The sequence below is a fragment of the Entelurus aequoreus genome, linkage group LG06 (assembly GCF_033978785.1).
Source record: "Entelurus aequoreus isolate RoL-2023_Sb linkage group LG06, RoL_Eaeq_v1.1, whole genome shotgun sequence".
In the NCBI taxonomy this organism is placed as follows: domain Eukaryota; kingdom Metazoa; phylum Chordata; class Actinopteri; order Syngnathiformes; family Syngnathidae; genus Entelurus; species Entelurus aequoreus.
In genome coordinates, this window is record NC_084736.1 from 42,958,169 (window position 1) to 43,029,947 (window position 71,779).

A 71,779-nucleotide genomic window follows, 5' to 3' on the forward strand; every position below is an offset into this window, starting at 1 on the left:
CCGCGCCTGACTCGTCTGCTGCTGCTTCCACGCCTGACTCGTCTGCTGCTGCTTCCACGCCTGACTCGTCGTCTGCTTCCACGCCTGCCTCGTCCGCTGCTTCCAAGCCTGCCACGACACCGACGCCGACGCGCCCACCTCCCCGTCGACCACGGATGTGGCCGCTCCCTGGTCGTCCGCCTCGCCAAGTGCACCTACCTCCCCGTCGGCCACGGATGTGGCCGTTCCCGGGTCGCCCGCCTCGCCTGCTGCAGCGGCGTTCCACTCGCCGCCGTCACTTAACTTGTCATCGGTGGATTCGGGGACACTTGGCCTGGCGACCCACCGCCAAGTCCTCCCTCCGCCCTCCCGTGACTTTTGACCCTGCTTGGTTTTTGTCTTTTTTTTGGGACATCTGGGATCTGTCCTTAAGGGGGGAGGCTCTGTCATGATCCGTGGTCGGATCATGTTTTGTTTAGTTATGTTCTGTTAGTTTTGGACTTCTGTAGTTGTTTTGTGCACTTCGGGGGTTTGTTTTGGTCACCATGGGTACTAATTGGTTTCACCTGCCTCTGATTAGTGTGCGGCACGTTCACCTGCTGTTGAGCACTAATCAGAGAGCTATTTATTCACGTTGCTCGCCACACTCGGTCTGGCTTCCTTGTTTGCGGTATGCTATTGTTATGTTGGTTTATTCATGTTCTCGATTCCTGTGCTAAGTTGTTGCCTTAGCTTCCCGTGCGTTTGGCACACTTTTCTTTTGTTTGTTTCTGTCTTTTTGGTACGGTGTATTATTTATGATTAATAAATCATATCCCACCTTCACGTATTTGTCCGGAGTGTCCGTGTTGCATCTGGAGGAACGATCCCGCATAAAGATGCGACCCCCACGTGACAAATATACAGTATGTATGTATGTATATACAGGTATGTATATATGTGTGTATATATGTATATATGTATGTATGTATGTATATGTATGTATGTACATATATACATGTATATATATAGTATATGTATGTATATTTCTACATATTATATTAAAGGCCTACTGAAATTAGATTTTCTTATTCAAACGGGGACAGCAGGTCCATTCCATGTGTCATACTTGATCATTTCGCGATATTGCCATATTTTTGCTGAAAGCATTTAGTAGAGAACATCGACGATAAAGTTTGCAACTTTTGGTCGCTGATAAAAAAGCTTTGCCTGTACCGGAAGTAGCGTGACGTCACTGTTGTCCTACCCACCCTGCTGTATGCCTGTGAGACCTGGACTGTATACAGCCGGCATGCTAAACAGCTTAACGCCTTCCACATGAGATCCCTCAGGAGGCTGCTCAACATCAGGTGGCAGGACAAGATCCCAGACACTGAGGTCCTCCCCAGGGCTGAGATGGAGAGCATCTATGCCATCCTCAAGCATTCCCAGCTGAGATGGGCTGGCCATGTCTGCCGCATGTCAGATGAACGCCTACCAAAAATGCTCCTGTACGGTGAACTGCACCATGGAAAGCGCTCACGCGGCGGACAGCGGAAACGCTTTAAGGACACCCTAAAGGCCAGTCTCAAGGGCTGTGGTCTGGACCCAGAGACTTGGGAAGCCGATGCCCAACACCGTTCAAACTGGCGCTCTGCAGTCTGGCATGGTGTAGCAGACTTCGAGGAAAAACGCATCCATGAAGCCGAACAGAAGCGACAGCTCCGCAAGACCAGAGACAGTTCCTCCCTCTCAGCCAGCTGCCCCCCAGCCATAACCTGCCCTCACTGCAGCCGGTCATTCCGCGCAAGGATTGGCCTCATCAGCCATCTTCGCACACACAAATCAACGTGAAGTCACCTGGTCATCTTCGAAAACGAAGGACGAACATGATGATCAATCACAGCTTTACTATGGTTTTACCTTTTGATTTTACCGAGTAGTCAACTTTCTGATTGTGCTAAATTACCGCATTTTTCGGACCATAGGGCGCACTGAAATATAAGGCGCATTAAAGGAGTCATATTATTATTATTTTTTTCTAAATGTAAAACACTTCCTTGTGGTCTACATAACATGTAATGGTGGTTCTTTGGTCAAAATGTTGCATAGATGATGTTTTACACATCATCTTCAAGTCGCTTTCTGACAGTCGCATCAGGATGCGCCGTTTTGTGGGCGGTCTTATTTACGTGGCTCACCTATGGCAGCGTCACATTTTGATAGATTTTTGAGCCCCGTGTGTAGTGTTCTATATTTTCAATGGAACATATACAATGTTTGTGTTGTTTACTTGAGTCATATTGCAGTCGACACGTATCTCTTATGTGTGACTGCCATCATATTGCAGTCTACACGTATCTCTTATGTGTGACTGCCATCATATTGCAGTCTATATGTATCGCTTATGTGTGACTGCCATCATATTGCAGTCTACACACAACTCTTATGTGTGACTGCCATCATATTGCAATCTATATGTATCTCTTATGTGTGACTGCCATAATATTGCAGTCTATATGTATCTCTTATGTGTGACTGCCATCATATTGCAGTTTACATGTAACTCTTATGTGTGACTGCCATCATATTGCAGTCTATATGTATCTCTTATGTGTGACTGCCATCATATTGCAGTCTACATGTAACTCTTATGTGTGACTGCCATCATATTGCAGTCTATATGTATCTCTTATGTGTGACTGCCATCATATTGCAGTCTACACGTAACTCTTATGTGTGACTACTATCTACTGGTCACACTTATCATTTCCCCATGTACCAAATAAAATAGCTTTGAGGTCGGTAAGCACAACCAAAATGATTCCGTACAATGGGCACAGGGGCTATATGGCGCACTGTCGAGTTTTGAGAAAATTAAAGGATTTTAAGTGCGCCTTTTAGTCTGAAAAATACGGTAATCGTTAACTATGGATGATGTGATTAATCATGATTAAATATTTCAATTGTTAGTCAGCCCTGGGCGGTCCTTTTTGCTTGGCTCACCTTCGACAGCGTCACATTTTGATATATTTTTAAGCGTCGTCTGTATTGTTCTATATTCTCAATGGAACATATACAATTTTGGTGTTGTTTACTTGAGTCATATTGCAGTCTACACATATCTCTTATGTGTGACTGCCATCTACTGGTCACACTTATCATTTCAGCATGTACCAAATAAAATATCTTCGAGGTCGGTAAGCACAACCAAAATTATTCCGTACATTACGCGCACAGGGTTATAAGGCGCACTGTCAAGTTTTGAGAAAATGAAAGGATTTTAAGTGCGCCTTATAATCCGAAAAATACCGTAGTTTTTCATTTGAAAAACCAGAAGTTTGAATGAAATGCTATTCCTCACATCAGCCCCATTAGCTTCTGTTTGTGAAAGAAGCCGCAGGAAGTTAGCGAAGTGCTTCCAGTAGCTCACGGACAAACTCTTTTGGATAATCATCGGCAGTCGCTAACAAAGCCGATAGCCGTGTAAATAAACTCGCCTTTTGTAACGACTGCTTCTATCCGTCCGCCACTCGAAGCAAAACAAACACCTCGGCGACGGCACTTTCTTCGTTACAGATTTGTGAGTTATCCGTCCGTAAATGTTTGGTCCCGGCTCCAAAAAAATGGTAAACACGGAGCAATTTTGGTCTGGTGGTCTGCCAAAGCACACGGCCGTATTATGATAACAGGCCTATTTCCTGCAGTTAAGATTTTTGTTGAACATTAGGCCTCCTTCTGGGTCTCCCAGTTTCACTGTTGCTCCGTCCAGATGTGGCGGCCCTCCTTTTGCAAAGTACCAGCGGTTCCTGGTACAGGCTCCCGGCTAAATGGTTCCAGCTCAGCTTTGGCAGAACACAGACAAGACATTCCTAACCTGCAGCATCACTTTTTCCTTACTGTCATAAATAATAATTTATCTGTAAAAAATTACATTTTTAAAACCAAATAGTTTCACTGTTTGTCTTGCAGATAAATAACTAAGCCTCCAATCAACGTAAATAATGGGCAAGGGCGCACTCGGACAAAGTTTGGCCCTAGACTTTCTGCTCCTAAATTTTATACTTTTTGACTCCTGACCAGAATTTATTTTGATTATAAATACACAGGAAACAGATTGTTCAATGATTTTTTTTAGTGCAAAATAAAGTGCCCTGTGATAGGCTGACGACCAGTCTGGGGTTTACCCCCCCTAGGAAAGGGTACCGATACGGTACCAATTCCTGGTACCTGGGAATCGTAAACGGTACTCAAATGTACCAATTTCCGGTACTTTTGTGTGTGCTGATGAATATTGTTTTGATAATAAAATCTAATTTTTCTTTGCAAAATGTTAAAATAAGCTGATCATAATTTCTTCTGTCCAGTTGTTATATCTTGTTTTATTATCATATTATTATTTGCAAGTATGACGTTAAGTTGCGAAGTCCAAGACGTTAGATGGCAGTAATGTATATTTTATGGTGTGTTTTTTTGTTGTTATTGCTCCCCAGAAAGTGTTAATACTCTAAGTATTGTACTTATTACACACTAGCTGTTTGATTGTAACATGCATCTTAGTTGTCGTTTTCATTCACTAATTTGGAGGTGTTGAAACCGCCATTTAAAATCGCTAATACTAATCAGTAGCATGTCAATAGCAAAGCCCATGTATATTAGCCTCATTTTTTAGCACATTTTTGAAAAAGCCTAACTTTACTCACATTGGAGCGTGTACAAAAGTAAAGCTTGTTTTCTTTTTGTGTCATTGGATTAACAGAATGTAAATAGAATCACAACAATAATTCTAATTGGGGCTAACAAACATGTCCAATGCTACAAACAGGCCCCGAACAGGGTATGATATTCAGCTAGCAGTTAGCTTGTGAACTTGATGCCAAACAGCCATTAGACTACAATAAACGGACACAATGAGTTGCAATACTTGTTTTAAGCACATAGCAAGTGATATTAAAGTGTATATAAAGTAACTCACTATCACTGCCAATTAAACAATTGACAACGATGTTAACCATAACTTTCTCAGAGCTTGCTGATGCAATGATGCGTTCAATGCCCACTCCGGTGTCATAAAAGTGAACTACATACACTCAAGCAACCCAATGAGTGTTGGGGGGGAGGGGTTTGGTGATAGCGGGGGTGTATATTGTAGCCCGGAAGAGTTACGGCTGCATGGGATTCTGAGTATTTGTTCTGTTGTGTTTGTGTTGTGTTACGGTGCGGATGTTCTCCCGAAATGTGTTTGTCATTCTTGTTTGGTGTGGGTTCACAGTGTGGTGCATATTTGTAACAGTGTTAAACTTGTTCATACGACTACCCTCAGTGTGACCTGTGTGGCTGTTGATCAAGTATGTCTTGCAGTCACTTACGTGTGTGTACAGAAGCCAAATACAAAATGTGACTGGGCTGGCACACTGTTTGTACATGTTGTAGACGGTGCTAAAGGCAGTGCCATCAAGGCACGCCCTTAATATTGTTGTTTGGGTGAAAATCGGCAGACATTCGTGAGAATGGTTGCCCTGAAATTCGGGAGTCTCCCGGAAAAATCGGGAGGGTTGGCAAGTATGACGCTATTTTGCGGCATTCATATACAACTCGTGGGCCGCACTAACATTACATTTTCATATTAAGGTGCAGGCCGCAAAATAACGTCTCGTGGGCCGCAATTGGCCCGCGGGCCGCGTGTCTGAGACCCCTGGTCTAGAGTGTTTGTTACAGCGATATTGAACCGCTATAAGTTTTGTCTTTAAATATATTTAATGTCTGTTTTAAGCATTTCTTTTTAAAAAATGTATACTTTGACATTTTAGTATGGTTTGATTTGGACACCTCTATATTGATATATATTCCAAAAAATTTAGTTTGAATAAAGTGCTTGTTCCCCTGATTTCAAAAGCCAGTACATTATCCATCAATGTGTACCTTTGTAGTGCCGGTGATTGTCACACACACACTGGGTGTGGTGGAATTTGTCCTCTGCATTTGGCCCATCCCCGTGATCGCCCCTGGGAGGTGGGGAGAGCAGTGGGCAGCAGCGGTGCCGCGCCCGGGAATCAATTTTGGTGATTTGGCTCCCAAATTTTTTATAGTCTTTGGTATGACTCGGCCGGGGTTTTGAACTTGCGACCTGCCGATCTCAGGGCGGACACTCTAACCACTAGGCCACTGAGATGAAGGAGGCAAACCAAATCTCAACAGCTGTCAAGTTAGCTATAGATTTTGAGAGTATAATGCGAATAACTATAACTTTACAACTGTTTGGTGTGAATAGTGTTGAATAATAATTACAAATAACAGCCTACATTAATAATTAGAATAAGAGCCGATATGTAAAGTGTTAAAAAGAGGAGAAGTGTGATTAAGCCTGGCGCTTAGAGCATGGCCTTGTGTGTTTGTTGTGACTAGGTTGGATAACCAGTCGGAGACAGGCAAGGCAAGGCGGGGCAGCTTTGTTTGTGTGGCGTTTTTCCAGGAAAGGGCAGACTCAAAGTGCTTCACAGACAACAAAGTGAAATGAAAGAAAATAAAAGCAAAATTAAAATGCACACAATAAAAATAAAAACAGTGCGGACGTTAAAAGTTAAAAGATTAAAAGATTTAGCTGAAAAATAAGGAGAAACGTGAATAAATACATTCTTTTGTTTTGGAGAATATCACGTACAGCGGGAGGTCAGAGTGCGAGCATGACAGCTTGCTCGCGCCTACTGATAGACAAATGATAGTTTAAATTAACTTATAGATAATCTTTAAGTGAATTAAAAGGGTACTTAAATACATATGAAGTAGTACGTATAATCTTTGAATTAAGGTTATTGATTAGCAATTAATGGGATAGTTAAGACTGTAATTTTAAAACGTGATATGCAAAATAGAACTAACCGAGAGGATATGAAAACGATGGGTGTACATGTTTTGAGTTCCAAATTCTGGAGGAAAAAACCTCAACAAAACGTAAAACCATACAGACGGACTTGGGTGGTAGCCACGGTTGTGCTAGGTCAAGCGAGGGTGGAAAGGATATGCAGCAGGGGGACTGCCAACTTCTCTGAACAAGACAAGCTCCAAAGTTGTAGCCAGAACATGCTCACAAAAAATACAGGTGTGACAGCAGGACGAACAGCAGGATACAAACAGACCCCTGCTGGACATAAGTGTCAACGGACAATGTTCAACACAATCTTTGAAGCATTCCTTTGTGGTCAACCTGCACACACCTTGTAATGACCTGCTTACGAACTGTGCCCTGACAATTCAATACCGCACAGAAGGAACTTCCTGATGTTGCCTGACGGCACGACATCAGCTGACAACTACTGGGGACGCCTCCCAGGAACGAGTGGAAGACGGGGACTGCTCCAACCGTCCTAGCACTGGCTGACTGAGGTGCGTCCGTGTGTCCTGCCACCCAAACCGCCAAAGTGTATGATCACCAATTAGACGACTCATAATAGGAGCCTTTTGACTCTTATATAGGGTGGGACTCAAGGTATGGCCGCTCATGTGAACTATCCTTACAACAATTAGAATGGTATAAGATGGACAACTAATGACCCACATTGTTCCTTTGCTCTCTGTCCTGCCTACGAAACCAAAAATGTAGGTCAAATGATAAAACAGGGCGTAGTTGCCGCTGATTGAACCGATACGCTAATACCACATTTTTAATTATTTCGGTTGTCTGTTAAAAACAAAGCTATTGGTTGCAATTTGGACATTCCTGCTGTAGGCTACAAGGAGCTAGCAGCTACACAACAGCTGAGCTAAAATAAAATTTAAGCATATCAAATATTTATAGTTGCTTATTACATACACAAAGTCGCAGAGAGACAGAAGTCTTTAGAAAGTATTCAGTAACAAACGTGTCCGCATTATTAAACGTTCTACCACAGGAAACATACTGAACAAATACAGCAGTTACTGTCAGACTCTAATCCGGATTACCTTGTCTATCAGAGACATGGTTAAAACCCACAACAACTTTCGTTCTAATTAATGTCCCGGGGGACAAGATTACAGAAAAGACAGATCGAGTGACAAAGGGGGGAGGAATTATGATTTATGAAAGGGAAAACATTAAAAGTAGATCAATTTGAGTATGTTGAAATTAAAATCACATTTTCCTCAGAAATGTATTTCAAGGTAATTGTAGTATACCGACCGACCACAGCTAAAGACATTTTTCTTGATTCATTTTCAGACATCCTCAAACAGCATAGTATGAAAGAAGTAACGTCATGGGGGACGTTAATCTGGACTGGTTAAATAAAACACGTAGAAAGAAACTTAAGGATATTATAAACGGCTTCTACATGATACAAATGAAAGCAGCCCTACTAGAATTACAATTGGATGACAAAAATCAAAGAGAACATCTGTAAATACACGAATACAAAACCAGAAAGAAGAGTGCTAAAATAAAAATACCACACATAAGATGGGCATTATGTTGACACATCAATTTAATGAGTATTATATTTATCTATGAGAGCATTTTTGTTGTAAATTGTGAGGTATGGCTGTTAAAAGCTTGGTTGTTGTTATGAATGATGACAGATGTGAACAAGAGCATGTATTGTCTTTGTGTGATGATGTAAATAAGGTGTGGTTGTATTGTATATTAAGAATGTGTCCATGAAGGGGCATTTTAGGACTTCTCTTAATCTGATTACATGCTACAGTATGATTATTTTTTGATTAATTATTGATTACTATGAATGTATATATTTATTATGATTAATTAGTGTCATAATTTTATTGCTTGATTTCTGGATCCCTTTAATTTAGGTAGCCAGGGACTACAGATGGAAAGTAGCTATTTAGATATAATCTGGTACAGAACATATCTGTTTCTGAACTTAATGTTTCTGTGCATTGTCCCATCATAGATAGACTAAACTAAATACAACTATTTAGTGAATTATTGAGGCCACAATAATTCACTGGGTGTTGTAAAATATCAAAGTACTATTGCAAAAGCGAACAGTGACCTCAAACATGACCTGTCCTCCGCCTCTGTTCTTGCTGCACTTGACTATCAGCTGCCTTTTCTTTTTCTTGGATGTTTCTGAAACTACTAATACTACTACTACTATTACTATTACTATTACTATGACTAACACTGTCCCTGTGAGAGGGACAGAGGGGGGAGGTGAGTTTGGATTGGGTCAAGTTTGAGCGTGTTGAGGTTTTATTTAATCGATATGATCAATCCGGTACAAGGATAAAGGAACGTAATGATTTAGATTGACAATTGCAGTGGTTGGCGAAAGCAACCCCAACCTCAAAGGAGGGTGCCAATTCAGTAATTAAATGTTTTGTGAATTATCTAATATCCCGACATGGTTTCCCCAAAAAGATTAGGTCAAACAACGGCACCTATTTTAAGAAAACAGGTTAATCTTCTTCAGTCACAAGATCAGCACTTCTCAGGACCAGCAGCTTCCTAGGAAGGTGGAAAGACCATGAGACCAAAATGGTAAGTTTGCAAAATGTAGAATTTGTGTGCCAGTTCCTCTGTGCAGATTTGAGGATGAAAGCAGCCACTCCAGATTCCCTTGCACTCGCTAAGAGGGGCACGGTCAAAGCCGATCCAGGACCAACACCCGATACCTGACTGGAAGGAACCGAGAGGAGAGACAACACCTTGCCAGCGATGACGAGAACGACTAAGGTTGCCAGCCAATACGTGTCCACCGGGACTCCAGCAGCTGTGGAAAGAAGTGTCGGGAGTGCCGAAGCGGCGAGGAGGGCTAGAAGCAAGCCGAGGGCCTGGACCAAAGCCCCACGCCCCATACTCTGCCCCAGCCTTCCCCAAAGCCCCCACAGCTCAAACTCTACCTGAGTTTTCCCCAAAGCGGCCAGCGCGCACATGCCATTGCACAGTCTGCCCAATGGACTGAACCACACCCCAAGAAGAGACGGAGACAGACTGTTTGAGTGGATCTCTTTCTTCACCAAGGCAGCCAAAAGCCCAACGAGGTGTCGGCAGGCCACCAGCCTGAGGCACCACCGAGCCATCTATACGAGCTCTAATCGAACATGGACTCATACGAAATTCAGTTGTGTGTTCAAAATCAATTGATAATTAACAATATTGGTAACTACATTCATTGCAAATGCCGGGAAAAATATTTTTGCAAATGTCTTACAGTCATAAGTCTATATACATTAATCTATTTATGTTCAATGATGTTCATGATCAAAGTATTTGTTATTCCTTTACTAAATCAAAGGGTAGGCCACTAATTGTGTTCTGTGAGATGGTTTTACTGCAGGCTGGTAACAGCGATCGCTCTGAAGGAGGGTCATAGACGGAATTTTTGCCTCGTATAAAAACATTGAGGTTTTTGCCTCTATCTGTGGTAGAAATTAGTGGTCTACATCAGAAATTGTTTTGGTCCAGGGTCTTAAGACCCTGGAAGGCGGGTATGTAGTAGAATTTCTGACCTGGCTTGTGTGTGTCTTGTTTGCTCCGGAGTAACATGTGGTCTGTCTGCACGGCCAACTTAATTCAACCTGCACTTCTGATAATGGGTAAATAAATGTGTTGTACTAAACTACTTTTGTTGCCTGTTTAAGCTTCGGACAATCCACTACACCTTTAAAAAAAGTAATAATCAAATGCATGGGGAATTGTGCAACAATATCATGAGGATTTGTTATTATTTATTATTTATGTGTACCTTTAAAAAAAGTAATAATCAAATGCATGGGGAATTGTGCAACAATATCATGAGGAGATATTATTATTTATGTTCACTGTTACAAACGGCCCTCGGAGAGCCGCCATAACTGTGATGTGGCCCTCATGAAAACAGGTTTGATCCCCCTTGCCCTACTGTGAGCCGACAACATATTTCGAAAGAATACCGTCTCATATTTTGGTCAGTATCAGACCAGTCAAATCAGGAAGAACCTTCCCCAAGCTGACCCGCGTACAAAAACATTGTCGGGGAGTTCTCTCCTGTCACCTCATGTAGCCGACTAACTCTTGCCTGAGCTCACACCTTCTCAAAAGCCAGCGGACATACACACAGCTAAGACAATATTTTCAGTAAGAGAACACTCGTTTGATGTCTCTTTCTGGCTGGAACTGAAGTCGCTGGAAGGAGGTGGTCGCCTCCCAATCAGCCGGAGCGCCAAGCCACCTGGTGTTAATGTTGTGGCGTAAACACACACTTTTGTGAGGTCCCCGTTACGTAACAATTGTCACAGCACACACTGGGGTGGCCGTGAATGTGTACATTTGCTTCCAGTTAGGGGCTGTTCATACCACACCGTGTGAACTGGAAAGAGTTGAAATGTAGTATGTATGTATGCAGTTAGTACCATTGCCAACTAGTGGCCTGGCATGCTTAGCACAGCAATTTCAGTTCAATTTATTGGTACTATTGAATAGGAATTATTTACTTGACTAAATACATATACATACAGTAATATACTATATATATATATATATATATATATATATATATATATATATATATATATATATATATATATATATATATATATATATATATATATATATATATATATATATATATATATATATATATATATATATATATATATATATATATATACATAATGTCATGGCTGTCTTGAGTTTCCAATAATTTCTACAACTGTTATTTTTTTGTGATAGAGTGATTGGAGCACATACTCGTTGGTCACAAAAAACATTCATGAAGTTTGGTTCGTTTATGAATTTATTATGGGTCTACTGAAAATGTGACCAAATCTGCTTGGTCAAAGGTATACATACAGCAACATACATTATCAATGTTGGTGATGTAGAAAAGTTACAATCAAATCAAATTAGCTTCATGGCATGGCCTCTTAACTTCATGTGAGTGATTATGATTGATGACACCTGTTGACTTCTGTGAGCCCATTTAAATAGGGCTCATGTGATGCAGTCATAAGACTCGGTTACAAATGCGGCAATGGGAAAGTCAAAGGACCTCAGCACGGATCTGAAAAAACGAATCATTGACTTGAACAAGTCAGGAAAGTCACTTGGAGCCATTTTAAAGCAGCTTATGGTCCCAAAAGCAACTGTGCAGACAATTGTTCGTAAGTATAACGTGCATGGCACAGTTTTGTCACTTATATATATATATATATATATATATATATATATATATATATATATATATATATATATATATATATATATATATATATATATACTGTATATATACGGTATATATACATATATATATATACTGTATATATACGGTATATATACATATACATATATATATATATAAATGTATGTATATATATATATATATACATATACATATATATATATATATAAATGTATGTATATATATATATATATATATATATATATATATATATATATATATATATATATATATATATATATATATATATATATATATATATATATATATATATATATATATATACTGTATATATAGGGTATATATACATATACATATATATACATATATAAATGTATGTATATATATATAAGACTTCTATGGAAATACAAGAACCGAGACTCAGATTTCCCTCGCCCGGACGCGGGTCACCGGGGCCCCCCTCTGGAGCCAGGCCCGGAGTTGGGGCATGACGGCGAGCGCCTGGTGGCCGGGCCTGTCCCCATGGGGCCCGGCCGGGCACAGCCCGAAGAGGCAACGTGGGTCCCCCCTCCAATGGGCTCACCACCCATAGCAGGGGCCATAGAGGTCGGGTGCAATGTGAGCTGGGCGGAAGCCGAAGGCAGGGCACTTGGCGGTCCGATCCTCGGCTACAGAAGCTAGCTCTTGGGACGTGGAACGTCACCTCGCTGGGGGTGGGAAGGAGCCTGAGCTAGTGCGCGAGGTGGAGAAGTTCCGGCTAGACATAGTCGGACTCACTTCGACGCACAGCAAGGGCTCTGGAACCAGTTCTCTCAAGAGGGGATGGACTCTCTTCCACTCTGGCGTTGCTGGCAGTGAGAGGCGACGGGCTGGGGTGGAAATTCTTGTTGCCCCCCGGCTCAGAACCTGCATGTTGGAGTTCAACCCGGTGGACGAGAGGGTAGCTTCCCTCCGCCTTCGGGTGGGGGGACGGGTCCTGACTGTTGTTTGCGCTTACGCGCCAAGCAGCAGCTCAGAGTACCCACCCTTTTTGGATTCACTCGAAGGAGTACTTGAGGGTGCGGTGATTCCCTCGTTCTACTGGGGGACTTCAACGCTCATATTGGCAACGACATTGAAACCTGGAGAGGCGTGATTGGTAAGAATGGCCGCCCGGATCTGAACCCGAGTGGTGTGTTGTTATTGGACTTTTGTGCCCGTCACGGATTGTCCATAACGAACACCATGTTCAAGCATAAGGGTGTCCATATGTGCACTTGGCACCAGGACACCCTGGGCCGCAGTTCCATGATCGACTTTGTAGTTGTGTCATCGGATTTGCGGCCTCATGTTTTGGACACTCGGGTGAAGAGAGGGGCGGAGCTTTCTACCGATCACCACCTGGTGGTGAGTTGGCTGCGATGGTGGGGGAGGATGCCGGACAGACCTGGCAGGCCCAAACGCATTGTGAGGGTTTGCTGGGAACGTCTGGCAGAGTCTCCTGTCAGAGAGAGTTTCAATTCCCACCTCCGGAAGAACTTTGAACATGTCGCGAGGGAGGTGCTGGACATTGAGTCCGAGTGGACCATGTTCCGCACCTCTATTGTCGAGGCGGCTGATTGGAGCTGTGGCCGCAAAGTAGTTGGTGCCTGTCGTGGCGGTAATCCTAGAACCCGTTGGTGGACACCGGCGGTGAGGGATGCCGTCAAGCTGAAGAAGGAGTCCTATCGGGTTCTTTTGGCTCATAGGACTCCTGAGGCAGCGGACAGGTACCGACAGGCCAAGCGGTGTGCGGCTTCAGCGGTCGCGGAGGCAAAAACTCGGACATGGGAGGAGTTCGGGGCAGCCATGGAAAACGACTTCCGGACGGCTTCGAAGCGATTCTGGACCACCATCCGCCGCCTCAGGAAGGGGAAGCAGTGCACTATCAACACCGTGTATAGTGAGGATGGTGTTCTGCTGACCTCGACTGCGGATGTTGTGGATCGGTGGAGGGAATACTTCGAAGACCTCCTCAATCCCATCAACACGTCTTCCTATGAGGAAGCAGTGCCTGGGGAATCTGTGGTGGGCTCTCCTATTTCTGGGGCTGAGGTTGCTGAGGTAGTTAAAAAGCTCCTCGGTGGTAGGGCCCCGGGGGTGGATGAGATCCGCCCGGAGTTCCTTAAGGCTCTGGATGCTGTGGGGCTGTCTTGGTTGACAAGACTCTGCAGCATCGCGTGGACATCGGGGGCGGTACCTCCGGATTGGCAGACCGGGGTGGTGGTTCCTCTCTTTAAAAAGGGGAACCGGAGGGTGTGTTCTAACTATCGGGGATCACACTCCTCAGCCTTCCCGGTAAGGTCTATTCAGGTGTACTGGAGAGGAGGCTACGCCGGATAGTCGAACCTCGGATTCAGGAGGAACAGTGTGGTTTTCGTCCTGGTCGTGGAACTGTGGACCAGCTCTATACTCTCGGCAGGGTCCTTGAGGGTGCATGGGAGTTTGCCCAACCAGTCTACATGTGCTTTGTGGACTTGGAAAAGGCATTCGACCGTGTCCCTCGGGAAGTCCTCAGAGAGTGCATATATATATATATATATATATATATATATATATATATATATATATATATATATATATATATATATATATATATATATATATGCCACGATCGGGAATAAAATGCAAGCTATAACCTGCAGCTGAGAGAAAATTGGTCAGGATGATCAAGAATCAACCGAAAACCACCAAAAAACAGGTCTGTGTACATATATATATATATATATATATATATATATATATATATATATATATATATATATATATATATATATATATATATATATATATATATATATATATATATATATATATATATATTTATACATATGTGTGTATATATATATATATATATATATATATATATATATATATATATATATATATATATATTTATACATATGTGTGTATATATATATATATATATATATATATATATATATATATATATATTTATACATATGTGTGTATATATATATATATATATATATATATATATATATATATATAGATATATATATATATATATATATATATATATATATATATATATATATATATATATATATATATATGTATGTGTATATATATATATATATATATATATATATATATGTATATATATATATATATATATATATATATATATATATATATATATATATATATATATATATATATATATATATATATATATGTAAGTATATATATATATATATGTATGCAATGCCCTGCCCCCGCCAAAATTACATCATACATCCACAAGAGAGTTCATCCGAGAAGGTGCAGAGTCAACCAACATCAAAGAAAGATCTTGATGCTTACCTCAAACAGAACCACACTGACAGCCAGCGGAGCGGACCGAAAACTCTCCCACCTGATATGCCACCAATAGAGTCCCCAGAACACCACATGGACACTAACCCTCCCAAGTGGAGTGAGGTGGAGAGAATTGTGCGACGAGCAAGAACTGCATCCTCTCCTGGGCCCAATGGAATTCCATACCGTTTCTATAAGAAATCTCCGGAGGTTTTACACTTTCTATGGAGGCTGATGAGGGTGGTGTGGCAGAAACAAGCAATTCCAACTGCATGGCGGAGGGCAGGAGGCATCCTGATCCCCAAGGAAAAGGACTCTATGGACATCAGCCAGTTTCGCCAAATCAGCCTTCTCAATGTTGAAGGAAAAATCTTCTTCAGTGTGGTGGCTCACAGGCTGGCCACCTACCTGGAAAAGAACCACTATATTGATACTTCGGTGCAAAAAGCAGGGATTCCAGGCTTCTCGGGGTGCCTAGAGCACACGAACATGATATGGAGTCAAATTCAAGCTGCCAAAAAGGGTGGAAGAGATCTCCATGTTGTGTTCCTGGACCTGGCAAATGCCTTTGGGTCAGTTCCTCATGATCTCCTCTGGGTGGCATTCCACTATTTCAGTGTCCCGGATTCCATAACTGGTCTTGTCAAAGCCTATTTCCAGGACCTACAGCTATGCCTGACAACTGGTGAGTGTACCACAGCATGGCAGCAACTTGAAATAGGAATAATGGCAGGGTGTACCATCTTACCTCTTGCTTTTACAATGGCTATGGAGGTCATCATCCGAGCCTCTAGGTGGGTGGTAGGAGGTCAAAAGATTAAACCTGGTCTTCGTCTCCCGCCCATAAGAGCCTATATGGATGACATGACCATCCTCACCACAACCAAGGCGTGTGCTAGGCGGCTGCTGAACAAACTGCAAGAAAACATCCAGTGGGCCCGGATGGAGATAAAGCCAAGCAAGTCTAGAAGCATCTCGGTGGTGAGGGGGAAGCTGATGGAACAATGATTCTGTGTGGGTGAGGAGGCTATACCAACAGTGTCTGAGAAGCCTGTCAAGAGTCTTGGACGTTGGTATCATGCCACCCTCAAGGACACAGGGCAGGTGGACCAGCTCAAGAAGGATGCTATAACTGGCCTTGAAAACATTGATAAGAACATGCTCCCTGGCCGGTTGAACCTGTGGTGCCTCCAATTTGGGTTGCTACCCAGGCTAATGTGGCCTCTTACCATCTACAAAGTACCAACCACAAAGGTAGAAAAGTTGGAGAGGCTGGTTAGCTCCTTTGCTAGGAAGTGGCTGGGTCTTCCTAAATGCTTCAGTAACATCGGACTGTATGGAAGAGGTGTTCTGGAGCTTCCTGTTTCCAGCCTAGTAGAGGAGTTTAAGTGTGCAAAGGTAAGCCTGGAAATGACGCTAACAGAGTCTCGTGACCCATGCGTTGCCCAAACAGCTCCTACCTTGGTGACCGGAAGGAAATGGACTGCAGCGGCAGCTACTCTGCAAGCAAAGGAAGATCTTAGGCACAGAGACATCATTGGCTTTGTGCAGCAAGGGAGAGGAGGCCTTGGCCTTGGTGAGAGCAGACCGTTGTGGCATACAGCTGCTCCAGCTCAGCGACGTCGGCTGGTTGTAGAGGAGGTACGTCGGCACGAGCAGGCAGCTAGATGTGCAACGGCTGTCTCACAGGTAAAGCAAGGACAGTGGATGAGCTGGGAAGGAGTTGAGAGGAGAAAGGTCTCGTGGAGGGAGCTACTGGGCATGGAGGCAGTTCACATCAGCTTCATCTTACGCTCCACTTATGATGTCCTTCCCTCCCCCTCCAACCTCAAACAGTGGTACGGAGAGGACCCCACATGCCCCCTCTGTCCATATCCAGCTAACCTCAAACACATTCTCGTTGGCTGCAAGACAAGTCTGTCACAAGGGCGTTACACCTGGCGGCACAACCAGGTTCTGAAGTGTCTAGCAGCCACGTTAGAGGCCAGAAGAGTGAAGATCAATGCCCTGCCCCCGCCAAAATTACATCATACATCCACAAGAGAGTTCATCCGAGAAGGTGCAGAGTCAACCAAAGGCCATATACCAGACATAGGCCAGCTCGGAAGGGCTCGCGACTGGAAAATGGCGGTGGATCTCAATCAAAAGCTCTGCTTTCCTTCAGAGATAGCCAGATCAAACCTCAGACCAGATCTTGTGCTCTGGTCCTCCTCACTGCATATCGTGTACATAATAGAACTCACGGTTCCTTGGGAGGCCGCTGTGGAGGAGGCATTTGAACGCAAAAGCCTTAAGTACACCGAACTGGCAGCTGATGCTGAGCAGAATGGATGGAAAGCCAAGGTCTGCCCAGTGGAAGTTGGCTGCAGAGGTTTTGTGGACCGGACAACCATCAGGCTGCTTAAGGACATTGGAGTTTGAGGCCAAACTCTGCGAAACACCATCAAAGCCCTCTCAGGAGCAGCAGAGACAGCCAGTCGGTGGCTGTGGGTGAAGAGGAGAGATACCATCTGGAGCTCTAGTAAGACCTGCATCATATAATGGTTAAAAGCAGAGGGGGGCTCACCTGGGACGGCAGGTGTTGCAGATGAGCCCTCTGGAGGTGTCGTGGGCCTATCATTGAAACACCGGTGAAGGAGGGTGCCCACCTGATGACCCCAATGAAGTTGTCAACCATCCCCCCATCTCCTCTGTCCCCCATTTTGTAATCCCACCCAACTATGTCCAACACCATAACCGCTTTGAAGCAGCTCCGAAGGAGGTAGCCTACTGTTACCACTCTACTCAGGTTATTTGTATCATGGGATTGTTCCATCTAGTCCTAAAATTGAACTATGTATATATATATATATATATATATATATATATATATATATATATATATATATATATATATATATATATATATATATATATATATATATATATATATATATATATATATATATATATGTATATGTATATGTATGTATGTATGTATGTGTATATGTATATATATATGTGTATATATATGTATATATATATATATATATATATATATATATATATATATATATATACATACGTGTGTATATATATGTGTGTATATATATGTGTATTTATATATATTTATGTATGTATATATATATATGTGTATACATATATGTATCTAAATATGTATGTATATATATGTGTTTATATATATATATATTGTGTGTGAGTGCTCGCGCACAGGGTGCGTGTGATGCGTCAGTGCGCTAGATTTGTGGCAGAAGTGCTTGTAGTTAGTGCATACTGCATGCTGCCCCTGCTAGCTACTCTCTGCTTACAGCTATCGCCGCCAGCTAGCCCCTGGGTGGGTGAAAAGAGGAGCGGAGTGCGTAAGCCTCCTCTTGCTGGTACAAAGCCTCTCCACCACCAAGACTCCTGTGGTGCCTCCTCGTGGTTACGCACGGTAACTGCGTCTTTGCGGACGCAGGCTAAACTGTAGGGGATCTCGGAGCAGCAGTGGGCCCCAGAGGCGAGGCGTGCAGGCCCACCGGTGTGTGGACACGCCCTGGCGTCCGCCAACCACTGCCCCATCTATGGGTTAAATAGAACACCAACCCCCCCCCCCCCTTCCACAGCCTTGTGGGTATCCTCTGGAATGGTAAAGGCTAAGGGAGCAAACCCCAACAGAAAACCCGGCCTGGACTCCGTTAGGTAGTTCAGTGTGTGAAGCACTGTTCTGGCATGTCCTGCAGCCGAACTGACGCCAAATGTATTGGTTTTCCATTCCTTTGGACAACGTCAGCAAGGCAGAGAGGGGGGCCCTGTTGCTTGGGCAACACAGGATCTCCATACACCTTGCCCAGGCCTCTTGTGCCCTGGAGAGGAAACTCCAGCTTCACTGTGCAGTGAAGGCACAACACGGGAGGTCAGCAGTTACCGGTTATAAGCCCTTTCTCGTTTGGCGTAGGGATGGGCGCCAGGGGCTACCTCCGTCGGTGGGAGAGATGTTTCATCTTACTGGACAGCTACCGCCCGCCTCAAGCTGGGCAGCCCCCAGCCAATTAGGTGCTGTTCCGCCACAGCCTGCCTGCTTCATTGGGTGCATGAAGCTAAGGGACTCATCGGAAAAGCTGCCTCAACTTTTGGGAAGCTTACAGCGAGAGTATGGGAAAACCGCAAGCTCACTATCCACACTAAGGTGCAGGTGTACAGAGCCTGTGTCACCAGCACTCTACTGTGCGGTAGTGAAACCTGGACCCTGTACTCCCACCAAGAGCGGCGGCTAAACATCTTCCATCTTCGCTGCCTTAGGCGTCTACTGGGCATCACCTGGAGGGACAGGATCACAAACCAATCAGTCCTGTAAAGAGCACAGCTTCCCAGCATGTGCTCCCTACTGAGGCAGCGATGTCTCCGCTGGCTGGGCCATGTCCGGCGGATGGACGATGGGCGAATCCCAAAGGACATCCTCTATGCTGAACTCACAACTGGCAAGAGGCAGATTGGCCGTCCCCAGCTGTGTTACAAGGACGTCTGCAAACAAGACCTCAAGTCTTTTGACATCAGCCCCGACAGCTGGGAAGATGCAGCCCAGGACCGCCTTCAGTGGCAGCAGGCACTCCGCAGCAGACTGCTCAAGTCAGAAACCACCCTGGCCCAACACCATGAGGCTAAGAGGGCAAAGAGAAAGAAACAGGGCTCTGCGACACCGGCAACATCTATGGAACTGGTCTGCATATGTGACATCTGCGGCCGGGAATGTCTCTCACGAATTGGCCTACACAGCCACAGGAGACGCTGCGACAAGACCTGACTCCGAGGCACAGGAAATCAATGGTCTTCCGAGACTGCGATGCTGATGATATATATATATATATATATATATATATATATATATATATATATATATATATATATATATATATATATATATATATATATATATATATATATATATATATATATATATATATATATATATATATATATGTGTATATATATATATATATATATATATATGTATATATATATATATATCAGTGACGTGTGGTGAGGTTCATGGCTGTTGAGGCACTGACTTTGTCACAGTCAGATTTACAAACATACTGTATGAACCCTAAAGAGTATCTTATTCACCATATTGGCAGCAGTTAACGGGTTATGTTTAAAAGGTCATACCAGCATTCTTCCCTGCTTGGCACTCAGCATCAAGGGTTGGAATTGGGGATTAAATCACCAAAAATGATTCCCGGGCGCGGCGCCGCTGCTGCCCACTGCTCCCCTCACCTCCCAGGGGGTGAGCAAGGGGATGGGTCAAATGCAGAGGACAAATTTCACCACACTTAGTGTGTGTGACAATCATTGGTACTTTAACTTAACTTTAACTTTAAACATACAAACTGTAGCACACAAAAAAGCACATTTAATTAAAAAAACTTTATTATGGTCTTACCTTTACTTATAAATGAAGTCCATGCGCCGCTCCTTTTGAATAAAAGCATAGATATCTTGTTTATAGAAGTTTTCCTTATCTTTCTTCAGTTTTAAAAGTCTCTCTGTATCGATGGAGATCTCCTTTTAATTATTACCTCCTGCTTCGATTGAAAGTCCAGTTTAGAAAACTGTTTTATTTTAGATATGTAATCCTCCATGTTAAAAGTTCAGGCGAGAGGAAAAAATAAACGATCGCTGCTAACTGTTCCTGCTTGTTGTCACTTTTTCTGCAGCCGAGTAGTCGCAAGATTGATATCTGGGATCACTACCGCCCTCTACCACCAGGAGGCGGGATTACTGCGAGTCTCACCCAGTGCGTCTTCGCAGCCGATTTATGATTGCTCAGCACAAGAAATACGTTACACACATACAGTTGTTGACAAAATACACTGTACATTATATACCTCAGCTAACTAAACTATGGAAATGTATAATATAATTCATATAGCAATACGGTGTAACTGCACAGCAGGCCAGCAGTTAGCCGAGTCATTGCGCAATCCATGGTGAGGCTAAACTGGTTGCTGACTCACTGCAAGTCTCTTCTCAGTATTTGAATGGCAAATGTGAAAATTCAGCGATTTTGAATACAAATAATCTAAAACTGGTGAAGTTAAATGGAAAATAACTTTATAGTATAATCACTGGATACATATAACAATTTAATTAATTTTTTTTCTTTTTACATTTTATTTCTTTCAATGATGGCACGTGAGGCCCCGCCTCACCTGCCTCCCCTGACTGCACGTCACTGATATATATATATATATACACATACACAGACCTGTTTTTTGGTGGTTCTCGGTTGACTCTTGATCATCCTGACCTATTCTATCTCAGCAGCAGGTGATAGCTTGCATTTTCTTCCTGATGGTGGCATATATATATATATATATATATATATATATATATATATATATATATATATATATATATATATATATATATATATATATATATATATATATATATATATGTATATGTATACATATATATGTTTATATATATGTATGTGTATATGTATATATTTTTATATCCATCCATCCATCCATCCATTTTCTACCGCTTATTCCCTTCGGGGTCGCGGGGGCACTGGAACCTAACTCAGCTACAATCGGGCGGAAGGCGGGCATATATATATATATATATATATATATATATATATATATATATATATATATATATATATATATATATATATATATATATATATATACATATATATATATATATATATATATATATATATATATATATATATATATATATATATATATATATATATATATATATATATATATATATATATATATATATATATATATATATATATATATATATATATATATATATATATATATATATATATATATATATATATATATATATATATATATATATATATATATATATATATATATACACTACCGTTCAAAAGTTTGGGGTCACCCAAACAATTTTGTGGAATAGCCTTAATTTCTAAGAACAAGAATAGACTGTGAAGTTTCAGATGAAAGTTCTCTTTTTCTGGACATTTTGAGCGTTTAATTGATCCCACAAATGTGATGCGCCAGAAACTCAATCTGCTCACAGGAAGGTCAGTTTTGTAGCTTCTGTAACGAGCTAAACTGTTTTCAGATGTGTGAACATGATTGCACAAGGGTTTTCTAATCATCAATTAGCCTTCTGAGCCAATGAGCAAACACATTGTACCATTAGAACACTGGAGTGATAGTTGCTGGAAATGGGCCTCTATACACCTATGTAGATATTGCACCAAAAACCAGACATTTTCAGCAAGAATAGTTATTTACCACATTAGCAATGTATACAGTGTATTTCTTTAAAGTTAAGACTAGTTTAAAGTTATCTTCATTGAAAAGTACAGTGCTTTTCCTTCAAAAATAAGGACATTTCAATGTGACCCCAAACTTTTGAACGGTAGTGTATACATATATATATATATATATATATATATATATATATATATATATATATATATATATATATATATATATATATATATATATATATATATATATATATATATATATATATATATATATATATATATACATTACATGCCTTCGGCCCTCAACCAATTTTTTTTTTTTCCCAATTCAGCACCCAAGTCAAAAAGTTTGGACACTTCTGGTCTAGAAGATTGTTTTATTGTTTTGTTTTTTTATTTGTTTGTTTTATGCCTTAAAGGTGTTGCCTGGCCAAAATGACCCTGGCTGTCAACTGGCCACAATCTGCGCTCAAACCTAAGACTACAAGAGCAAGTTGACCAAAAATATCTTTTAGTTCAAGGCGTGAAGGAGGAACACCCACACTGACACTGGAGTTAAGACAGACAAGGACAGAGTAAACCACGATAAACACGGTGGACCACCCCTTAGTGCTCACTGTTTGCAGATCATCATGGTGAAGTCTCTCTGGGACTCTTCCAGCAGACTGTATTTGGACTCTGCAGGTGGATTTATGAGTGTGTTCGGACCACTGGAACACTCGCTCTGTTTCAGCAAGGCGGCCCACATTTTCATGAAGCTCATGACCGAGAGCTGGTCCTTCGCTGTTAAAGTAAACCTGGGGTATGCAACTGCCGGCTGGGCAAAAAAACATTTTTGCAGCAAATTCCTAAAAACACAAGTACTTCTGTCGTCTACAAGAACTTGGACTACTATAAACACACTGGCAGATCCTTGCTTTAACATTTTAACATAAGACACTGAGGTCCAAACTTGTATCTGAGGCGTTCCTCAAGGCACCGTTTTAAGTCCTCTCCATTTTGGCAGTTACAATTTTTTTTCGTCATGTGATTTATGTAACTAAGGTGTTGATGTAGCTTGTTTTCTTCAGTTGCAATCAGTAGTCGTTTGTTCATCTTTAGTTACACTAGTGGTGTTTCTCAAGGTTCCGTCTTAGGTCCTCTCTTTTTCATCATTTGGGCTATTCGACTGGTGGCCCACAAGTTCAGTTTAAAAAAACTCGTGAGAAACTCACATTTCTACAGCTGATTCTTAAAAACACTTGTCTGATTCTGTTGTATAGAGGAACTTGGACTATGATGGACTGCTGATCCTTGCATTGACATTTTAACATACTATAGAACACTGGGGTCCAAACTTGTGATTTACATAACTGAGGCGCTCCTCAAGGCACCCTTTTACGTCCTCTCCTTTTTGGCAGATACAAATATTTTTTCGTAATGTGATTTATGTAACTAAGGTGTTGCTGTAGCTTGTTTCCTTCAGATGCAGTCAGTAGTCATTTGTTCATCTTTAGTTACACTAGTGGTGTTCCTCAAGGTTCCATCTTAAGTCCTCTCTTTTTCATCATTTGGGCTATTCAGTTCAGTTAAAAAACTTGTGAGAGACTCACATTTTTGTAGCTGATTCTTAAAAACACTAGAGTGATCCTGTTGTATAGAGGATCTGGGACTAGTATGGACTACTGATCCTTGCATTGACATTTTAACATCGAACACTGGGGTCCAAAGTTATGAATGACATAACTGAGGCGTGCCTCAAGGCACCGCTTTAAGTCCTCTCCTTTTTGGCAATTACAATTGTTTTTCGTGATCTGATTTACAGTATGTAACTAAGGTGTTGATGTAACTTATTTACTTTAGATGCAGTCAGTAGTCATTTGTTCAACTTCTTTAGTTATACTAGTGGTTTTCCTCAAGGTTCCATCTTAGGTCCTCTCTTTTTCATCATTTGGGCTATTCAACTGGTGGCCCGTGAGTTTAGTTCATAAAAACCTGTGGGAAACTCAGTTTTTTGTAGCAGATTCTTAAAAACACTAGACTGATCCTGTTGTATAGAGAGACTTGGACTACTTTAAACACATAGGCAGATCCTTGCATTGACATTTTAAAATAGAACACTGGGGTCCAAATTTGTGATTTACATAACTGAGGCGTTCCTCGAGGCGCCGCTTTAAGTCCTCTCTATTTTGGCGGTTACATTTTTTTTCCTTCATAATATGATTTATGTAACTAAAGTGTGGCTGGAGCTTGTTTACTTCAAATGCAGTCAGTAGTCATTTCTTGTGTGGTGTTCCTCAAGGTTTCATCTTAGGTCCTCTCTTTTTCATCATTTGGGCTATTTAACTGGTGGCCCACAAGTTCAGTTTAAAAACTTGTGAGAAACTCACATTTTTGTAGCAGATTCCTAAAAACCCTAAACTGATCCTGTTGTATAGAGGAACTTGTACTACTTGCATTGACATTTTAACATAATGTAGAACACTGGGGTCCAAGCTTGTGATTTACATAACTGAGGTGTTCCTCAAGGCACCGCTTTAAGTCATCTTCTTTTTGGCAGTTACAACTGTTTTTTTTGGTAATGTGATTTATGTAACTAAGGAGTTGTTGCAGCTTGTTTACTTCAGTTGCAGTCAGTAGTCGTTTGTTCATCTTTAGGTACACTAGTGGTGTACCTCAAGGTTCCATCTTAGGTCCTCTCTTTTTCATCATTTGGGCTAATCAACTGGTGGCTCACAAGTACAGTTTAAAAACTTGTGAGAAACTCACATTTTTGTAGCAGATTCCTAAAAACACTAAACCGATCATGTTGTATAGAGGAACTTGGACTACTTGCATTGACATTTTAACATACTGTAGAACACTGGGGTCCAAGCTTGTGATTTACATAACTGAGGTGTTCCTCAAGGCACCGCTTTAAGTCATCTTCTTTTTGGCAGTTACAACTGTTTTTTTTTTTGTAATGTGATTTATGTAACTAAGGAGTTGTTGCAGCTTGTTTACTTCAGTTGCAGTCAGTAGTCGTTTGTTCATCTTTAGGTACACTAGTGGTGTACCTCAAGGTTCCGTCTTAGGTCCTCTCTTTTTCATCATTTGGGCTAATCAACTGGTGGCCCGCAAGTTCAGTTTAAAAAAATGTGTGAGAAACTCACATTTCTACAGCTGATTCTTAAAAACGCTAGACTGATTCTGTTGTATAGAGCAGTGATCCCCAACCACCGGTCCAGGGACCGGCACCGGTCGGTGACACGTTTGCTACTGGGCCGCACAGAGACATTAAATCATTTGTAACCCACCGCATTTCCTCATACTTAACTTTGGCCAGTCCCACCAGACACATCAATAAGCTTGATCATAGATGTATTATACAACTCCTGATAGGAAGTCGCCATTTGCTATATTTTCTACATCTTTGTTACATGGGACAATGCACATTAATAAACATATAAAATCTAAAGGTGCCAAATCGTAGCCAAAAGCTAGGTTCCTTCTAGCTAGGTTGATGACCTAAGATCAGGGCAGATCAGGAAAAAAGTGACCATAGGAGTTAAAGTGCATAAGGATTGATTGATTGAGAATTGTATTTGTTTGTTGAACAGTGAAGTACATATTCCGTACAATTGACCACTAAATGGTAACACCCAAATAAGTTTTTCAACTTGTTTAAGTCGGGGTCCACTTAAATTGATTCATGATACAGATATATACTATCAGATATATACTATCATCATAATACAGTCATCACACAAGATAATCATCAGGGTATAAACATTGAATTAGGGGGGGGTTTAGGTTTGGTTGTTATCATCACTTCAGTCATCAACAATTGAGAACAGAGAAATGGATATTGAAACAGTGTAGGTCTGACTTGGTAGGATATGTACAGCAAGTAGTGGACATAGAGAGAGAGAGAGAGAGAGAGAGAGAGAGAGAGAGAGAGAGAGAGAGAGAGAGAGAGAGAGAGAGAGAGACAGATCAGAAAACATAAGAAAAAGTATCTACATTTGATTATTTACATTTGATTATTAACAATCCGGGGAGGGTGTTAGTTTAGGGTTAAAGTTGCCTGGAGGTGTACTTTTATTGAGGTTTTGAAGGAGGATAGAGATGCCCTTTCTTTAACACCTGTTGGGAGTGCATTCCACTATGATGTGGCATAGAAAGAGAATGAGTTAAGACCTTTGTTAGATCGGAATCTGGGTTTAATGTGGTTAGTGGAGCTCACCTTGGTGTTGTGGTTATGGCGGTCAGTTAAGGAAGTAGTTTGACATGTACTTCGGTATCAGGGAGGTGTAGCGGATTTTATAGACTAGGCTCAGTGCAAGTTGTTTTACTCTGTCCTCCACCCTGAGCCAGCCCACTTTGAAAAAGTGGGTAGGAGCAAGGTGTGATCTGGGTTGGAGGTTTAGAAGTAATCTGACTAGCTTGTTCTGGGATGTTTGGAGTTTAGATTTGAGGGTTTTGGAGGTGCTAGGGTACCAGGAGGTGCATGCGTAATCGAAAAAGGGTTGAATGAGAGTTCCCGCTAGAATCCTCATGGTGCTTTTGTTGACCAGAGAGGAGATTCTAGAGAGAAATCTCATTCGTTGGTTGACCTTTTTGATTACCTTAGTTGCCATTTTATCACAGGAAAGATTAACCTCTAGAATGTAACGTAGGTAGGTGACCTCATCTTTCCTGGTGATAACAATGTCACCCACTTTTATAGTGAAGTCATTGACTTTCTTAAGGTTGATGTGGGACCCAAACAGGATGGATTCCGTTTTACCCAAGTGTATGCATAGCTTTTTGTCAGCGAGCCAGGTGCAAGTTCTACAGAGTTCAGCACTGAGGATTTTCTCCACCTGTGACTTGTCCTCGTCTGATACCAGCAGGGCCGAGTCATCCGCAAACAAGAACAATTCACAGTCGCATGCTGATGACATGTCGTTTATGTATATTAGGAACAGTAAAGGCCCTAATATACTGCCTTGGGGGACTCCACAGCTTACTGAGAGGGGGGGGGGGACACGATGCCATTCACCTCTACCACCTGTTCCCTCCCCTCCAAGTAAGATTGCATCCAGCTCGATGAGATTTTGTCAAATCCGATTGCTCTGAGCTTATCCAACAGTATAGCGTGGTTAACGGTGTCAAAGGCCTTCTGAAGGTCCAGCATGACCATGCCGCAGTATTTGCCCGCGTCCACCTCATGTTTGATGTGGTCGGTCAGATAGAGAATGCATGTGTCAGTGGAGTGGTTAGTTCTGAAGCCGGATTGGAATTTGTACATGAGTTTATTGGTGGCAAGGTAACTATCGACCTGTTCATAAACTATTTTTTCTATTACTTTCGAAATGGAACTGAAAATAGAAACAGGTTGGTAGTTGCCAGGTTCCAATTTGCTTCCTTTTTTAAAGAGGGGAGTTACTCTTGCTATCTTAAAATCTTTTGGTACTTGGCCTTGTGAAATTGAGAGATTTATTATGTGCGTGATGATTGGGGCAATGGTGGAGGCAGAGTCCCTGAGAAATCTGGAGGGGATATTGTCAAGGCCGGTGGCCTTGTTTGGGTGGAGCGCGCTCAATTTTTTTATCACCTTGTCAGCTGAGACCATTCTAATTTGAAATCGTTGTTGGATACTCCTAGCTTTCTGTAGAAGGCTTTAATGTGTTCTACACCAAAGCGACCAGAGTGGTAGGACAGCTTGTTGACAAGAGTTGCGGCTATGCTGGTGAAAAAGGTGTTAAGTCTGCAATGGAGAAGTGCTAAATTGTTGCATATAATAATTGTGCTGAAGGTAGAAAATACATAACTTCTTTGGCCTATTAAGTTAAAGTGCTGGTGTTATTTCACGTAGTCCGATTATACAAGTAGTTAGCAATAACAGATGTATTTACGCATGGAAAATTGGACCAAAAAAAGCTAACATTAGTGTATCTTTGTATGAAATATTGCAAATAAAAATCCACAGAAATATATTGGAACTAATAGCAAGTATTTCTAGCTTGATTATAGATTGATGCTCTTGTCTTTGAATGTGATGTATCACCTATAACCCATCAAATACTAAAGCCAAAAAAAAGCCTACTACGAGCTAAAATTAGTAAAAAAAACAAAAGTCTATGGAGAGCTTTTTTGCAAAGGGAAAAGGCTAGGGGCTCCCACTAATTCCACTAATGAGTTTTTTCATGTATTAATTTTTCATGCACTTATTTGCTATATTTATCTGCCACACACGTAAGGTCGGTCCGTGGAAATAATGCCTACATTAAACCGGTCCCTGGTGCAAAAAAGGTTGGGGACCCCTGGTATAGAGGAACTTGAACTACGATGGACTGCTGATCCTTGCCTTGACATTTTAACAAACTGTAGAACACTGGGGTCCAAACTTGTGATTTACATAACTGAGGCGTTCCTCAAGGCACCGCTTTAAGTCCTCTCCTTTTTGGCAGTTACAATTTTTTTTCGTAATGTGATTTATGTAACTAAGGTGTTGATGTAGCTTGTTTACTTCAGTTGCAGTTAGTAGTCGTTTGTTCATCTTTAATTACACTAGTGGTGTTCCTCAAGGTTCCATCTTAGGTCCTCTCTTTTTCATCATTTGTGCTAATCAACTGGTGGCCCGCAAGTTAAGTTTAAAAAAACTTGTGAGAAACTCACATTTCTCCAACTGATTCTTAAAAACACTAGACTGATTCTGTTGTATAGAGGAAGTTGGACTACGACGGACTGCTGATCCTTGCATTGACATTTTAAAATAGAACACCGGGGTCCAAACTTGTGATTGACATAACTGAGGCGTTCCTCAAGGCACCGCTTTAAGTCCTCTCCTTTTTGGCAGTTACATTTTTTTTTTTCGTAATAAGATTTGTGTAACTAAGGTGTTGATGTAGCTTGTTTACTTTAGATGCAGTCAGTAGTCATTTTTTCAACTTCTTTAGTTATACTAGTGGTGTTCCTCAAGGTTCCATCTTAAGTCCTCTGTTTTTCATCATTTGGGCTATTCCACTGGTGGCCCACAAGTTCAGTTTTTGGCCCGCGAGTTTAGTTCATAAAAATTGTGAGAAACTCCCTTTTTTGTAGCAGATTCTTAAAAACACTAGACTGATCCTGTTGTATAGAGGAACTTGGACTACTTTCAACACATAGGCAGATCCTTGCATTGACATTTTAACATAGAACACTGGGGTTTATATATCTGAGGCGTTCCTCAAGGCACCACTTTATGTTCTCTCCTTTTTGGCAGTTACAATTGTTTTTTTTGGTAATGTGACTTATGTAACTAAGGTGTTGATGTAGCTTGTTTCCTTCAGATGCAGTCAGTAGTCATTTGTTCATCTTTAGTTACACTAGTGGTGTTCCTCAAGGTTCCACCTTAGGTCCTCTCTTTTTCATCATTTGAGCTATTTAACTGAAGGCCCACAAGTTCAGTTTAAAAAAAACAACAACTTGTGAGAAACAGATTTTTGCAGCAGCTTTTAAAAAACACCACAGTGCTGTCATAGAGATGATCTTTGAATTGCTTTTTTTCATGCTTTGGTGAATAATTTCTGTGAACTGAGCAAAAGTAACCTTGTACTTTTGTTAAAAATATCCATGTGTATATTCATGCTGGGTCTACAAGTGGACTTATTTATTTAACCTCTTCTTTTTGGCATCGTTCTTTTCTCGCTTTCGGCATTGCCAAGACACCAAAAGAACCTGCCAGACCACCCGAGTCCTAACTCCCCCTCGCAGGTGAGAATCTCCATCTGGAGCCGAGGCAAAATGTGATTATTGTGTCTAAAAGCAGCCTTTCCACACGCTATCGTGTCAAATGAAGCCGTGAAGAGGGTGAAAATAGCCAGCCATGGAGCCGTGCTGCAGGTCCTGAGGCCACGAACCGCCTGCTGCTTGATGTTTAATAAGCTGGCCCTTTAAGCAGCGCTAATAAAACATCTCCTGCTGAGGGGAAAAGCTTTTCATAGACCTTTTTTACTTCTCCATGTCCACTGCACATTTTTCCCCTCCGCCATTCAAACGGGCACTTATACGGGCGTCATGTTTTTAACTATAATTGGAGTGATAAAATGGAAAGAATCACATTAGTGCAGCTGTAACTCATGTCCAGGCTTGGAATCAAAGGTGCTTGGACTTGCCCTCGTGCTCCAGCTGCACTCACACCGCTCACTGCATTTACATCTGTCCTTGGGAAATACTTGCATTTGTTACTTAAGGGCTGTCAAATGTAAACACTAACACTTTTCTAGCAGATGTGTATATGTGTATATATATATATATATATATATATATATATATATATATATATATATATATATATATATATATATATATATATATATATATATATATATATATATATATATATATATATATATATATATATGTATATGTATGTATGTATGTATGTGTGTATGTATGTATGTATCAGTGACGTGCAGTCAGGGGAGGCAGGTGAGGCGGGGCCTCACGTGCCATCATGGAAAGAAAACAAATGTAAAAAGAAAAAAAAATGTAATTGTTATATGTAGCTAGTGATTATACTATAAAGTTATTTTCCATTTAACTTCACCAGTTTTAGATTATTTTTATTCAAAATCGCTGAATTTTCACATTTGCCGTTCAAATACTGAGAAGAGACGGTGCGGTGATCAGCAGTCAACCGTATTGCTATATGAATTATATTATACATTTCCATAGTTTAGTTAGCTGAGGTATATAATGTACAGTGTATTTTGTCAACAACTGCATGTGTGTAACGTATTTCTTGTGCTGAGCAATCATAAAACTGCTGCGAAGACGCACTGGCTGAGAATCGCAGTAATCCTGCCTCCTGGTGGTAGAGAATGCACCCCCGCCGTAGAATGCACCCCCTGACGGGAGTGTTATATCAACTAAAGCCCACATTTAAACTTTCCACGTGCAAGATTGAATCTATTTGAAAAAAGTTATTTCATAATAAGCCAAAAAGTGCAAAAACAATAATGTTCGTGTTGGAGGAGTTGTGAATGACTGCAGGGCCACAACATTAGGTACACCTGCAGACTGCAGCACGGATTTCATAATTTAACGGATTTCATATTTCAACTCCTCCAACACGAACCTTATTGTTTTTGCACTTTTTGGCTTCTTATTAAATAACTTTTTAAAATAGATTCAATCTTGCACGTGGAAAGTTTAAGTGTGGGCTTTAGTTGATATAACACTCCCGTCAGGGGGTGCATTCTACGGCGGGGGTGCATTAATCCAGCACAACAGCGGCGCATGGACTTCATTTATAAGTAAAGGTAAGACCATAATAACGTTTTTTTAATTAAATGTGCTTTTTTGTGTTCTACAGTTTGTATGTGTAAAGTTAAAGTACCAATGATTGTCACACACACACTAGGTGTAATGAAATTTGTACTCTGCATTCGACCCATCTCCTTGATCACCCCCTGGGAGGTGAGGGGAGCAGTGGGCAGCAGCCGCGCGCGCCCAGGAATAATTTTTGGTGATTTAACCCCCAATTCCAACCCTTGATGCTGATTGCCAAGCAGGGAAGAATGCTGGTATGAGCTTTTAAACATAACCCGTTAACTGCTGCCAATGAAATGGTGAATAAGATACTCTTTAGGGTTCATATGTTTGTAAATCTGACTGTGATGAAGTCAGTGCCTCACCAGCCATGAACCTCACCGCACGTCACTGGTATGTATATATATATATATATATATATATATATATATATATATATATATATATATATATATATATATATATATATATATATATATATATATATATATATATATATATATATAGGAGGCCACGGGGAAGACCCAGGACAAGTTGGTAAGACTATGTCTCCTGGCTGGCCTGGGAACGCCTCGGATCCCCCGGGAAGAGCTGGAAGAAGTGGCTGGGGAGAGAAAAGTCTGGGCTTCCCTGCTTAGGCTGCTGCCCCCGCAACCTGACCTCAGATAAGCGGAAGAGGATGGATGGATGGATATATATATATATATATATATATATATATATATATATATATATATATATATATATATATATATATATATATATATATATATATATATATATATACACTTAACTCATTTTCAATACATTTAAGTTGAAATTAAATGGTGACTCTAAATGTTAGATCCAAATGTTATTTCTAAATATGAATATTAAATATGAGTCTCAATCTTAAATCTAAATGAATGTTGAACCTGAATATCAAGAGTAAATCCGAATGTAAAATCCGAATGTTAAATCTAAACATTCAATCTAAATATTGAATTTTAAACATTAAATATGAAAATTACATCTAAAGGTTAAATATAATTGGTACATCTACATTTTAAGTATACATGCTAAACATTGTTGTTCAATATAAACGCTAAACCTAAATGTAAATGTTAAAGCTAAATGTAAAGCTAAATGTAAATGCTGAAAATGAAATATGAACATAATATAAAATACAAATGTTAAATCTAAATGTCAGATACAAATGTTAAAAGCTAAATGTTCAATCGTAATGTTAATTTTAAAACTAAATGTTGAAGCAAAATGTAAATGTAAATGTAAATGTTAAATATACATTTTAAATCTAAATGTTGAAGCAAAATGTGAATATAAATATAAATGTAAAAACACACGTTAAATCAAAATGTTATATCTTAATATAAATGTTAAATCCAAATATGAATATAAAAATATACATCTGAATGTTAAATCTAAATGTTAAACCTAAATACCAAGAATAAATCTAAATGATAAATCTAAACATTAAATCCATATATTTAATTCTAAACATTAAATTAAAAATTAAATCTAAAGGTTGAATATAATTGATACATCTGAATGTTAAATATAAATGTTAAACATGATCGTTCAAAATAAACGTCAAACCTAAATGTAAATGTTAAAGCTAAATGGTAAAGCTAAATATAAATGCTAAACACAAATGATGAATCTAAATGTTAAATGTAAATCTATATGTGAAATAAAATAGTTAGACATACATTTTGACTCTAAATCTATGTTGGAGACATGTAAAAATAAATGACAAATGTCACATTTTTGGGGGTTTTGGGCGGTGATGCAATCAATGCAGGCTGTCTCCTTGATTAATCAAGCTGACACAGGTGCGAAAGCTGCACACACGAGACGCCAGCAGAAACTGTTTACAAACGCTCGGCACCGCTCACTATTGAACCTTAATTGTGAATGAAAAGAAAGTAGAAAGCGTTTAAGTGATGCTGTTTTGGTTTTGTTTATGGATTTGGGTTTGAGCCAACAGTTTGATGCATGCATGAGTTTGTTTGTTTACTTTCACATATCATACACTCGCAACACACATATTTCATTAGTTGCTCATTCAAACACTCACCCACTACAAACTGACCATCTTCAAGCAAAACGACAACAAGTAAGTGATACCACAGCGCATTGACAATTCCGTCCCGAGGCGTCCTTAAGGCTTATATTTGTTTGAAAGCCGTGCCAACAATCTAAATGTTGAATCTAAATTTTAAATCTGAATCTAAATGTTATATCTGAATGTAAAATCCAAATCTAAATGTTGAATATAAACAATGTAAAATACAAATGATAAATACAAATGGTAAATACAAATGTTATATTTAAATACAAATGTTGAATCTGATATTTAAATATACACATTAAATATAAATGTTGAATATAAATCCAAATGCTAAGGCTAAAAATAAATCTAAATATAAATATTAAATCTAAATCTGAATGTGAAATCTAAATGTTGAAGAAAAAAAATAATTAATAATAATATGTATTTAAATGTTAAAGCTAATTGTTAAATTTAAATTAAATGTTAAATCTAAATATTGAAAGTTGACGTAGTAGCAAATATAAACTGTCCATGTTTCCCCTTTTGTAATTTTGATTAGTGCAATTGTATGTTATAGTTTCAAATAAACAAGATTAAAGACAAATGAATACAATACATAAATACAGAAGTAAAAAAAACCTGACACAAACATTGTGTAATAAATGCAGTATTTCATCATGTATTCCCGTTTTAGCAAACAGGAAGTCCCATTATTGATCAGATTGCTGCATCATGTGAACTTTACTATAACTGAAATGTCAACATTAATGATGCAGGGTGCAGCGTTGTGATCAATCTTCCCCAAAAAAAGACCCCAAAAAACACATTTCCTACTAGATTTTAGTAGATAGTGTGTTATTTTTATTTTTCCCAGAGCTGTCACGCAAGATAAACATGAGAAAGCTCAAAGCAATCTCAGAGAGTTTGGCTGAAGGCGGATAACATTCCAGCGAGCGTCTGGGGCCTCGGCCTCATGGGGTCCTCTTTGCTGAGACTATCATTAGGTTCTTCTTACAGCCAGCAACAACTTGGCTCTGTGGGAATTCAACTAAAAATAAAAAAATCAGCCATTGTTTATTTTTGTGGTAAAACACAATCCATTCCTCCAATTTTGTTTAAAAGTCTTCTGTTTTCATTAATCGGTTCCGAGGTCAAACTGTTGCCTTTATAAACCTTTTCACCTGCGCTGGCAAGAGGGCTGCACAATTGATCGATTTCTAATCATAATCTGAATAATGAATTATGATGAATCATTAAATGAGACGTTCCTCTTTATCAAGCCTTCAAACTAGGCTCCTCCTTCCAACAAGAGCGCTCGCCACTCCAGTTTTGCATAGTTTTAATCTCCACACAGTCCCTCCTGGAATTTGCAACAGCAGAAATTCAACCAATCCTCGCAAATTATACGCAACCTTGCAAGAGGGTTGTACGGTATACCGGTACTAGTATAGTATTGCGGTACTAATTAATCAAAAACGATACTATACTCTGTTTGAAAAGTACCGGTTTGCCATATTTTTTTTTACAGGCAAGACAACGCGTCGTCACATCGTGACATTGCTGGTTTTACAAACACATGAGCAGCGCACACACACAGAGTACTTACAAGCAGACACAGTGTGTAGACGGAAATGGGAAAACAAACGCATTTTGGCCAACAAACTAACAATAAAGGTGACGTTATAACACTGAAACTGTTATGTTTCAACTAAAGGGGAGGTGACGGAGACAGACACTAGATGGCAGTATGTACAATTATTTATTATATATATAGTGACATACATATATATATATAATAATAATAATAATAATTAACAATACTAATAAACTAGAATGGAGTGTGACAAAATCCCAGAGTGTATGAGAGTGACTATGTGTGTAGATTTAGCTGAAGTGAGTGTTACCAAGTGTTGCACGAGAGAAGAGGAAGTCCAGGGGCAGGCAGGTGATCCGGGGCGAGAGAGAAGCGTCAGAGAAGGAAGTCCAAGCGGGAGGTTGAGAATCCAAAAGGCAGTCCGGGTGGCAGGGTAACAAAGGGATCACAGACACAGGGGAACACAGGAAGCGAAGGGTAAAGAAGACTATACTCCGGCCCCGCCTGGCAGGTTCTGCGAGCTTATGAAGGCAGGTCCTTCATTATGTGCAGGTGTGCAGAATGCCGGTGATCGTTTGCAGCTGGCGGCTGCCGCGGGGCGGAGACGCGCAAGGCGCGCTCCTGGCTGTGCGCACCCGTGGGCGTGTCCCGAGGTGCGCTCACTGGAGCGCACAGACGGAAGAGAGGCGTTGGCAGGAGTCTGAGCCGTAACAGCACCCCCCTCCTTATGGACAGCTTCCAGATGTCCTACTGGTCGTACCACCAACAAAGACACAGGAACAAAAGTCAAGGGTGGGCGGAGGGGTGAACTGGTGGTGGGTCACCGGCCCAAATGTCCCCGAATCCACCGGGGATGAGTCTGGTGGCGGCGGCGAGTAGTATGCCTCTGAGGCCAGCGAGGCGGGCGACCAAGGTACGGCCACCATCTTGGCCGTCGGAAAGGCGGACGCGAATGGCGCCATGGTGCGGAAATAAGAAGGAGACGTCTGAGGCGAAGAGGATGACGTCATCGGCGGCAGCGGCAGCGGCAGACGTCTGAGGCGGCGTGGCAGCGGCAGACGTCATCATAGCCGGAGACGAGGAGGGCAGCTGAGGAACTGGCCGAGGTGCTGAAGCCGGCGCTGCAGGCCGAGGTGCAGAGGTCGGCGCTGCTGGACGAGGTGCAGAGGTTGGCGCTGCAGAGGTCGGCGCTGCTGGCCGAGGGGCATAGGTCGGGGCTGCTGGCCGAGGGGCGAAGGTCGGCGCTGCTGGCCGAGGGGCGAAGGTCGGGGCCAGCCTGGGAGCTGGTGGAGACACGGGGGATATCCTGGGGATTGGTGCTAGCTCAGAGGCTAGTGCTAGCTCGGGGGCTAGCCGAGGGGCTGGTGCTAGCTCGGGGGATAGCCGAGGGGCTGGTGCTAGCTCGGGGGCTAGCCGAGGTGCTGGTGCTAGCTCGGACGCTAGCCGAGGGGCTGGTCCTAGCTCGGACGCTAGCCGAGGGGCTGGTGCTAGCTCGGATGCTAGCCGAGGGACTGGTGCTAGCTCGGACGCTAGCCGAGGGACTGGTGCTAGCTCGGACACTAGCCGAGGGACTGGTGCTAGCTCGGACGCTAGCCGAGGGACTGGTGCTAGCTCGGACGCTAGCCGAGGGACTGGTGCTAGCTCGGACGCTAGCCGAGGGACTGGCGCTAGCTCGGACGCTAGCCGAGGGACTGATGCTAGCTTGGCGGCTAGCCTGGCGGCTGGTGCCAGCTCAGAGGCTAGCCAGGGGACTGGTGGCTGCGGCTGGGAAAAGCGGAAGACAGGTGGAATTAGTCTGGCAGGGGGAAGCCTGTCTGGTTGCAGCTGCGCCATCACACCAGCACAGCCACCAGTACTATCCCCCCCTCCGAAAGCAGATGCCAGACGCTTCCTGCTGGCTGAGGAACAGCCTTTAAGGGTGGGAGGAGGGTGTCCAGGCGATGAGAAAATTCCTCCTTGCTCACATCACTGCTAAACATGCCTTTCCATGAAAGTTTGGCAGGACATGACAACTCCTCCGGTGTGGAGCGAAAAAAAGAAAAAGCCATGGTGATTCGGGCAAAAATAGAAGAGAGAAAAAAAAAATGTCACTGGGGTGGGGCTAATGTCACTGGGGCGGGGCTAAAGTCACTGGGACGTCAGGTCCCTAATCAATTGGCCGGAGTATACTGTTATGGTTTACTAAGGGGAGGTGACGGCAAACAGACAGTAGATGGCAGTATGTACAATTATTTATTATATATATAGTGACATACATATATATATATAATAATAATAATAATAATAATTAACAATACTAATAAACTAGAATGGAGTGTGACAAAATCCAAGAGTGTATGAGAGTGACTATGTGTGTAGCTTTAGCTGAAGTGAGTGTTACCAAGTGTTGCACGAGAGAAGAGGAAGTCCAGGGGCAGGCAGGTGATCCGGGGCGAGAGAGAAGCGTCAGAGAAGGAAGTCCAAGCGGGATTTCGAGAATCCAAAAGGCAGTCCGGGTAGCAGGGTAACAAAGGGATCACAGACACAGGGGAACACGGGAAGCGAAGGGTAAAGAAGACTATACTCCGGCCCCGCCTGGCAGGTTCTGCGAGCTTATGAAGGCAGGTCCTTCATTATGTGCAGGTGTGCAGAATGCCGGTGATCGTTTGCAGCTGGCGGCTGCCGCGGGGTGGAGACGCGCACGGCACGCTCCTGGCTGTGCGCACCCGTGGGCGTGTCCCAAGGTGCGCTCACTGGAGCGCACGGACGGAAGAGAGGCGTTGGCAGGAGTCTGAGCCGTAACAGAAACGCCCTCAGGAAGAGGTGCTTTAAGACATGGCTAGCTAGCTAGCAGCTAACGTCCATTCGCAGTCGGCAGTGTTTTAGCTACTTCTAAATCACTAATCCTCGCCTCCATGGCGACAAATAAAGTAAGTTTCTAACAAGTATTATTATCACTGCAGGATGAGGAATAGCTAAACATGCTTCACTACACACCCTAGGAGATCCTCCTAGGGTGTGTAGTGAAGCATGACACTAGCTCACCGGCGTCACAATGTAAACAAATGCCATGGGTGTAATGATATCAAGTACAAGAGCGTATCTAGTCAATACTACAATGATTACATCGATATTTTTTATCGCCACAAAAATTAGTTTTCCTTTTTTTAAAAATTCATATTACGTTTAGAAACTCAGTAAATACGTCCTTGGACACATGAGGACTTTGAATATGACCAATGTATTATCCTGTAACTACTTGGTATCGGATCGATACCTAAATTTGTGGTATCATTCAAAACTAATGTAAAGTATCAAACAACAGAAGAATAAGTGATTATTACATTTTAACAGTAGTGTAGATAGAACATGTTAAAAAAGAAAAGAAGCAGATATTAACAGTAAATGAACAAGTAGATTAATAATCAATTTTTACAGCTTGTCCCTCATAATGTTGACAAAATAATAGAATGATAAATGGATGTATATAGTGTAATGTATAGTGTATATGGGAATGTTTTAATCTTAGAAAGGAGGCGCATACATACCTTTTATTTTTTTAACTCACATGTAATCAAATGCACCACAGCGTCAATTCCAATCCTTCAACTATTGTTATTTCTTCTGATTTTTGAATTATTGAGTTTGAATTGAATTTGAATTGAATTTTAATAGAATTTTAATTTAATTTAATTTGAATTTTTGAATTATTGCTATTTCTTCGGAATCAAAAAATGTATATTCATATGTTACATATAGCCTATTATTTGTGCACTAATGACAAGTGACGCACCAAAAATCCGGCCATCAAAAGAAGACTTTGCTCACTGAAACCGGGTGTTGTGATGAAATATCCACTTCTGCTTGGGGACTGCGTCTTTTTGGCGCACACGAGTGACATAACTCGCCCAAAGATGACGAAAAAGTCACATTCAGATCGCATTGCCATTCATACTGAAGTCACATTTGAAAAGATCAGATTCCAATCGGATTCGGAAAACCTCCTGTGAACATTTATAAAATCACTAATTGATTCTAGTTATTGAAAATAAAGCCTCAAAACATTGCAACGTAAGTGTCAAACCCTGCGTCGTGGAAGACAACGCAGATGAACGAGATGGCAGCTTGTAGTAAAAAGGGTATTTATTGATCAAACAAAACAAAAAGCGAGAGCAACAGGGAAGTGCACTGAACGGACAGACTGAGGGAAACAAAATGAAATTCTGGAACACAGCAAAAATACTTACAAGTAATGTGGAGCAGACGGCGTCCACAAAGTACATGCGTACTTGAGCTCAGCATGGAAATAATTGTCTATAGCTGAGGTGTCAAACTCAAGGCCCGGAGACCAAATCTGGCCCGCCACATTATTTTATGTGGCCCACGAAAGCCTAGAAATAATATGCCTTAAGATGCTTAATCTTTTCTTACTAAATATATTTATTTCCCTTTTGACATTAAAAATCATGCAATTGCATATCTTTTCAAATTCAATATAATCAGAATATTATCATGCATTCCAAAAATATTTTTGGTTAACATAAAGATAAATACTGTACTGAAATATCTGCTTGACTTATGATTTCAAAACAAATTACAAGTCAAATTGTAGACTGTAAAATTGACAATAGATTTTACGGTTAAATTCCAGTATAAACGACTCACGCCATCGTGTGGGTTCTCAGGACCGATATACTTGGAGCCAAGCGTGGTTGCCAGGTTTACAATATGTTTATTTTTGTTTAAAGTCTCTTCTTTCCCTCTTTCTCGCTCTCCAGCTTTTCAGCTCTCCTCTCCAGCTTTCCAGCTCTCCCTAAAGAGACAGGTGATTAGATAACTCGTTCCAGCTGAGGTATCCACTCACCTGTCATCTGCTTCACAGCCGGTTCTTGCACATGCCCTGCCCGTAGGTGACGCGTGGACCACGCCCCTTCCACATCCGGCAACTGAGTTTGTTTTTTTTTACCGTAAAATCAACTTTGGTACTATTTTCTTCCATATACAGTAAAACACTAAAATATAAAAAACTAACAAAAAAAAATTGAGACAAGATTTTACGGTAAAAAAAACAAACTAGCAGCTCTGTTGCAAGAATCTTACCGCTAAACACAGTGGTATTGTTTTTCCATTCCATTCCATTTTTGTATATGCTGTAAAAAACCCCACTGCTTTTACTGTTAAATTCTGGTGACCGAGCTTCCAGTTTTTAAAGTAAAATTTAAAGATTTTTTTTGCAGCTTATGTAAAAAAAATATTGTTAATATTGTTTATATATATATATATATATATATATATATATATATATATATATATATATATATATATATATATATATATATATATATATATATATATATATATATATATATATATAAAATTACTCATTGTTAAAAGCGGCCCTCTGAGGGCAACCATAACTGCGGTGTGGCCCTCAATGAAAACGACTTAAACAGTGCTAATTACCAGCAGAAAACAGGTGAGGGGGAAAGTGCTGGAAGGCAGGCGTAAAACTGCTGCAGAAAAGGGAAAAACAGGAAGTGGAAAATCATAAAATAAGAGCGCGAGACATGAACTGAAACTACACTCAGAAAATTACCAAGAAACTCAAAACAAGGCAGTAAGCTGCGACTTTTTGAAAAAGCTGCCGTGGGATTCTGTCATTTTGTGTAAAATATGAAGCCTCTCCTGCTCATTCTGACTCCTCATTAACATAAATATTGATGGCATTTCCAGTCATGACAGTTTGATGCCTCCCCTCCTCACGTCCACCCGCCACACATTCCATCCTGCGCGCAACGAGGAGCTAATTTACTCACAGCATCAGTTCCTGGAGCTAAAAGCCGTGGGACAGACGAGCCGTTCCTAATATTAGGTTTCCATTAGTGGGGATGCCAGAGCGCTGGAGTCACTCGGAGCCTGCTGTCTTTGGACTCGAACCAGGATTCCAATCTCTGAGCCGCATAATCAGCTGGCGCCGCGAGCCACGTAAATGCAGCCTTTATTTGCCGAAGGCCGTGACGTAACACGAGTACTAGACTACGACGCGGGCGTTCAGTGGACGTTTTGACAGTAACAGGAAGGAGTAACTAACAAACATCAAGTGCTTGTTTGTGGTGTGTTTTAGCGCACATGTGGGGACTTCTTACTGGCGAGCACTCTGAAGCCCCGATATATGGTGCTAGGGACCACTACCATCATACTACTACTGTCATCTGAAGCCCCGATATATGGTGCTAGGGACCACTACCATCATACTACTACTGTCATCTGAAGCCCCGATATATGGTGCTAGGGACCACTACCATCATACTACTACTGTCATCTGATGCCTGGATCTCAGGAAACCGAGTGGACCGACACCAGCAGATGACATGGCACCCCAAACCATCACTGATGGTGGAAACTTTACACTAGACTTCAGGCAACGTGGATCCTGTACCTCTCCTGTCTTCCTCCAGACTCTGGGACCTCGATTTACAAAGGAAATGCAAAATTTGCTTTCGTTTCCACCATCAGTGATGGTTTGGGGTGCCATGTCATCTGCTGGTGTCGGTCCACTCTGTTTCCTGAGATCCAGGGTCAACGCAGCCGTCTACCAGCAAGTTTTAGAGCACTTCATGCTTCCTGCTGCTGACCTGCTCTATGGAGATGGAGATTTCAAGTTCCAACAGGACTTGGCGCCTGCACACAGCGCAAAATCTACCCGTGCCTGGTTTACGGACCATGGTATTTCTGTTCTAAATTGTCCGCCAACTCCCCTGACCTTAGCCCCATAGAAAATCTGTGGGGTATTGTGAAAAGGAAGATGCAGAATGCCAGACCCAAAAACGCAGAAGAGTTGAAGGCCACTATCAGAGCAACCTGGGCTCTCATAACACCTGAGCAGTGCCAGAAACTCATCGACTCCATGCCACGCCGCATTAACGCAGTAATTGAGGCAAAAGGAGCTCCAACCAAGTATTGAGTATTGTACATGCTCATATTTTTCATTTTCATACTTTTCAGTTGGCCAACATTTCTAAAAATCCCTTTTTTGTATTAGCCTTAAGTAATATTCTAATTTTGTGACACACAGAATTTTGGATTTTCATTTGTTGCCACTTCAAATCATCAAAATTAAATGAAATAAACATTTGAATGCATCAGTCTGTGTGCAATGAATAAATATAATGTACAAGTTACACCTTTTGAATGCAATTACTGAAATAAATCAAGTTTTTCAAAATATTCTAATTTACTGGCTTTTACCTGTAGTTTAAAAATATCAGACAAATTGATGCACTTTGAATATTTTATGTTACAATGTTTTGAAAAGGTTTTATTGTGCTTATTGTGCCTAATATTACAATGCAAGAATCGGTTTGAATCGGGAATCAATTCTGAAACGGACTGAGTCGTGAGCTGCCCAATGATTCCCACTTCTATCACTTCTCCTACATTTTACTTTTACTTGAAACATATTGATTACTAACCCCAAAACCAGTGAAGTTGGCACGTTGTGTAAATTGTAAACAAAAACAAAATACAATGATTTGCAAATCCTTTTAAACTTATATTCACTGGAAAAGACTGCAAAGACAAGATATTTAACGTTTGAACTTGAAAACTTTACTTTTTGCAAATATTAGCTCATTTGGAATTTGATGCCTGCAACATGTTTCAAAAAAGCTGGCACAAGTGGCAAAAAAGACTGAGAAAGTTGAGGAAAGGTCATCAAACATTTATTTGCAACATCCCACAGGTGAACAGTCTAATTGGGAACAGGTGGGTGCCATGATTGGGTATAAAAGCAGTTTCCATGAAATAAATGCTCAGTCATTCACAAACAAGGATGGGGCGAGGGTCACCACGTTGTGAACAAATGCGTGAGCTAATTGTCCAACAGTTTAAGAACAACATTTCTCAACCAGCTATTGCAAGGAATTTAGGGATTTCACCATCAACGGTACGTAATATCATCAAAAGGTTCAGAGAATCTGGAGAAATCACTGCACGTAAGCGATGATATTACGGACCTTTGATCCCTCAAGCGGTACTGCATCAAAAAGCGACATCAGTGTGTAAAGGATATCACCAAATGGGCTCAGGAACACTTCAGAAAACCACTGTCAGTAACTACAGTTGGTTGCTACATCTGTAAGTGCAAGTTAAAACTCTACTATGCAAAGCTAAAGCCAACAACACCCAGAAACGCTGCCAACTTCGCTGGGCCCGAGCTCATCTAAGATGGACTGATGCAAAGTGGAAAAGTGTTCTGTGGTCTGACAAGTCCACATTTCTAATCGTCTATTCAATTGAATATACGTTGAAAAAATATTTGCAATTCATTGTATTTTGTATTTATTTACGAATTACACAACGTGCCTACTTCACTGGTTTTGGGTTTTGTACTAAGATACTTGAGTAAACGTCAAGTGCCACGTTTAAAAAAGTTGTGTAGTTAAAAAGTGGAGCCACATATTTACAGCACGTTTACCACAAAGCAGTATTTTGTGTATTTGTGAAAGTGTCACTATCTGTGTGCTCTCTTGTGATGTGCAGATGAAACCCAAGCTGGTGTCCTGGGTCTGCCTCAGTGCTGGATGCAGGCAGGGGGCGTCTGGTGGCAGCAGTCTGATGCGGGCGTGCAGCTGCTGGTAGACTTCCGAGCTTGAAAGATGCTTCACATGTTCAAAGAGGAGGTACTGTGTTTTTTTTTGTTTTTTTTGTCCTTGTGTTGAAACCAACAGCAGACTCTTTGACCTGACCCTACAACATTTGGGCTGTAGTCTAGTAGTTTTCACGGGTGTCAAACTTGAGGGCCACGTGGCAGTTATGGCTGCCTTCAGAGGGCCACTTGTAACAGTGAATGTATGAATATAAATGTACCTTCGCCTCATTAGAACATTACACCCATGCATACTGGGCTATAAAGTACACCAGTATATAAGCCGCATCCACTAAACTGTAGAAGAAAGACATATGTTCCCATATATAAGTCGCAGATATATACGTTGTGCAATGAGTTATTTACACACAAATACTTTATAAATGTTTATTTACGTACCTTAATTGTCTCCAAACGGTGTCTGTGACGCGGCAGTAAAACGGCTGATCAAACAAAACAGAAGTCGTCGTCATGGACCCACTAGCTGCGCAAGCTAGCTCTCCAATCAGCTAAACAGACTCAGTAAGTCCACGGTGACGTTTTGGTGAATTTATGAAACTGAAATGATGAATAATAAATGGAAATGGTGGGTGCATTTAGGTTTTTGTATTACTTGTAATAAATGGAAATTGACGTAAACTATATTGTCCAATACAGTCTATGATTTTGTCTAACAAAGCTAGTATGTTCCTGCAACCAATGCTTGGTGGGATGGTGCTTAGCTCCTAGTGTATTGATTGATTGATTGAGACTTTTATTAGTAGGTTGCACAGTGAAGTACATATTCCGTACAATTGACCACTAAATGGTAACACCCGAATAAGTTTTTCAACTTGTTTAAGTCGGGGTCCACTTAAATTGATTCATGATACAGATACATACGATCATATATACTATCATCATAATACAGTCATCACACAATATAATCACATTGAATGATTTACATTATTTACAATCAGGGGTGTGGAAGGGGGGAGGATATGGACATCAAGTAGTGGACATAGAGAGAGAGAGAGAGAGAGAGAGAGAGAGAGAGAGAGAGAGAGAGAGAGAGAGAGAGAGAGAGAGAGAGAGAGAGAGAGAGAGAGAGAGACAGAGAGAGATCGGAAGGCATAAGAAAAAGTATCTGCATTTGATTGTTTACATTTGATTATTAGCAATCCGGGGAGGGTGTTAGTTTAGGGTTGTAGCTGCCTGGAGGTGAACTTTTATTGCGGTTTTGAAGGAGGATAGAGATGCCCTTTCTTTTATACCTGTTGGGAGCGCATTCCACATTGATGTGGCATAGAAAGAGAATCCTTTGTTAGTTCGGAATCTGGGTTTAACGTGGTTAGTGGAGCTCCCCCTGGTGTTGTGGTTATGGCGGTCATTTACGTTAAGGAAGTAGTTTGACATGTACTTCGGTATCAGGGAGGTGTAGCTGATTTTATAGACTAGGCTCAGTGCAAGTTGTTTAACTCTGTCCTCCACCTTGAGCCAGCCCACTTTAGAGAAGTGGGTAGGAGTGAGGTGGGATCTGGGGTGGAGGTCTAGAAGTAACCTGACTAGCTTGTTCTGAGATGTTTGGAGTTTAGATTTGAGGGTTTTGGAGGTGCTAGGGTACCAGGAGGTGCATGCGTAATAGCAAAAGGGTTGAACGAGAGTTCCCGCCAGAATCCTCAAGGTGCTTTTGTTGACCAGAGAGGAAATTCTATAGAGAAATCTCGTTCGTTGGTTAACCTTTTTGATTACCTTGGTTGCCATTTTATCACAGGAAAGGTTAGTATGGCGTCACATTAGTACCAAAAATCCGAGCGCATAAAAACTGTTATCGCGCGCTGATTCTCCACTTCGCACGCGCGACACCCTTTTGCGCGCGCGCGGTGCGTTTGTGCGCGCGCGCGGTGCGTTTGTGCGCGCGCGCGGTGCTTTTTTGCGGGCGCGCGGTGCCTTTCTGCGCGCGCGCCGTCTTGGTCTGGCATCTCTCCTCGCGCTGTCATGTTTCTTTTTGTTACTTTGGGGGCGGGTATGCTTAGACCGCCCCTTCTTTCTGATTGGTCAGGCGAAAAATTCTCAGAGCCCAATCAGAAGTATAGCAGGGCGGGTTATCGTCAATATGTATCAAGATTTACGGATTGATTGATTGATTGATTGATTGAGACTTTTATTAGTAGGTTGCACAGTGAAGTACATATTCCGTACAATTGACCACTAAATGGTAACACCCGAATAAGTTTTTCAACTTGTTTAAGTCGGGGTCCACTTAAATTGATTCATGATACAGATATATACTATCATATATACTATCATCATAATACAGTCATCACACAAGATAATCACATTGAATTATTTACATTATTTACAATCAGGGGTGTGGAGGGGGGGTATGGGGGGGGGGGTATGGACATCAAGTAGTGGACATAGAGAGAGAGAGAGAGAGATCAGAAGGCATAAGAAAAAGTAAAAGTATCTGCATTTGATTGTTTACATTTGATTATTAGCAATCCGGGGAGGGTGTTAGTTTAGGGTTGTAGCTGCCTGGAGGTGAACTTTTATTGCGGTTTTGAAGGAGGATAGAGATGCCCTTTCTTTTATACCTGTTGGGAGCGCATTCCACATTGATGTGGCATAGAAAGAGAATGAGTTAAGACCTTTGTTAGTTCGGAATCTGGGTTTAACGTGGTTAGTGGAGCACCCCCTGGTGTTGTGGTTATGGCGGTCATTTACGTTAAGGAAGTAGTTTGACATGTACTTCGGTATCAGGGAGGTGTAGCGGATTTTATAGACTAGGCTCAGTGCAAGTTGTTTAACTCTGTCCTCCACCTTGAGCCAGCCCACTTTAGAGAGGAAGGAAGTGGATCAAAAAATGTCGGCTGAAAAAGAGGTAAGTTGAGGGACACACTTATTTACATTACTGAACTGCTTTGGAGTGATTGTAAGGGTTTACTGACTTGTTAGAAGAATGGAGACTCCACTTAGTTGAAAACAAAATGCACTGCGCACATGAGTGTAATAAAAAAAGCACCCGGACTTGCTAGTTCACACAGCATCCCTGCTGTTAGCCATTCATGTGTGTTGTTTCGCTTTTATTACTTTTCTTTTCATCATAGTCCTAATATTTGGAAACATCCTGTATTTTACACCTCTTTCCTAGCCTGACTAGCCAGCCCATCTCTTTTGCATTCTGTTCGATTGCATTACGAAATTTGAATGTAAATGAAAAATCGTGTGGGCTGGCATTCCAGGCTACCTCTTTCCCACCATATTAGCATTTTCCCTTAAATGTCATGTATTTTAATGTAGTAATAATTTAAATACAAGTTAAGAAAAAAAACATTTCTCTGCCTCTCTTTTTCATTAACATGTGAAAAAGAGAAAAGTGTCATTTTGAACCTGTGTGGTATTTTGCATTAGCAAATTTAACAATAATTGTCTTTATAATAGGACTTAATTTGAAATAATATTATCAAGATTGAAGTAGTATATGTAACCATTTGGATACAATATGGTGGGACGACTCAATACAATTTCCCATTTTTTTAAATCCAAAACTTCACAGGTAAGCCTTATTATAGGGGTGTTGAAAATAAATTGATTCTGGGAGATATGGCAATATTACGTTGCGCGATTCTCGTATCTATTCAAAATGCATCCATATCGATTTTTTTTATAGAATTTGTTATAATTATTATTTTGTTATTAGGCCTAGGGAAATTGCTTAAGGTCCCACAGTGATGGCCCAGAGTGGATTTGAAACTGCAACCCTCTGGTTGTAAGCCCACTTTTGTAATCGTTTATATATATATTGCCTTATACTTTAATATCGGGATATATCGCGATGTATTGTATCGTGACCTTTGTATATGAATCTTATTGCCAGATGCCAGGCAATACACACTGCTACCTTATTATATATTAATGTTACTTTGTGTGGCTTGCTATGCTAGGTAGAGTTGAAGGAGACTGCACAGCGGCTGGCTTCCTTGCTGCAAGCAGTCCTGCCTGGGGCATCACCTACAAACAGTGAGGATTGTTATGTTCACACTCACATTGTCTATTACCATTTCACCATTCTGTATTGACACAATATTCCTTTACAATTTTTATTATTAAAAACAATTCGGAAGATTCGGAAAACCAAAACCAAAATGACGGACAAGGATTCCGGCAGCAGTCCTTCTCAACAGAGCAGAACATGGCCAGGTTTGTCATAGGCAGACAAAGTTTACCATTATTTTTACTGTTCATTAATGACAAAAAATGTAATTTTGTTTGTAGTTTGAAGTATTTAACTTTTTTTTTACCTTGTGCTTCTCTCATGGTGTATTTTTGCCGTATTATATTCTTTTACAGATCCTTCCCAGCACTCTTTAAAAAAAAAAAACTCTGGGAAAAGGAGACAATCTTTTCCCCCAGATGTAAAAAAAGGGCACAGTACAAAATATTTTTTGATGCAGTTTTACCTGGTGAATAAACATATTGAGAAGACTCCAAAAGCAGCAGAGGAACTGCAACTGTTACAGGCAGGGATGGGACGGTGGACCATTATTGTAACAGAGGATGCAGATCATTTATGGGTAACGTGTAACATGCTATAGCATTAACATGTGTTCTCACACTCCCCTCCACCTCTCTCCCTCTTCTCAGTCCCTCTTCTTTGCTCTCTCTCTCTGTGTGAGCGTTCCCACCCTGGTCATGTACCATAGCCATGCCAGCCATAGATTTAGATAAACACTATAACAGGATTTTAACCATGGACTTTATAAATATTAATCAGATATAATGGATACACACACAAAACAAGGCATGTATCTTAAATCATTATTTATATATAAAACATGTCATTGTTCCATGTATGCTACACTAGTAAGTTCTAGTGTCATAGCTAAATACATAACAGTGAAATATAGTCTATGTATTTATTATAGATATAAACATCAGTACCTTTATATATCTACGTTCTCTGAACTAGGAGTTGTTTAGAGATGAATTTCATACCACATAAACACAATACAGTGTAATACAAAATGTGACCCAAATAAATAAGAAGACAACAAACACCATAATCACATCTTTCAGCCAGAACTGGTCCACCAGCAATAACATCCAACCATAACATTATTTTATATTTTCACTTCTTCTTGAACATTTGTTTTCTAATTTATGGAATTTGTTTTGATTCAGCCATAAAATTAATGAAATAATCTTTGAATTTTGTTTTTAAAATGTTAAAAATAGCCTTTTAAGAATGTATTCTGAAACAGTTTAAAATAATCAGAGAACTAACACTGACCCTACACAACTATGTTGCACAATTAAGTCGTTTTTTTTTAAAGCGAAAGAGGTAATTTTAACAGGTACAACATCCTATGTCATATCTACATGTAATAAGATTTGTAACAAGACAAACCGTTTGTAAATTGGTCGAAAATCGAGCAAGTTATGGTAATTTAATTAGTACATGTACCATTGACATCAATGTAATGATTGAGGCCAGCTGTCCGAGATAAGATGGCTACAACGTTGCTACGCTGGAGAATTATCTAGTATTTATTCATATCTATGATGCCAACTTTCAATAAAGGTAGCAACAGGATGAGATTCCAAGTCCCTTCCTGTTGCAAAAGCAAAAACCAGAAAACCTAAGGACAAGTGGAAAAAGAAAAAGAAAGTTGTAACATGCTTTTTGCACTACATTCAATTTAATGAAAATGAGAGGGAGAGAAAACAATAATAGAAGTAGTGAAATTAAGGAATACACATTATACAGTACAAAGGCTTTTCTTGAACAAAATATTTACATGATTTTAATTTCACACAGTTGTCCAGAAAACTTGAAGAGACTTACGCCAAAATGACCCATTTAAAAGGAGCATGGATGTTATATAAGGCTGTTGGTAAGATATTGGAGCTTTCTTGGTTTATCTGCTGTTCTGTAAAGGAATGGTTGTTGTTGAGTGTGTTGTACGACGGACCCATTTGGGAGTGGGACAGGAAGTGAGGGGCTCCCGAGTAAAGAGTCAACTAGAGTTGGTGTCTGTCGTCATTCTTAGTTGTATTCTAACACTAACATAACATGGTGTCAGAAACTGAGTGACGTTAGTGGTACGGTAGTAACGAGCAGTGTAACCGAGAAGATTACAACGAAAAAGAAAAAGACGACGTAAGAAAAAAAAAAAAAAAAAAAAATGGACGAACAACAACAACAGAGAGCAGCGCTGCCCCAAGTGCCTCAATACTTCCCGCCAAGTAAATTTGACTTTTCGAAACCAGAGGAATGGCCAAGATGGAGTACGCGATTTAATCGCTATAGAATTGCATCTGGACTGGACAAGCAGTCTCAGGAATTCCAGGTGAATGCTTTTATGTACTCGGCGGGGGAGGAGGCTGAGGACGTTTTGAAGGCGCTGCAGCTAACGGAGGAACAAAAGAAGTCCTACAACGACGTCACGGCAGCATTCGAAAAACACTGCGTGAGTAAACGGAACGTGATCTATGAAAGGGCCTGCTTTAACCGGCGATGTCAGCAACCAGGCGAGACTGTGGAGTCCTTTATCACCGCCGTGCACACGTTAGCTGAACATTGCGAGTTTGGTACTCTGAGGGACGAGTTAATAAGGGACAGACTAGTTGTCGGGATCCTAGATGCGAGGCTGTCGGAGCGTTTACAGCTAGATGCAGAACTCACCCTAGAAAAAGCCATAACGCAGATCAAGCAAAGTGCAGCAGTGAAAAAACAACAGCCGGGGCTGAGGGGGGCAGAGCCGTCAGCAGGTCATGTAGAAGCAATAACAAAGAACCAGATGGGGCGAAAAGTTGAATACAATAAAACTCCCATGGAAAGAGTGCAGACAACAGGGTGTGGCAAGTGTGGGAACACGAAAAAACACCCATGGAAAGAGTGTCCTGCTCGTGATGCCGAGTGTCACAAGTGCCACAAAAGAGGACATTTTGCCAAAATATGCAGGTCAGCTAAAAGTGTGCACGACATCATACAGAGTGAGGAGGAGGAGTTTGAGTTTGCGTTCCTGGGCGAAGTGAGCTCAGAGGGAGAGGATGAATGGATCGGAATGCTACAGTTGAACGGACGAGAGCTGGCGTTCAAGCTGGATACGGGGGCTGCTGTCAACGCGATTCCCAGCAGTATCTACTTCAGAAAAATCCACGGGGCACTGCAACAGTCAAGAAAAGTGCTGTATGGCCCAGGGCAACACAGACTTGAGGTTGATGGATGTTTTAAAGGGGGTCTGACGGCAAAGGGCAAAACAACCAGACAGGATGTTTATGTTGTCAATGGACTGTCCAAGCCTCTGATAGGCCTCCCAGCGATCAAGGCCCTCGATCTGGTGCGGCGTGTTGATACAGTGGAAACACAGCAGAAGGACTTTAAAGCGCTGTTTCCCACTGTGTTCACCGGGTTAGGGAAATTAAAGGAGCCCTACACCATCGCCCTGGAGCCCGATGCAGTCCCCTACGCTCTGTCCTCCCCACGCCGCGTGCCTCTTCCCCTCTGCGACAAAGTCAAGAAGGAACTGGATCGCATGGTCGACATGGGTGTCATCTCCAGGGTGACACAACCCACACCCTGGTGTGCTGGCTTAGTCGTAGTGCCGAAGCCCAACGGCAAGATGCGGCTGTGCGTAGACCTAACCCATTTAAACGGGTGGATTCAGAGGGAGAGATACATCCTCCCCGCTGTCGACCACACCCTGGGCATGCTGGCCGGGGCGAAAACGTTCACAAAGCTGGACGCCACCTCCGGCTTCTGGCAAATCCCGCTAGCAGAGGAAAGTAAGCTGATGACGACATTCATCACCCCGTTCGGACGGTACGCGTTCAACCGCTTGCCGTTCGGGATTTCCTCTGCACCTGAACATTTTCAGCGGCGGATGTTGCAGATGCTGGAGAGCTGCGCAGGCGCAGTGTGTCACGCGGACGACATTTTGGTTTACGGGGACAGCCAGACCCAGCACGACGAGAGACTCTGTCAGGTCCTGAAGAAGCTCCAGGAGGAGGGACTAACATTGAATGGGGAGAAGTGTGAGTTCAGCAAGAACAGCATCACTTTCCTGGGCCACCGAGTCTCCGTGGATGGTGTGACACCGGACATCGAAAAGATCAAAGCCATACAGGAGATGCCTGCACCGACGGACGTCGAGGGGGTGAAGAGACTCATGGGGATGGCCAACTACCTCAGCAAGTTCCTGCCGCACCTCGCGTCATACACACGCCCAATCAAAGACCTGCTGTGCGGAAAGAACGAGTGGTGCTGGGAAGCGCCACAAGAAGAGGCTTTCAAAAGACTCAAACAGGAGCTCAGCTCCACACAGGTGCTGGCTGCCTACTCACCGACAGCGGAGACGTGCGTGTCGGCGGACGCCTCATCCTTTGGTCTCGGGGGCGTCCTCACCCAGCAGCAGTCAGACGGAGCCTGGAGACCAATCATCTTCATCTCAAGAGGTATGTCAGACACCGAAAGACATTACGCTCAGATTGAAAAGGAAGCTCTGGCAGCTACGTGGGCGTGTGAGCGTCTGTCCTCCTACCTGCTGGGACTGAAATTCAGGTTGGAGACAGACCACAAGCCCCTAGTGCCATTGCTTAGCACCAAGGCTCTCGACGAACTCCCACCGAGAGTGCTGAGGTTCAGGCTGAGGCTTCTGAGATTCTGTTTCGATATCGTGCACGTGCCGGGGAAGAGCTTGATAACAGCGGACACGTTATCCAGGGCCCCAATCCAACACACATTCACGGCGGAGGAAAAGGAGAAAGAGGCCGAGGTCAAAGTGTTCCTGGACGCCGTCACTCAGAGCTTCCCCGCTACAGAGCACCGTCTAAACGACATCGCAGCAAAGCAGAAAGCCGACCCAATCTGTGCGCAGCTGATCAGATACTGTGAGACTGAATGGCCTGAGAGACATGCGTTGCCCCAAGAGCTGGCTCTCTTTTGGCCTGAAAAAGGCAACCTCACCATGAATGGACAGCTGCTCCTCCGAGGCCAACGCATCGTCATTCCAGGTGAGCTGAGGGGGGAAGTCTTACAGCAGCTACACAGTGGGCATCAAGGGGTCGTTAAATGCCGAGCTAGGGCCCGCCAGGCGGTCTGGTGGCCAGGACTGTCGAGCCACATCAGACAGATGGTGGAGAACTGCAACACCTGTTCACAGCATCGTGCAGAGCAGAGAGAGCCGCTGCTGACGACAGCAGTGCAGGAGAGACCCTGGCAACGTGTCGGCACGGACTTGTTCTTTTGGAAAAATAGTACATACCTGCTAGTAGTGGACTATTTTTCACGCTACATAGAAGTAGCACACCTCGAAGTAGCTACTGCGGAGACAGTAGTGGCTGCTCTCAAGGACGTCTTCAGTCGCCATGGGACACCAGAGACGGTCTTCTCCGACAATGGGCCGCAGTACAGCGGTTCAGAGTTCCAGACCTTCGCCAGAGCATATGGATTTGCTCACGTCACCGGCAGCCCCAGATACCCACAGGCCAACGGCGAGGCGGAGCGGGCTGTTGCCACAGTCAAAGGGCTGTGGAAAGGAGGCGGCGACAAGGCCAGGGCGCTGCAGACATACCGCGCCACGCCGCTGGAGAGTGGCTACTCTCCAGCACAACTCCTAATGGGGAGACAGATCCGCTCTGACATTCCCCAAGTTCCCGCTGCACTTCGTCCTCGGTGGCCAGGCATTAGGCAGTTCCGGAAGGAGGAAAGGCGAGCGAAGGAGAAACAGCAGCGCCGGTACAACCAGCGCCACAGAGTCCGGGTCCTGCCGCAGCTGCAGTCAGGCCAAGAGGTTTGGCTGCCGAAAGAAAACAAACACGGGACAGTGGTGCAGAAAGCGTCTACACCGAGATCCTACATTATCAACACTGAAGAGGGCTCACTTAGGCGTAATCGCACACACATGCGCCCAATTCACAACACACAGACGCCTGACACACAAGACTACACAGAGCACACTCCAGAGCCAGGTAACTCAAGCACACCTGCACGCACCACTACAGAAACAAACAGACACGTAAATACTGATACAGACGCATCTAACAAGTACATCACAGCATCAGGCCGAGTCTCATGCCCTCCTAGACGTCTGGATCTTTAGGACTGTTGAGACAATGTGGTGTGTGTGAAAAAAAAAAAAAAAAAAAAAAAAAACAGAAAGGAAAGAGGATTGTAATCTGATTCATACTGTTCATGTGCTTGAAGTTTATGGGAAGTAAGTTGATCGTTTGAAAAGAAAAAGTAATATTGATTTTCAGGGTTATACAGTTTATATAAGATATATGTTTATGCACTAAGTGTGTCTTACAGAAAGATATAAGTAAGTAAGATTTCATACGGCAAATGTTTAGGTAAGGTCAAGGGGGGCATTTAAAGAGATAATTTTAGATAACCATTGGCTTTGAAGAAGAGGTCAAACTTAAGGGGGAGGTGTTCTGTAAAGGAATGGTTGTTGTTGAGTGTGTTGTACGACGGACCCATTTGGGAGTGGGACAGGAAGTGAGGGGCTCCCGAGTAAAGAGTCAACTAGAGTTGGTGTCTGTCGTCATTCTTAGTTGTATTCTAACACTAACATAACATCTGCTATCTCCTATATGTTGTTCAATGTCCAATTCAATTGATTTGGTTATTTACATACATCAAATTTTCATGGTTTTCATATAGGTGGATCTGGTCAAAGAAAACTTTGTATTGTGCCACCTGAAGCAGAAGGTTACACAGGCCGTTACCTCAGTGCAGTAGGACGTGGGAAGTCAGCACTGTACATTGTACCGGTTCAAGGCAATCTGGATATGACACCCCTTCCAAACTGTGCAAAGGAATTTGAAAGGATGCCAAAAGCGACGTGCCATACCTGCTCAGTGGGCATGCCGGTTCAATTACTAGCAGCGCATGTGGCATTTTGTGGAAGAGACAAGATCTTAGACGTCACCATTGAACGGGCAAGACTGTTTTGTTCACGATGATGGATAATTAGATTCAATATTCTTTTGTACCCTTGCTAATTGGTTTGTTCCTTCCACAGACTACTGACTGTCTGGAGTTCCCAGAAAACAGTGACACTACACAGGAAAACTCCTCAGACAGCATAGACCTGTTTCTGAAAGTAAGTCTGTAAAAGATGCAAATAAAAAGTCAGTTATGTTTGCTGTTATTCACATTTACACATGTTTACAGTCTTAAAGCTTTTTGCCTTTAATCTTAAATTTCCAGGACTCCACAGAACTCCCTTCGATGTCCAAGGTTCCCAGTGTCAAAGTAAGAACAAGACTATCAAGGGCGTACAATTGTAATATTTTTCAATATTTAATATATTTACTAATGCTGTGTTCCAATATCTAGGTGACCTGTCCAATTTGTCAGCAGCTGTATCTCACAGAATGTATTGAAGCCCATGCAAGCTTCTGTGGTGAAAGGTATTTCTCCAATGTCCCCTGTTCTAACAAAAGAAAATTTTCCAACATTGGAAAGCTCTTCTTTTTTTTTTGCTGTGTTTTATATCCTAATATGACTAAACATTGCCACGTGTGTTCCTATAGAGCTTCTATGGCCATCAGCTTAGTTTCCGCTGACAAGGACACTGATGGTACAGAGATATGCCCAAAACGGCGCCGACACCAAGACATTAAAAGGTACCTCAATAAAAGATTAATAATAATAATTAGTAATTGTCATATGTTAAAACTACCTTGGACCAGCTGAACATGAATTCTGCAGAGCTTTGGCAGGTAGACAACTCAAGCTGTGCCAATATTGATCAACTGATTAGTCATATTTTTAAATAACTTGTTGATTACTACTACTGCTTCTCAGCTCCCACTGCCACTCTGCTCTTGCTCTCACTGTCTCTCTCTGTTGCTCTGCTTATTCCGCCAAGCACGAAGTGCAGGGATGACAAATTTGGATGAAATGCTCAGAAAATGTTGATAATGGGAAAAGGATCAGGTGATTAAATTTTGGTGATGCTCTGGGTTACCAAAATGAGAAAATACCAAAAGATTATATGAGTTCCAGTACTCGTGCTCTGCGTGATGGCGTATGGGTAATGTAGTTGTGGGAGGCGGCTTATGGTATTTTTTCAAAAGATGAAGGTATGTTTTGTTTATCAATATATCCAATAGTATATATATATATGTATATATATATATATATATATATATATATATATATATATATATATATATATATATATATATATATATATATATATATATATATATATATATATATATATATATATATATATATATACTGTATATATATATATATATAATCCATGTAGGACTACAATATAGGGTGGAAATCACAATATGGGTGGAAATGAGCTGCTTGGCGGAGGTCTGCGCTCTCTGAGTGCTTTTCTAGTTGCTGCTGCTCTGGCTACCCACGAGGTGTTATAATCTCGCTGCAGTCCCAAGCATAGTTCTGGGGGCTATGTTTCTATGATCACCTACATCCCCTCTGTTAGTTAGCTCTGCTGTTAGTTACTTGTAATCATTGTGGTATTTTTTCTGGAAATAAATAATTTGAGACAGCTGATTGGTCCTGTTTAAAATGAGCTAAAATTAATTATACTCTGCTTCTGATATGCAAACTGTTTATGCAGAGTTGTGTGACTGAAATACACATTCCCCCCAACATTATAAGCATTGCTGACATCATCCAAAGCATAGCTGACAAGGTGGATCCAGCAACAACCTTTCACATCTGCATTACGAGGGACCAGATGCTGGAAAGAGGCATGAAACTGTGGCAACGACAAAATAAATCTTCCCCCAAAAACCTTCTTACAGTTTCATTCATAGGAGAGGCTGGCATTGACAGTGGTGCCCTGAGGAAGGAATTTTTAACTGGTATGTTTTTTTGTTGACCTTCAAATTAAATGTTCTGTGACATGTCATCGGTCTTACACATTTTGGTAATATACTGTACTTCTGTATTCTATAGTAACCAATTTGCATCTTCCTTTTCTAAACAGAAATGCTGGCAGGGATCGAGAGGAGTTTTTTTGAGGGGGGCATTGATGGCAAAGTACCAAAGTACTCAATGACCAACTTTGAAAAATACAACTTCAAGTAGGTTGTAAAAAAAGGCAGATGAAGTGAAACTATTGCAATGCTTTTCTTTACACTCTCTCATGCACACAGATACTCATGTTATGATAAGTATATTGTTTCAAAAATATTAACATTAATTGTTGTTATTTTAAACATCTTTCAGATTACATTTCTCAAATTCAAAAACCACTTTACTACACAAATATTAGGCCCAATGTGCAGGATTATTCTATTAGTATTAGTTATTTTTATGTTTTATCACATTTCAGCTTATTTTTATGTTTTATCATATCTTAGTCTATTTTTATATGGTCTTATTATATTTATATTTCAGTTTTTATTGTATTTTATTTTATAGTTTTTCATATTGTAGTTTATTTTTATGTTTGATTATATCTTATCTTATTTCATATTATTTTTGGACTTTTACCTGATGTGTATTTTAATTATTTTTAATCCATTTATTTTATCATCTAGTGTTTCCTCAAAAAGCCCTCTGGATCTCTATGTCCAGAGGGTTCCTGTGATTGGCTCTTCTCGCTGGAGCCTCTGTATCCATGCATGTGCCATTGTCATTGTGTTGTTATTATTATTGTTGTTGTTGTTTGTCTATTTTTATGTACATGTTTGACTGTCTTCATGGGGTGTGGGTGTTATTTCTCATTTTGTTTTTAACTATGTAAAGCACTTTGAGCTGCATTTTAAATGTATGAAAAGTGCTTTATAAATAAAAATGTATTATTATTAGTAATAGTATTTTTCTTTTGTTTTGGGATCACAGGACTATTGGAGAAATATTTGCTGTGAGTCTCGCACAATGGGGACCACCACCAAACTTTTTAATGCAGTGGTGTTACAGCTACATATCCACTGGTGAATTTGACCAGGGATCAATAACTGAAAAGGACGTTGTGGACCTGGAGCTCATGGAACTAATAAAAGAGGTAGCACATTTAATTGTGTGGGCAAAATGTGTTTTGAATAATTTCATGTTTGGGTTTCATATGTTGTTTTGATATCATTACTTGTGTACTTTTCAAAGATTGAGGCTGCTGACAGTGAACTCCTGATGGCATACACAGACAGGATTTTGTCATGTGGATACACAGGGCCTGTGTCCATTGAAAAAAAGGATGACATTGTGCGGTAGGACATGTCCCTCAGTGTCGCTTCAACTTTTGTTGCTAATGTAATTAATTCAATATTTTTGTTATAGCTCTTTAGTTCTACACTCTATAGTCAGGTTACTGCCCATGCTCCAACAAATCTCCTCTGGAATGAAACTGTATGACCTCCTCACCTTAGTCCAGCAGGAAAACGACATCTGCAGACAGCTTTTTGTTCCAGGATCATTTTGCAAGGTAAACATTTCATAATGTCCATTAAAAAGTCATCTGCATTTAATAATTTACAGAATATCCACAATTAAACTGTCATGACTTTCTTCTTTTTGTAAACTCAAGGTGGATGCTGATTTTCTTGTGCAGTCCCTATCCCCTGTCTTTAGTGAGATTGGCACAATGAGACATCAAAGAGAGTCCACAGTGGTCAACTTTCTCCAAGACTTTGTACAGGCTATGGAGGATGAAGGTGACTATTTTCTTTTTAATTCAAATGTTGTTGCTTCACCTTCAAAACAATTACAAAGCACAGTTTGTTAGCAGTTAATTTGGTGGATTACATATATTTGTCCTATATAGTCCTTTACATAGCAGTCAACATCAACACTTACATTATAATCATACTGTCTTCTAATGCTTAAACTGAAGTTTGTTTTGTATCATCAATGCCATCATAAAACTTCCTGTTTCAACATAAAAAAAACTAAACTAAAAACTTTCTATCACTTTTTCAGAAGAGGATGAACACAACTCGGAGACCAGAGAAGAAGATGAGGTCAACAAGGCTGAAAAACAAAACAATGAGACACATATTAATGTTGGCAAGTTCTGCCAGTGGCTCACAGGACAGTCTCATATATGCAGAACGTAAACAGTTTAAAATAGTCATGGAATTTGACCATGACTGTGAGGTTCGTTATGGTGCAAATCATACCATCTGCTATCCTGTGGTTAATGCATGTTCCTGCTCAGTTTCATTCCCAGTTGCACACCTGAGAACATATGTAGAGTTCAAAACAGTACTCTCTCAGGCCATTGTCAATGGCTTTGAATTTAGCCGGTATTACTAAATAAATAAATGGGTTATACTTGTATAGTGCTTTTCTACTTTCAAGGTACTCAAAGCGCTTTGACACTATTTCCACATTCACCCATTCACACACACACACTGATGGCGGGAGCTGCCATGCAAGGCGCTAACCAGCAGCCATCAGGAGCAAGGGTGAAGTGTCTTGCCCAAGGACACAACGGACATGACTAGGATGGTAGAAGGTGGGGATTGAACCCCAGTAACCAGCAACCCTCAGATTGCTGGCACAGCCACTCTACCAACCTTGCCACGCCGCCCCTTGAGGGGTTTAAGTTTAAGGAGGAGACCCACTGTGCAATGAGTGGTCCAGAACATGTCTATAAGGCGTCATCAATAAAACCTACAGGAGATGTCCTCAGGGAGGCCACAGTGACCACACTATGTCTTTCCATGGAGGTCTTGTCTTAATGTGAAATGAACGGGGGGAGTGGAATAAAAAATTGTGACTTCACATTGAATCAAATCTAAACCTCCTGCATGACAGGTGAGATTTCTACCATCTGGACCACCAGTGCATCCGAGGTAACATTGAGTCTTGTAAGCATCACAACACAGATATGAGATGGTTACTAAGGTATTGTAAAACTCAATGTTACTAAGGAAGCACTGGTGGGTGAGTGGTAGGAGTCCCACTTGTCATGCAGGAGATTTAGGTTCGATTCAATGTAAGTAGAGAGATGATGCCTTGGAGATGTGTTTTGGATCAGTCTTTGCTCAGTGGGGATGAATGAACTCCAAACTCATTGTATGCGCAGTCGTTTCACATGTTCATGGCAGACAATGTTCGTTTGTCAAGTTTGGGTCAGTCGGATCAATGAGAGTTTGGAGTTCATTCAGCTCCTCCTCAGTTAGAGGGCAATCATATTCAGGCACCACAATGCCAGTTTCAGGTTCCGAGTCGTTGCCATTATAATCAGCCGCAGTCTCCCAATCAATGTCCGGCTCTTGAAGATCCTATGTGCCAAAAGAGAGTATTTTAGTTTACACAGATCATTACAGTGTATGGTTGTTATTTATTTTCAAGGTGTTCCATTCTTCCTGGATCTTTGTTCAGTAAACGCTAATTCAATCCTCGTGTTTTGATTGTTTTCTTTTTTTTTTAGCCACAAACATACTGTCGACAAAACACTTACTGCAATGTTCTCAGAATGAGCATCACTGTTGTTCAACATCTGTCCACATTCCCACATCTGCATCGGACTTCGGTTTCCCTCAGTGCGCATTGGATGGTGGTTCCAGCCTTCAGTGAAGATCTCCAAGTCTTTTTTGAGTCTTGGAAGAAATGCGTAGTGGACACAGAATATGTCGTCTATGGAAGAGATGTCCAGTATGTAATTTTCTTCAAGAGAATACAGAAGGTTGGAATACTTGAACGATACAGAGATCCACAAATCTCGCCATAACCGCTCTATCCTATTGAAGGTCACAAAAACATAAAAATTGAATTTTCATGAAGGCAAACATGATATTGTGTTAATAGGTGAAAGCTAGAGGAATTGTACCTTTGATTGTGGACACTCTTTCCTGAGATGAAACTTCCACGATTGTTGCCACGGACTGTGAACATAAATCGGGCGATGTCCACGTTCTCTACTCCCTGGTCAGCTCGTACCCTGAAATTGGTTAAAATGGAGGAATCAACAGAACAATGTATTTGTAACTTGTGTACATGAGTACACTATCCAATTCGTATTTTCAACATTAACACATGTGCCCAGTAATAATAGTATTCATATAAAGTCCCCTTTTTGGTTACAGCTAAAAACATGCAGTGAGACAATAGCAAGGAATCATGAGCAAATAATATGAACTATGTGGAGAAATGGCATAAAATATGTTCCTGTCTTAGTTTTTTTCATCAAATAGTATAAGCACTTAATGCTTTTGTTCAGCCAAAGGATGGGGTACATAATATTATATTTGTATCTGTCATTTCTGAAAATTGCCAATATGCATAGCATTGTAATAATCTGAATAACACTACCTTGAGGGTAAACCATGTTGTTGAGTGGCCTCCAGAAAGAAGTGAAATGCTGTTGAAGCACAGTTGTTGGTCGCTGCATTTAAGTACAGTATCTACAAAAGTCAAATAAAATTTAAACCATGCGTGTGCACCTGCACAAAGATTACACTTGGAAACTTCAAAAAAGTAAAATAAACACGATGGCAGTTTTAATACAATATGTGGGCAACTGCCAAATTTGAACAACTGCTTTGGATAAGTTGCCTCAATAATGTGAGCTTCTGGCATATTGGCTACAGGGAAGGCGAGGGTGAAATTAGAAATTATGTACAAGATCCTGTCCTGGGAGGCTTAAGTACATGGAGCAATTGGACTGAGAATGGTACTATTGTAGCCTCAAAAAAATTTAAAAAATGAAACAATCCACAGAAAGACTAATTATTATAATGTGATTTGTAAAAAACAAAAATTAGGTTACCTTTCTCGAAAAACCATCGATTCCTCCAAATATGACAATATTGTATCTGAGAAGCAAACATACAACTTGAATTTAGTCATTTACGATTTGTGCACTAAACAGTGTACAAACAGTGAAATTTGGTTTAAGTGGGTAAAGGTCCAGAATAATGCATACGAATAAAAATATTCCATATATTATGTGAAATTACATATCCCCATGATGGATAGTCACTGTACAAATGAGAACTGGTTGATTATCAGATTACATATATATATATAAACATCTTCAATACAAACCTGATCAACTTGTGATTTGTGTCCACATGTACCAGGGACAAGGGCCCTGGTACAGAGTAAACTCTGCGTATACGCAGAGTTTACTCTGTACAGCCAAGACTGGACAGTCTTGAGATGATACCTATGGAATCAACTCTGTGCATGCAGGCAGCAACTCTTCTCCGTGGAACTCTGTGTCCCAGAGAATCCAGTCTGCCTTTTACCATTCTGTAGCCTGCATTTGGTAAATCACGCTTGATGTCAGAAACCAAATAGTCAAGCTCAGCATCGGTGATGGGACTATACATGGCCCTGACAGAAAGCTCATTCTCTCTCATCCTTCGATAGATTGTCATTCTTGAAACACCCATCAGTGTGGCTATGCAAGGCACAGGAAGGTGTACGCCAAGCAGTTCCTTCAAATGCTGTTCATCGACCAAAATTTTGGGGCGTCCTTTGGTGCCTGTCTTCTCCACTGTGACATCTGGGGCTGGATGTTCCAGTTGTGCTTTCACAAGTTCAAAGAGTTCCTGCAAAGTCTGGATAATAGCAGCTGGTACTTGAATGTGGTTGTATAGGGCTTGCAGAAGATACAGCTCCTGTCGACAAACAAATTCTAAAAAGTCCAAATTTAGTGGAGTTGTGGAAAATGCCAATTGAATTTTATCTAAAAGTCTTTGAAAAAGGTAATGTCTCATCTGTTGAGAGAACATCACATATTTAATGAAGTGTCAAGATCAATACCTCTCTTTTCATACACATACAACCAGTCGACAGATGTCAGTCAATGATGGCAATTATATTTTCAAATATGTTTTCTTTCCTCACTTGTCTGTTTAAAAAAATATTTTTATTTATTTAATATTTGTATATGTACATATTGAATTTATGCCACAATGTGGGACTATTTATTTTCTTTCCTCTATCTACTTTAAGTTTACACCAGAGTCTACCCGAACCCACTTATCTATGCGTACTTCATATCAGGACCACATGATTAGCATATGGGCCTAATTATTGATGTTATGATTGCAATTACTATTTTAGTGGAATAATGAATGACAGGTTATCACTACAATTAATGAATATGGTTTTAATATTACTATAAAAAGTATTTGCGTTTCTGCAAACAACTCAAACTATGAAAAATTAGATATCAGCCCAGATCAGTATAGATGGCAGAGTTAAAAATATGTATTTAAAAAAACAACAACAAAAAAAGCTAGCTCCATACATTAGGCAAATTAAATCTGAGAGATAATAGTGTAAGATTTACTTGTTCAGCCATGATTGCCCCATGAAAACGTGATTTCCTTTTTTTTTTTTTAACTTTTGAATAAAGTAAGACCCACGTTGCTCCTCCATTGACTGACAGCGCTCAGAGCCAATCAGAAAGAAGGGGCGGTCTAAGCATACCCGCCCCCAATGTAACAAAAAGAAACATGACAGCGCGAGAAGAGATGCCAGACCAAGACGGCGCGCGCACAGCAAGGCACCGCGCGCGCACAGAAAGGCACCGCGCGCACGCAAAAAGGCGCCGCACGCTCGCAGAAAGGCACCGCGCGCCCGCAAAAAGGCGCCGCGCGCGCGCAAAAGGGTGTCGCGCGATCGCGCGAAGTGGAGAATCAGCGCGCGATAACAGTTTTTATGCGCTCGGATTTTTGGTACTAATGTGACGCCATAGTATGGCGTCACATTAGTACCAAAAATCCCTAATGTGACGCCATAGGTTAGCCTCTAGAATGGAACCTAGGTAGGTGACCTCATCTTTCCTGGTGATAACAATGTCACCTACTTTTATGGTGAAGTCATTGACTTTCTTAAGTTTGATGTGGGACCCAAACAGGATGGATTCTGTTTTACCCAAGTGTATGGATAGCTTGTTGTCAGCGAGCCAGGTGCAAGTTCTACAGAGCTCAGCACTGAGGATTTTCTCCACCTGTGACTCGTCCTTGCCGGATACCAGCAAGGCAGAGTCATCCGCAAACAAAAACAATTCACAGTCGCATGCCGATGACATGTCGTTTATGTATATTAGGAACAGTAAAGGTCCCAATATACTGCCTTGGGGGACTCCACAGCTCACCGAGAGGGGGGGGGGGGACACGGTGCCATTCACCTCTACCACCTGCTCCCTCCCCTCCAAGTAAGATTGCATCCAGCTCCATGAGGTTTTGTTAAATCCGATTGCTCTGAGCTTATCCAACAGTATAGCGTGGTTAACGGTGTCAAAGGCCTTCTGAAGGTCCAGCATGACCATGCCTCAGTATTTGCCCGCGTCCACCTCATGTTTGATGTGGTCGGTCAGATAGAGAAGGCATGTGTCAGTGGAGTGGTTAGTTCTGAAGCCGGATTGGAATTTGTACATGAGTTTATTAGTGGCAAGGTAACTATCGACCTGTTCATAAACTATTTTCTCCATTACTTTCGAAATGGAACTGAGAATAGAAACAGGTCGGTCGTTGCCAGGTTCCAATTTGCTTCCTTTTTTAAAGAGGGGAGTTACTCTTGCTATCTTAAAATCTTTTGGTACTTGGCCTTGTGTAATTGATAGGTTTATTATGTGCGTGATGATCGGGGCAATGATGGAGCCAGAGTCCCTGAGGAATCTGGAGGGAATATTATCAAGGCCGGTGGCCTTGTTAGGGTGGAGCGCGCTCAATTTTTTAAACACCTCATCAGCTGTGACCATTTCTAATTTGAAATCATCGTTGGATACTCCTAGCTTTCTGTAGAAGGCTTTAATGTGTTCTACCCCAAAGCGACCAGAGTGGTGGGACAGCTTGTTGACAAGAGTTGCGGCTATGCTGGTGAAAAAGATGTTAAGTCTGCTAGCTACCTCCATTGTAATGCTTAGCATGCTAGCCCGGTCAATGACACATTGACATACAGGCTAACAGGGGAAATATATGCCCGTTAGTCTGTATGTTGATGTGTATGCAAATATATTTTCGACAAATAAAACCTGTGTGGATATGGGTAGTGTCAGTGCCTACTTCCTTCTTAATATGCTGATACACTGAGGAAATGGGTTCCAACATGAGCACGGCTGTCAGCACGGCAATGTGAAACGTATGGAGACAGAAAAGTCACATGATAAAAATAATTCCTCATTGGCATACCTTGGTAAAATGTCTCCTCTTTAGTTTTGGGCGTACATTAGGCTGCTAAGCATGCTCCACTTATTGTCATCAGTATAACCATTGCTAGTGTTGGTTGTAGTTGGTTTTAGTCCTTGTTTTCTGATAGTACTGACAATAACCATGATTGCCATTTGTTGTGATATTGAAAGCAGGCATGACGTACTTCTTCCTGAAAATAGCCTCATTTCTGTGTAAAGTGTGCTGGTTCGAGAATTGTTGCTTACAAAACGCTTGTCCATTCAACCTCTAGTAAGAGGCAGTGGAAGTTTGAAGTTCTTTGGAGTAGCCCAGTCCATCCAGCTGGATTCTGCTGCGTATCTGGGAACCTCAGTCAGGGAGAGGGGGAGGACTACAGAATTTTGACGGTGATTGCAGTACCATATCTGGCCACATTATTACATATGGCACCTTTTAAGGTTTGTCCATGTTGCCATTTTGTAGCTGCAGCTGTGCCATTTTGGTGGTTGCACAGCTGACACGGTCCTAAATTGGTCCTACCCCGCAGTCTTAAGTTTGAGAGTGATGGAAGCTGATCTGGGATGGCAGAAGTCACCTTGCATGGCGGACTCCCATCTTCGCCATTGTCCTTGTTTTTTGCACGACCATAGAGGTAGCCTAACATGTCATCTTTGTCCACTTCTGTGGTCACATGAGTTCCTCTGCTCCTTCTGGCTCATGTCCTTAATTCCTTTTTGTTTTTTTTATGAATCCAAGGTCTGCTCGGTCAGTTTGACCGCGACACCTTTTATTTATATGTTGAAGAGGTTCATTTAGCCTACTGATAAAGTAAAGTTTTGTACCTGACAAGGTAGCCGAAACTTGTCAGGTACAAAACTTTACCTTACTAGCCTATATAAATCAAACATTTATAAATACATTTATATACTATTTATGATGAGGTAGCGTTCTTATCGTTCTTACTCGGTTCTAATTATTTTACTAACAAACTTTGATAATGTACAATGGGGTGCTACATTTTTTATCACAATTTATTTAATTAGATCCTAAATTGACTTTATTTTTTTATTCATTTAAACAAAAAAACTGTTTTTCTTTTTAAGAATTTACTTTTTTTAAATACATTTTAAGGCCATGTTCATGCTTACCATGTATGTCATACCTCAGCAACTAAAAGTAGGTTTTGTAACCTGTAAGCTGTTTTGTAAAGTTCGATATAACGCGGTCGTTGGGCTCCATAAAACATCATCCATCCGTTTTCTTCCGCTTATCCGAGGTCGGGTAACTGGGGCAGCAGCCTAAGTAGAGAAGCCCAGACTTTCCTCTCCCCAGCCACTTAGTCCAGCTCCTCCCAGGGGATCCCGATTGCGTCGTCAAAGCTAAGTGCTAACTTTCTATTTGGTGTGCTTCTAAAGAGTTTATAGCCTTCTTTAGCCCTTCTCCAACACATTTTGTAGTCCTATCTAATTTGCGAAGTGTTTGCTCTCTTTGTTTCACCGCTTCACTTTCAGCTGGCCGGCTGAATGTCACACACCCTCTCCATCGACATATTTTACAATCAAGCGAAACGCAACAAAAATGCAACAAACACAGCAAAATATGAACGCGAAGGGTAAAATATAAACCCACCTACAATCTGATACAGCTGATATATCACTAAGCTTTAGAACTTTGTTGTAAAAATATCCTTCCGCGTCTGTCCCTGACACCCACATTTCAGGCTGACACTCTGGAAACACTCTGTGGAAACGCTCCCCACCCACACTGCTTGGTGCCTCGCATGAGCTGCTGTGACTTAGATTACCATAGTAACTAATTAGATTACCATAGTAACTAGATTATCATGCAAAAGCGCAGATTCCAATCATTGAAATACTTTGTATAGTTCAAGACCTACGGTCATTAGAAAACATCACTGCACATCATCATGGCGGCTACAGTTTCCATCTTAAAGATCTAAAAAACATATTTGGGACTGTCCGGCAGGCCAGATTGAAAAGCTTATCGAGCCGCATGCGGCCCCCGGGTCTTAATTTGCCCAGGTCTGGGTTACCCGTATTGAGCTAACTAGCCCAGTTTGTAGCAGCCCTAAACGGTCTACAAGATAAGGTGAGTTGGCTAACAGAGTTAGCTCGTTAGCTAGTCCTATACACTCCAGTCTACCGGTATCGCGTTATATTGGGCCATGTTATATCCAACAGTAAACGTATTATTACACCAAATAATACATTGCGAGGATCAATTTGAACTGACAATCGATTTTGAATCCAATCGTCGAATCGATGATAATATATTTGTTGCATGAGCAGATAATATCAAAGTTTAAAACATATGAAATGTACATACATTGTTTCTGTCAAAATGGAAACAACGAAGTACGTTCAGTAAGAAAGATGAAGTATGCACATTCAATTTAGGTTTTGAGGGGCCACACTGGATCTGGGCCCAGGGCCTTGAGCTTGACACTACTGGTGTATGGAGTCTCACTTTGAACCCTTGTTTGGTAAATAGTAAGATTATGCAAAAACGACACATCTTAGTCGAGCAGGGGTCTACCATGTGTACCACGATGTTAAAGGTGTGGATATAAGAATTTATTTTTAAAAAATTTCGGTTGCTTTCAGTCACGATGCGGTTTCAAGTTGTGCAGTTCTATAATTAATTTCTTCCACCCGTGACCTTTTGATGAGGTTCCGATAAAAAATTGAAAAGTCATTAATTTTTTCAGTATTACATTTTTTACACTGATTTTTTTTATACTGAATAATTTTATACACTGAATTAATTTTTTTAGGCCAAATTTTTTTTACACAGAAATTTAAAACACTAATTTTTTTTTTTTAGATCAAATTGTCAGCATAATTGGATGCAAAAAATTCACTTCACAAAATTCACACGCAAAAAAATCAGTTACATAAATTCAGTGTTAAAAAAAAAGCTTCCGTAATAAAGATACAAATTAACCTGGAAAAAAATTTTATCTTCTAAATTGGTATCTCCATTTTGTAACTGGTACCGTTTGTTTCGATCTTGGCGTTTAAAAAAACTAAAAACTTAGAATTAATTTATGTCATTGTGTCAAACAAATGAGTATGTGTGCTTGGATTTTGTATTTTATTCTATTTTTTTTAATTTTATAAATTGTTAAAAATGTAATACTTGAGCATGTGGTCTTCTCTTCAAGGCTGCAACAAATCCTCCCGTTCAGGGTCGGGTTTCCACAGAAAAGCACACAAGATTGCACTTGTAAAAGGTTCCTCAGAGTTTGCCAAGAAAGCACTCAAGGTGGTGGTGACCTGCAGAGTCCTTTGCTTTTTCACAGAATAAAGAAAGTCCACAGCACAATAATGAAGGCAGTGTTTTCTTTGCGAGACGACATTCGCCAGCTTTTTATGGAAAGCCTTGCCCAGAATGAACGATTAGTATGATTACGTCTCATCTGTGGTCATTTTGCTCTTATTTATTTGGGGGGAACATGAACATTTGCAGTTGCTTTACTGGAGCCAAAGTTTTCCCTAAAAAAGGCCCCTCGTTCAACTTGATCCACACACACACACACACACACACACACACACACACACACACACACACACACACACACACACACACACACACACACACACACACACACACACACACACACACACACACGTTCTTGTATTTTTTACCTTCTTGAGACCACCGAAAAATGCCTACCTCTTTAGGACCACCCTTTCTAGATATATAAAGAATTGTATTTACAACATTAATAATATATACAGACTATGCAAATATAAAAAAGGTAAGCTTTTAGTTAATATTTTTTTTAAATGTTTGTTTGTAATTGGTTTTTAATCTTCATTATTTACTTCAAGTTATTACAGTTTGTCTCTATATACATATTTATTTTGTTTTTTAAATTAATTTTGGCCAAAGGGAGTGGATTTCAATTTGTTGCACACTTTTGTTATTTCAATGTTGACCAGACGGGGAACACTTTTAAAAGCGACACACAGTCAATTTGAAAAATCCCTCCTTTTTGGGACGACCCTCATTTTGATAGATTTCACCACCAGGGGTGCAAATGAGACATTCTCTATTAGATGCAATGGTTTTCCGTATTGGGACCATGATTTATGTCCTAACTTGTTCACACCTCCTCATATGGAAGGTACTTTTCCTTGTTGGTGTCCCAAGAAGGGTAGAAATACAAGAACACACACACATTTTCTGCATTTAGTGGAATGTGTGGCGGTGAAAAGACGACTCTGAAGACAAGCGTTTAGAAAACATGCACCAGGCTGTTTTTCTTCTGGAACAAATGAGGTCTGAAGGTGTCGACTTTTCCGTACGGCCACGGCGACAATTAAGTGGAGAAGATCAAAAGCCCCGCCTGGAACCTCGTGCCAGAAGTTCCCTGGCAAATGAGTCCCATCTGGTTGGAAGGAAAACAAGCGGCCTGGACTCCTACACAAACTCTGCGGACGACATGGAAGTCGCACTTGATGTGTTTGTTTTCGCCTCAACGCGTCCTAACCAAGACGTGGTTCATGCTTGCGACCTCTCTGCGAGAGCTTTGGTCTGTGGTTTAGCCAGCTTTCATTTGGCTCATTTTCTGGCTACACGCTGGGGTCGTAAAGGTTCTCAGGTCCGTGTTTAATGCATCAGTCATTGCAGACGCTCTGCGTTTGTCGTTGACCCTGAGCACCAGGCGGTTCGGCCTGGAACCTGGAGAAGGCTCCAGTTTCCTTCCAGTGCAGACCATTGCTGGCCCCAAACCAGACCATCAGGAGGTTTTACTACATTTTTGTTGGTTGATTTGTTGGTCTTTTCATCAACTTAATTAAAAAAGATTTGCAGACAAAAACAAAATGAATTTCAAGTTCCATAAGCAAAATAAGAGTTGGTTGCAAATATTTTCTTTGTTTAAAAATTGTGTTTTTGGTTGCAAATAATTTTTTGGAAGGATAAAAATTGTGTGAATAATTATGTCATTCTAAAACCAATTTTTTTGTTTGCTAATATTTTTTAGGTTTGTTGATAACTTTATTTATTTTTTTATGCAATTTTTTTTTTAGGTATTTTTTGTCTCTTTATGCAACTTAACTAAACATGGATTTCAAGTTGAAAAAAATAAGTTATTTTATTGTATAATAGTTTTTTAGGTTGCTAATTATTTTTTGAGAGGGTTAAAAATCATGTGAATATTTGTTTATCTCAAATCCATATATGTTTTATTTATTAATGACTTGTTTTTTTTGTAATGCAAATCCTTTTTTGGTTTGCAAATCATATTTTTGTAAAAAGCTTTTTGTAAATAAATTGTCTTGTTGGTTGCAATTAATTTTTTGTTGATATTTTTTTTTGTTTTTGGTTAAAAGTAAAAAAAAAATATTAGTAAATTTTTTTGGTCAAATCATTTGATTGCAAATCGTTTTCTTTAAATTAAATATCGTGGGTTTTGAGTTACAAATATTTTTTACTTAGAACATTCAAGTTAATTTGGTTGTAAATCTTTTTGGTAAAAAAAAACATTTTTTGGTTGCAAACAGTTTTTTGTTACAAATCATTTATTTTTTTTAGTAACATATTTTTTGTTGACAATCTGTTTTTGTTTTTTGGTTTAAGTCAAATTTCTTTGGTTGTACATTTTTTTGTCAACAAATCTTTTTTTTTGGTTACACATGCGAGGTTTTTGGTAACAAATATATTTTTTGCAGTGACGTGTGGTGAGATTCATGGCTGGTGAGGCACTGACTTCATCACAGTCAGATTTACAAACATATGAACCCTAAAGAGTATCTTATTCACCATTTGATTGGCAGCAGTTAACGGGTTATGTTTAAAAGCTCATACCAGCATTCTTCCCTGCTTGGTACTCAGCATCAAGGGTTGGAATTGGGGGTTAAATCACCAAAAATGATTCCCGGGCGCGGCACCGCTGATGCCAACTGCTCCCCTCACCTCCCAGGGGGTGAGCAAGGGGATTGGTTAAATGCAGAGGACAAATTTCACCACACCTAGTGTGTGACAATCATTGGTACTTTAACTTAACTTTCACTTTACACATACAAACTGTAGCACACAAAAAAAGCACATTTAATTAAAAAAACGTTATTATGGTCTTACCTTTACTTATAAATGAAGTCCATGCGCCGCTCCTTTTGAACAAAAGCATCGATAACTTGTTTATAGAAGTCTTCCTTACCTTTCTTCAGTTTTAAAAGTTTCTCTTTCTCGATGAAGATCTTCCTTCATTTATTACCTCCTGCTTCGATTGAAAGTCCAGTTTAGAAAACTGTTTTATTTTAGATATGTAATCCTCCATGTTAAAAGTTCAGGCGAGAGGAAAAAATAAATGATCGCTGCTAACTGTTGCTGCTTGTTGTCACTTCTTCTGCAGCCGAGTAGTCGCAAGAATGATCTCTGGGATCACTACCGCCCTCTACCACCAGGATGCGGGATTACTGCGAGCCTCATCCAGTGCATCTTTGCAGCCGTTTTATGATTGCTCAGCACAAGAAATACGTTACACACATACAGTTGTTGA

The 71,779-nt window shown here is 41.0% G+C and overlaps 1 protein-coding gene and 1 long non-coding RNA gene across 5 annotated transcripts; both read left to right on the top strand.

The window, feature by feature from the left end:
* The first annotated feature begins 33,780 nt into the window (after window positions 1-33,780).
* On the top strand, window positions 33,781-50,074 carry LOC133651557 (uncharacterized). 2 transcript variants are annotated; one of them, XR_009826443.1, is made up of 6 exons: window positions 33,781-34,042; window positions 44,094-44,233; window positions 48,126-48,201; window positions 48,306-48,381; window positions 48,532-48,755; window positions 50,000-50,074. It is a non-coding gene; the product is annotated as an uncharacterized LOC133651557 (long non-coding RNA). The 2 variants fall into 2 exon arrangements; XR_009826442.1 differs by lacking the exon at window positions 50,000-50,074 and having other exon boundaries at window positions 48,532-49,518.
* A 100-nt stretch (window positions 50,075-50,174) lies between these two features.
* Window positions 50,175-60,433, top strand: LOC133652228 (uncharacterized protein K02A2.6-like). Of its 3 annotated transcripts, XM_062050743.1 has the most exons (14): window positions 50,175-54,153; window positions 54,848-55,125; window positions 55,209-55,289; window positions 55,397-55,441; window positions 55,526-55,599; window positions 55,723-55,815; window positions 56,831-56,922; window positions 56,989-57,036; window positions 57,162-57,258; window positions 58,022-58,184; window positions 58,283-58,386; window positions 58,457-58,601; window positions 58,704-58,830; window positions 59,096-60,433. In XM_062050743.1, the coding sequence occupies exons 1-14, from the start codon at window positions 50,367-50,369 to the stop codon at window positions 59,230-59,232; spliced, it is 5,271 nt and encodes a 1,756-aa protein (XP_061906727.1). In that variant the 5' UTR covers window positions 50,175-50,366; the 3' UTR covers window positions 59,233-60,433. The 3 variants fall into 3 exon arrangements, 2 of the variants coding, with proteins under 2 accessions (XP_061906727.1, XP_061906726.1); XM_062050742.1 differs by having other exon boundaries at window positions 56,831-57,036; XR_009826548.1 differs by lacking the exons at window positions 56,831-56,922; window positions 58,283-58,386; window positions 58,457-58,601; window positions 58,704-58,830; window positions 59,096-60,433 and having other exon boundaries at window positions 56,977-57,036; window positions 58,022-58,033.
* Window positions 60,434-71,779: the final 11,346 nt, after the last annotated feature.

What these genes read in the sequence shown, in the direction of transcription:
- LOC133652228 (XM_062050742.1), top strand. Translation starts at nt 50,367, where the DNA reads ATGGACGAACAACAACAACAGAGAGCAGCGCTGCCCCAAGTGCCTCAA. An exon ending in GAGGAAGGAATTTTTAACTG is followed by an intron (nt 57,037 to 57,161) that starts GTATGTTTTTTT and finishes TTTTCTAAACAG; the next exon opens with AAATGCTGGCAGGGATCGAG. An exon ending in TCATGGAACTAATAAAAGAG is followed by an intron (nt 58,185 to 58,282) that starts GTAGCACATTTA and finishes TACTTTTCAAAG; the next exon opens with ATTGAGGCTGCTGACAGTGA.